Source organism: Cicer arietinum, chromosome 4, assembly GCF_000331145.2.
Source record: "Cicer arietinum cultivar CDC Frontier isolate Library 1 chromosome 4, Cicar.CDCFrontier_v2.0, whole genome shotgun sequence".
In the NCBI taxonomy this organism is placed as follows: domain Eukaryota; kingdom Viridiplantae; phylum Streptophyta; class Magnoliopsida; order Fabales; family Fabaceae; genus Cicer; species Cicer arietinum.
The window spans coordinates 37823527-37895410 of NC_021163.2; the positions used below are offsets into that span (position 1 = coordinate 37823527).

At 30.7% G+C, this 71884-nt stretch overlaps 2 protein-coding genes across 2 annotated transcripts; both read right to left on the reverse strand.

Annotated features, from left to right (window-relative positions):
• Window positions 1-6217: 6217 nt before the first annotated feature.
• On the reverse strand, window positions 6218-12635 carry LOC101508631 (uncharacterized). Its single transcript, XM_004513692.2, has 4 exons — window positions 12470-12635; window positions 12311-12423; window positions 10359-11882; window positions 6218-6412 (listed from the first exon to the last, which is right to left on the reverse strand). The coding sequence occupies exons 1-4, from the start codon at window positions 12633-12635 to the stop codon at window positions 6218-6220; spliced, it is 1998 nt and encodes a 665-aa protein (XP_004513749.2).
• Window positions 12636-38808: 26173 nt separating this feature from the next.
• Window positions 38809-55735, reverse strand: LOC101507365 (amino acid transporter AVT1A-like). Its single transcript, XM_004513689.4, has 11 exons — window positions 55387-55735; window positions 54498-54748; window positions 54150-54364; window positions 53467-53490; window positions 53195-53375; window positions 52766-52979; window positions 52532-52667; window positions 52278-52443; window positions 50937-50980; window positions 41563-41625; window positions 38809-39095 (listed from the first exon to the last, which is right to left on the reverse strand). The coding sequence occupies exons 1-11, from the start codon at window positions 55590-55592 to the stop codon at window positions 39003-39005; spliced, it is 1593 nt and encodes a 530-aa protein (XP_004513746.1). The 5' UTR covers window positions 55593-55735; the 3' UTR covers window positions 38809-39002.
• Between the last annotated feature and the right edge of the window lie 16149 nt (window positions 55736-71884).

A 71884-nucleotide genomic window follows, 5' to 3' on the forward strand; every position in this document is an offset into this window, starting at 1 on the left:
TGGATAGGAGTGAGATAGAAGGAGAGTGAGTGTGGATGGGGTAGTGTTTTATTAATTAATTAATTAATTTATTATTAATATATATTTGTTTTTAAAAAAAAAAACTGAGCGCTACAATCTACTCCCCTTATGAAAAGTCGTCCTCGAATTTATTTGAATTTTTTTTCTTCTAATATTGACCTTGATTTTCAAACAAGTGTGGGTACTTTGCACGTATGACTTCTTCGGGTTCCTAAGTTGTTTCTTTGTCGGATGGACCACACCAAAGAACTATTATTGTAACAATATTTTTTTAGCGTAAACGCCTCATTGACGATCTAATATACTATCAGATGCTCAACTTATGAATGACTTTGATCTAACTACAATCTTCATGATTAATCACATGAGAAGGGTCATGAAGATACTTCCGGAGCATCGAAATATGAAAGACCCTTTCTAAAATTTCAAATGGTCCAATGAACCTTGGACTTAGTTTCCCCTTTTTACTGTATCGCAAATCTCATTTCATTGGTGAAACACGTAGGAATAAATGTTCTCCCACTGAAAACTCTAAGCGACGACGATTCTTATCAGAATAAGATTTTTTGTCTACTTTGAGCTGTCACTAAGCGATCTCGAATCAGTTTAACTTTTTCAATGGCATCTTGAATCAACTCTGGACCAACTAGTTTAGCTTCTCCCACTTCAAATCATCCTATCAGAGACCTACAACGTCTTTTGTACAAAGCCTTATTAGCGGAGCCATCTGAATACTATATTGTTAACTATTATTGTATGAAAATTCCATCAAGGGCAAATGTTGATCCCAACTACCCCCAGGATCCAGAACACAAGCACGAAACATATCTTCTGATATTTGTATAGTCCTTTAAGAATGGCCATCTGTCAGAGGATGAATAGTCGTGCTAAGCTTCAAACCAGTTCCTAAAGAAGTTTGAAACGACTTCAAAATTGAGCAGTAAATTGAGCCCCACGTTCAGAAGTAATAGACACCGGTACACCATGCAAAGAGACAATTTCATTTAAATAAAGTTTAGCATCTTGAGATGCAGTATAAGTAGTCTTCACAGGCAAGAAATGTGCATATTTGGTCAACCGATCTATAATCACCCACACCAAGTCATAACCCTTTTGGGTTCGTGGTAATCCTGTGACAAAATCCATAGGGATGTCTTTCCACTTCTATTCAGGTATTTCAACAAGTTGAAGTAACCCCACAAGCTTTTGGAGCTTAGCCTTTACTTGTTGACACACTAAGCACTTAGAGACAAAATCTGCTACGTCTCTCTTCATCCCTTCGCACCAATACAATTTTCTCAAGTCTTGATACATCTTATTAGAACCTGGTTGAATAGTATAAGAAGAATGATGAGCCTCCTCTAAAATTTTCCTCCTTAAGCCACCAACATTTGAAACACACAATCGAGACTTCAACCTTAGCACACCATCATAATCAACTAAAAAGTCTGAAATTTTACTATTCTGAACATTATTTACCATATTCACCAAGTATGAGTCTTGACCTTGTGCTTCTTTGATATCATCAACTATGGTTGGACAATTTTGTACATGGGATAAAAATAACCTCGAATGATCAAGTTCAAATTGAAATCCACTTTCAACAATTTCTTGAAATTCTTTAATTATTGGCCTCTTTACTTCTGCTATATGAGCGTGACTACCCATGAATTTCCTACTCAAAGCATCTGCAACAACATTTGCCTTCCCTAGGTGATACAAGATTGTGCAATCATAATCTTTTAAGAGTTTCATCCATCTTCTTTATCTTAAATTCAAATCTCGCTGTTGAAATATATACTTAAGACTTTTATGATTGGTATAAATCTCACAGGTTTCACCATATAGATAGTGCCTCAAAATCTTGTGTAGGATAGTGCCTGCAACCATTTCTAAATCATGTGTAGGATAGTTTACCTCATGCCTCTTGAGTTGTCTAGATGCATAGGTAATAACCTTACCTTGTTGTATAAGTACACAACCGAGACCAACTCTAGAAGCATCACAATAAACTGCATAACTTTCACCACCTATGGGTAATGCCAAAATATGTGATGACGTCAAGTACTCCTTTAATTTTTGAAAGCTTTCCTCACATGCATCAGTCCATCGGAACTTAACTTTATTATGGGTCAACCTAGTCAACGAAGATGCGATTTTTGAGAAATCATTCACACAACGTCCATAATAACTAGCTAAACCAAGCAAACTTCGAATCTCCTTTACTGTGGTAGATTTGGGCCAATTCTACACTACTTCCACTTTACTTGGATCGACACTTATTCCATTTTTAGACACAACATGACCTAAAAATGCGACACTATCCAACCAAAACAGACATTTAGAGAATTTTGCTTATAATTGTTTATCTCTTAAGGTTTGCAAAACCAACCTCAATTGTCGCTCGTGTTCTTCTTTACTCTTGAAATAAACAATGATATCATCAAATCCATGAAAGTTGTTGGGGCATTAGTAAGCCCAAATGACATAACCAAAAATTCATAATGTCCATAACGTGTGCGAAAAGCTGTCTTCGTTATTTCATCCCTCTTAATCTTCAACTGGTGATACCCCAATCGCAAATCTCTCTTAAAAATACATTGAGCTCCTTGAAGTTGGTCAAACAACTCATCATACCGGTGCTCCACAAGGAGAAGAACTTGGGCGAGTAAAACCCTAATCAAGAAGATCTTGAAGTTGCCCCCTTAACTCCTTAAGTTCTGTTGGGGCCATACGATAAGGAGGTATAGATATAGGATGAGTGTTAGGAACCAAGTCTATAGAGAACTCAATCTTCCTATCAGGTGGCAACCCATAAAGTTCTTCATGAAAAACATCTGGAAATTCAAATGCTATTGGAATTTTTTTCATTTTCTCCTCATCCACTTGTGTATCCCTTACCAAGGCTAAGTACGCTTGACAATCTCTTCTCCTTAACTTGCTAGCTCTCAAGGTTGAAATTTGGTTATGTGATACCCAATAAAGTTCTCCTTGAAACGAGAAGACTGATTGTCCCAATATCTCAAATTTCAGCACTTTGTTATGACAATCCAAAGTGGCATGATGCAAAGCCGACCAATCCGTATCCAAAATCACATCAAAATCTACCAAGTTAATAACTATTAAATCTACTAGCAACACGTTTCCCTCAATAGCTATATCATAAGAACGATACACTAACTTAGCAAGCAAATTTTCTTCAACTGGTGTAGCCATAACTAAAGCTTTTTCTAGAAAAGATGAACATTTACCAAGTCGAGTAGCAAACCTCAAGGATACAAAATAGTGTGTAGCTCCAGGATCAAGCAAAACACGACCATCTTTGGAATAAATAGAAAGTATACTTGTAACTACTTGTAACTCTTTTTTCTTTCTGTTGTTGCTCAATCTGAAGGACCAAACTCAAACCTCAACAAAAGTAGAACAATTCGACCCAACCACAAATCTAAATAAGTAGTCCCTCAATTCGACCCAACCACACCTATTTGTTGATATGATGTCAATTCTACTTTTCTTACATCAGAACAACTCAATGCTCTCCAAAGCCACTCTAGACTATCAATGAATTGTTGTGGGTCTCCAGTTGCGCTAGACCTAGAAAAAGTATGAGGTTTAAGCTTCATGAAGTCTGGTAAAGTAACTTCAATTCCCCTCGTTGCAGTCGTCGTCTGAAGCTTAACTTGTCTAACCTCTTGTTGACCATTGGGATTTTCATGTCTTTGATCACCCTCATGTTGTTGTCCGACGACATCCCCAACAAGTTTTTGCACAACTTGTTGTAATCCCTGCAGACCAGCAGCAAACTCTTCCATGGCTGGATTTCCGCGCCTCCTCCTAGGTACCTCAACATTGGCATCAACAATTTCCCTTATAGTAGGATTCCTAGTTTTGGGTGGAATTCCCACATAATCAAAGAAGATTGATCAAAATTTGAACAAGACTATAAGAAAATGTGGAAAGATAGTGATGATGAATTTAAACACAGATTCAAACAACAGATGAGACTCTCATAGAGTGCTTATAGTCCTTTTTCAAGTTGTGACCGGATACACAATTTACTAACAAGAATCTATTATCACCCTATGTTTGCAACTATTAGGATATACGATCGAGCTCTGATACAAACTTTGTCACGACCCAAAAGCTAAACACTGTGACAGACGCACAAGCTATATTCCTAGTCTGACAAGCCTATAAACTAATTTAACAATTAACCAACTAAATCGTTCTCAATAACCTTTATAAAAAATATATATATAATTTTTCTCAAAATTTCGACAGAGTATCCTCTGTAACTTCAACGCTTCCAAATTTGTAAAATTCCTGTTTAAACTCTCAATTCAAGCATAACTCAAAGAGCATAATCTAAATATTCAGTACATCTCCCAAAAGACTTTCTAGACTCTAAATAACTGCAAATTATATCATGACTCTATAGACTTTACAAAAAAAAGGTCATCGATCAAAGAGGCCTACCAAAATAAATGTGATCGAAACTTGAATCTACTTGCTACTCAACTGCGTGTGAATCTGAAACAAATAAACAACATGAAGCGGTAAGTCACAAAGACTTAGTGAGGATACAACAACCACCACCAACTAGGAGGGAAACACAAAAAGACACGAATAATAGTTTTACAATCTTGTGGCGATTATGTTATACACATAATAAAATCATTAAACTTATAATTTAACCATTCAAATATATATATTTAAAATCCAATTCATAAAGAGGTGAAATCAAAGTGAGCAACTTTAAAAATATCATAGAAAGTCAATCAAGTAAAAATATAAATTCTTGAGAACCAAGAGACGACTTCATCTCATTGATAACCCTTTCCTCCTAAGGATGACATTTTCCTTAGAAGTGACTTCATCTAACGGATAGACCTCTCCTCTCAATCCCGCAACACATCCTCACGCATCAGTTAGGGAGCTTACATCTCATTGATAGTCATCTTCTCCTACGGATCATATTTCTCATACGGACAGCTCTATCTAACGGGTAACCCCCTAATCAAAACAAGGGAATTAGGTGCACCTATCGCCGATAAAGTTTTCATAATTATAACAACGACTTCAAAAACACGCTTAAAAATTATTTCTTATTTCATCATAACTCATGGAAAAACATATTCAATTATATTTTAATTTAATATTTAAATACTTTATAACTCATACATAAATCAAACTAATAATATATTATATAACAAAGACCATTAAATTAAATAAATAACGAAATCGAAAAAAATTCAAAGGTTGTGTTCCCCAAATTTTTAAATAAATACTTTAAAATAGAAAATGAGTAAAATAATAATTATAACAAAAATAAAAATATGGTAATGATTGTCGTCTACTCACAATTATGGAGAATCGACTACGTTTGTTCTCCAACAACTCCAAGAGTAATTGGCAAGACTTCAGTTGACAAATTTGAGTATCAAAAATATTCTCATGACTTAAGAAAAATTATTCTAAAGTTTAGTTAACTCTAGGAAATCAAAAAAAATCATTTAAATCTACTCTATACACAAAATAATTTTTTTAAACAAAACTACATTTTTTTTAGAGATTCATTATGAGCATAAGAGTTGTGTATTTACCTCAAAGAGTCTCGTTAAACAACTCTCAAGAAATAGGTATCCTTCTCCTTCCTTAAAGCATAAACCCTTACCCAAATATATTATTATTAAACTACTATGAAACCCTCGTTGGAGAAGCACTATTCATAGTTGCATACTGATGGTGATTGTTTGAATCCAAGGTTAAGCCGAATGTTTGCTAATGTATGAATTCGTAATCAACAACATTTGATATTTTGTATTTTTTGGAGAAAATATCCTTAAGATTTTTCCTTTGATGCATAAGAAAAGTAAGATACAAAAGGAAGAAAACCAGCTCCTTAGAGTTACGTATCCAATAGAATCCAAGAGAATAAGATGAATAAATGTGAGTGGACACACATTTAGAATAACTAAGGAACAATTCTATGAAATTCCATTCATAACAAACCAATTCGCACACATATTTCCTTCCTTTAAGGTGTGGATAAAAGAGAGGTTCCATTTGAAGTCTTTTATTTATGTATAGTATCAATTGTAGCAGCACATTGGTGAGTTGAAGAAATTCCACTTTTTACCATATTGATGGACGCAAGAGAATCAGATTCACAATTAACATATTTATGTTCAACATTCTAAACCAAATCCAATCCCCAAAGCAGAGCTATCTCCTCGACATTCATAATGGTGTCGATGCAACTAAAGCCGAAGTAACCTGATATCCATTCACCACTAGAGTTTGTGATGATTCCCCCAAACCCGTAACACTCTAGATTTTCAAGTGAGTTATCGTCAACATGAAGTTTAATGTAGTTCTCAAGTGGAGGAAACTAGGAGACATGACGAGTATTACGAGAAATGCTAGATGTAAAACAAAAAACCTAAGTATATATGGTAGAAGAGTCTTAATTTTATTGATAGTAAACCAATATGTCCATTTTTCGGCAGAAAATATTTCATGATCCCTATCTTTCCAAATAATCCAACAAAACAATAGAAAACATGATCCCATTGATTAATTGAAAATTATTAGCATCCCATTCATCACACTTCAAACTATAGAATTGGTAATGTTGACCTAAGTGTTGAAACCAAGTTGGTTTTTTGATGTTAACAAATGTATTTTATGAGAACAATTTGTTTGGACTAATGGCTTCATTAAGTATGCAACAATTAGAACAAGAAAATCAGATAAAGGTACCAGAGGAGGTGACCAGAGGAATACAAAAACATATGTGCCTGCCTATGAATGCAACGTGACTCTGAAAGTTATGAATATTGCCATTGATGTTTGGCTCTGAAGTTTAAGTCTGAAGAATGTCTTTGAAGATTGGGTCTGAAGATTTCCTTTGACGACTGTTTGAAGACTGAATTTGAAGCATGCCTCTAAACCCTTGCGTGCATCTAATGTGCACAAACTCAACATGCCTTTGAAGAGATTGTTCAAGCCATGCATTCAAAGCACAAATTCCACTAATATAAGATGCAACACTCAAGATGTTGTCTCTGATATGCAACCTCTAATGTTGCACATACTATGATGATTCAACAACATGATTTGCCCAAAGACACTAATTTTAAGTCACACAATTTTTCCTCCCTTTTATTTTCCAAGAAACACATCATCTCACTCCTACAAGAAAGTCAATGGCTCTGATAGAAAGTCATTTGCTCTGATTGAAAAAATTCATTATGAAGAAAAGACTTAAGTGAATTAGAATTTTTTAATATTCAAGAACAAGCCCGAACCCGTTCTCGCTCCAATCAATCAAGAGTATGAAGGAAGATTCACGTGAATAGGGTTTTGAAAACAATATGAAATTAGATACAATTTAGAATTATATTTGAAGGAAATCTTTGACCAAGGTGAAAAGAAGATATGATCAAAATGTCGTTCACAAGAAGATATGGTCAAAATATTGTTCAAAAGAAGATATGGCCAACATATTATTCATAAGATATGGTCATAATATTTTTCATAAAAAAGATATGGTCAAAATATTTTTCATAAGAAGATATGGTCAAAATATTGTTCACAAGAAGATATGGCAAAAATATTATTATTCACAAGGAGATATGGTCAAAATATTGTTCACAAGAAAATATGGTTAAAATATTGTTCACAAGAAGATATGGTCAAATATTGCTCACAAGAAGATATGCTCAAAATTTGTTCACAAGTAGATATGCTCATAATTTTCTCACAAGAAGATATGTTCATAATTTGTTCACAAGAAGATACACTCATAATTTGTTCACAAGAAGATACATTCAGAATTATTCACAAGAAGATACACTCACAATTTGTTTAGAAGAAGATACATTCAGAATTTGTTCACATGAAAGATATGATCCAGATTTTACAAGAACAAAAGTGAAACCCTAATTTATTCTATAAATAGATACTCAAGGATGAAGAAGAAAACATGAACTAATAAACTCAAAAATCCATACAATTCGGAAAAACTTTTGAGAGCTCATATTTCCTAAGTATTCAAAGTTCAAAGGTTTAAGTTCTAGAGAAAGATTTGCTCAATAAAATATTTTCTAAGTTTTTAGTGTGAGAAGTCCATTGTAACAATATGCTTGGTAGAAGTAAAATACAACTTGTTTCAAACTTGTGTAACCCAACCCGGTTGTGGCTTTAGTGGTTTTCAGTTTATGTGGAGAAGACATGACTTGTAGGGTCAAGGTGTAGTGGCCTTTAAAAATCTGTGGTATTCAAGTTGTGAGGAGAAGACTTGACTAGTAGGATCAAGAAGACTGACTTGTAGGGTCAGGTGCTGTGTAATTCCAAGGTTTGAATTAGTGGTTAAATCCTTCTAATTAAAGAGACTAGATGTAGCTACTAAGTTGGTGGTGAACTAGGATAAATATGTTTGTGTCACTTTACTTTTACACTCTTTACTTTACTGATGCCTCTGATTATTTAAGTATGATTGCTATTGCCTTTGTTTTAGTTAAAATCACCAAACTCGAACTAGTTCTTGAATAAATAATTAAAAATAATTCAACTTAGACAAACACATTCCAAATAACCTTCTCATGTTTGCACCTTCACTATGGTCAACAAATATCAAATAACCCAACAATCACAAATAGTATGAAGAATAGTTTGAGTGATGACCACACCTATGAAAGAAGGATCAAAGTCACGTGCTACCAAACCCTAAAGCGAATGGTGGAAAGACTATAGTGAAAAATTATCCAAATGAAGAATATAATATTTTCTGGGATTTTCTGCGATTGGTTGTGTTGTCGCTTCATGCATCAACCACCTATAAACAGAATACACCTTAGTAGAAGACTATATCCATATAATCATATCAACATCATCTACAAATAAAAAAGTGATTCCTATACGAAACTGATGTGCACAGTAGTAATTAAATTGCACAAATAATCTTTACCTAACCATTTATCACACCATAGAGAGACCTCACCATTGCCTAGTCTTATGATAAATCCTAGATAAAGGGTCTTTAGAGCTTTAATCATGCATAACCGAATTAAGAATCTCAAACTTTATATTGAGCATTTAAAATACGAGAATGGTGCAAGTACTTATCATAGAGAAGCTGAACCTAAAGCTTATCAAGATTGTGGAATAAGTCCCATACATGCTTGCTAAGAAGAGAGATGTTGGTTTTTGTAGCTGAATGCATACCAAAACCTCATAAACGTTTAGGTTTAGTAATGATATCCTGATTCACCTGATGAATAGCTTTACTGCCCCAAATAAAATGAGGAACACTAGTATTAATCTTCTCACACACTAGTGGATATTCAATGGTTTTTCAAGAAATAAATAGGGATAATAGTTAGTAAAGATATAGCAAGAGTGACCCGACCAACTTGATTTAACATATTAAACTTCCAATTATCCAGTTTTGCATTTATTCGATATATAATATAGTTTAAGTCCTTGTTAAGAACTTTTCCTACAAGAAATGGAAACCCAAGATACTTTCCAGATTGTCTGTATTTCGAAATTTAACGATGGAGGTAAATTTTTTGACTTTGTTTATGTGGATATTCTTCGAGGTAATAAATTTAGATTTAGCCACATTCATTGTAATCCAGATGCAACAAAAAACTCATGGCAGACTTATTTCACCATACAAACTTGGGAAGTCTTTGCTTGAGTGAACAACAAACAGTCATCATCAAAGAACAAACAAGAAATTATGGAACCATTTTTAGATACCTTCACTGGGAGTCATTTCCTATCTTGCACTTTTTCCTAGATAAACAAAACTAGTTTCTCCATGCATAACAAAAAAAATAAGGAGACATAGGATCCCCCTAGCTAAGGCTTCATTTTGGAGTAAAGGAATCAAGTTTTTCCCCATTTAAAGAGGAGTGTTTGTTTTACCATTAATGAGACCTAATCCTTCTAACTAAAACTTTGGAATAATCTTGAGAAGAACAATGCAAAGCATAGTCACCTAGTTCCCAATTCTCTATGGTACGTGGTACGGGTTCGGGTACACGGTACGTAATCTTCAAAGTATTCGGTACGTGGGAGGTATACATAGTTGGTACGCTGTTTTGGTTCATGGTACATTTTAATATACAAATCGGTACGTTAAAATTATAAAAAAAAAAAATTTAATTAAAAAACAACAAATTAAATGATAAAAAATATGATTATCATCAATAAAAATTAACTTTAACAATATTTTTATATCAACTACTTTGACAAATACAATTTGCTAAAAAAAGATCTCAATTCTTTTTTTTTCTTCCTTTTTTGATAGAAGCTCCCCTAATTACATTTCTCCAATCATCCACTCTTCCATCCATTTCATCATTTAATTCCCAGCTGAGGTCTTGAAGTATTCCAGAAGATTCTTCCAAACAAGTGTTATCATGATTCATATCCCATTTTTTGAAAGGACCATTCTTGTAGCTATCAGAAAATCGTGACTGTGAGCGAATATTTGAGTGAATATAAACCAATTTGTCTGCTCTTGCACAATTAAGTCGATTCCTTTTTACATTATGGATATATGAATAAGTACTCCAAGTTCTTTCAGCGGAAGAGCTACTTATTGGTTGAGATAATACTTTTTTTGCCACCTCTGCTAGTTCAGAAGTTTCAGATCCATACATTGACCACCAATCAATAGAATCCATGGTTACAACATCCAATTGAGCTGCAGACATTGCATATATTCCCTTTTTTTTTTTGTGAAATATAGCAAACTGATCACGTAGAAGTTTTTGTTCCTCCGCATTTTCAAATATTTTTTCAAAAGCTTGCATAACTACAGTCACTACTTCCTTATCTTGGTTTGGATCTTTTCTAGCTATACCTCCAGGAGCAGGTGTGGAAAGATAATGTGTATCATAAAATCTAGGGTTTAATACAAAACCTAAACAATGGATGGTATAATTCATTTTGGTCCATCTTGCAGTAACAATTGTTTCCATTTCAGAATAACAATTTGCATATTTATTTGTTTTCATAATCTCTTGTATTTCCCCAAGCATAGAATCAATTTTCTCATAAAATTCTCCCATTTTTGGCCCTTCACCATCAGCAAATTTAATCAAAAGATAAATGGGTTTTGTTATCTTAACCACATGCTCAACTTCTTCCCAAAAAAAATCACTACCAATAGTTTCAGCAACTAAAGCACCTATTTTTCTTGTGTTTTCATCTCCTTGCTTAATCCATTCTTTCCAACTGTTCAACACAACAGTAGTTGCAAGTGCTTCTCTACACATAAGTAGTCGCTTAAGTAAAATGTAATGTGATGCAAATCTAGTCTTTGCTACCTTCAACAATTCAAGCTTTGAATTTGCTCTATACATAGCTAGAACTTGACTATGATTAATAATGTACTTAACTATAGTCTTTCCTTGTTTATATGTATTTCTCAGCCATTCAAATAATTCAGCAAAGTCTTTAAAAATCAAATTTAAAGTATGCACAACACAAGGAGACCAAAAAATATGCTTATATACCTTTTGTATTTCCTTCCCAGCAGCTTTACAATTTGCAACATTATCGGTCACCACTTGTAGAACATTAGATGGTCCGATTTCTTCAATGGCTTTAATCAAATATTCAGCAATAGCAACTCTAGTTTTTTCAACTCCAGAAAAGTCGTCGGCATATAAAAACATCGCATCTCTACTATTCACGACAAGAACATTAATTAGTGACATATCTTTTACATTTCTCCAGCCATCTAACACAATGGAGACCCCTTGATGAAACCATGTATCCTTGATAGGAGCTAAATCTTTGTCAACGTGTCTTTTACACTCGTCTAATAAAACTGTTCTTTCCTTTTCAAAAGAGGGAGGTTTTAGGGTTTTGTTATCTTAACCACATGCTCAACTTCTTCCCAAAAAAAATCACTACCAATAGTTTCAACAACTAAAGCACCTATTTTTCTTAAGTTTTCATCTCCTTGCCTAATCCATTCTTTCCAACTGTTCAACACAACAGTAGTTGCAAGTGCTTCTCTACACATAAGTAGTCGCTTAAGTAAAATGTAATGTGATGCAAATCTAGTCTTTGCTACCTTCAACAATTCAAGCTTTGAATTTGCTCTATACATAGCTAGAACTTGACTATGATTAATAATGTACTTAACTATAGTCTTTCCTTGTTTATATGTATTTCTCAGCCATTCAAATGATTCAGCAAAGTCTTTAAAAATCAAATTTAAAGTATGCACAACACAAGGAGACCAAAAAATATGCTTATATACCTTTTGTATTTCCTTTCCAGCAGCTTTACAATTTGCAACATTATCGGTCACCACTTGTAGAACATTAGATGGTCGGATTTCTTCAATGGCTTTAATCAAACATCGCAGCTTTACTATTCACGGCAAGAACATTAATTAGTGGCATATGTTTTACATTACTCCAGCCATCTGACACAATGGAGACCCCTTGATGAAACCATGTATCCTTGATAGGAGTTAAATCTTTGTCAACGTGTCTTTTACACTCGTCTAATAAAAATGTTCTTTCCTTTTCAGAAGAGGGAGGCTTGTAGCCTTTAGGACCATTGTTAATAGCCATAACCATTTCCACAAATTGTGGATTTCTCAGAACATTAAAAGGAATTCCATTGGCACATAGTCCTTTCGTCACCTTCATGTCAACAACATCTATTCCCAATAGTTGGAAAGCTTCTTCAAGAGACTTGGAACACACCCCTTTTTATTTCTTTTTGAGGGTAGAACACTTCAAAAATGGAGTCACACTAGATTCCTCTGCTTCTTGAACCTTTTCTCTTATTCTTTCATAAGTTTCTATGTCATTCAACAATGTTGCGCATCTTTGAATGCCACAACTTTTCCCTTGTGGAGCACCAAAGAAATGATAGTGAATCCTAGTGTAAATACTTTTGAATGAATTTCTACGGTGTATATTAATTATGTATATATAATTTTTATTAAGCAAAATAATTCACATAATAATGTCATTTTGATTAATAAAAGAAATTCAATTTCTATTAAGTTAAGTAACTTAAACAATAGTTACGTTTGAAGTCAACAAATCCATATCTATATATTATATATCTATAAAGTTTTGATTTTCAGTTAAGGGTTTAGCATTTAGGGTTCATAGAGTTTAGATGGTTTAGAGTTTTATAAGATTTAGGTTACGATATAACTTTCTCAAAATACTCGTCACTGAGTAAGGATTCATTGGTTATGACACTCTACATCGATTATTCTCCTCTATCTATTTAACTGTTTCAATCAACTATTTGGTCGTTCACTAGTCGAACGAGACCATACTACTCATTGGTTGTTATTACCATTCACCGTGTTTTCTCGTAGTCGAGTGACACCATATTATCTATTGGATGTTATTTATTACCATCCACCGTGTTTGTTCGTATAAGACCAATTTATGTTTTAAAGAGCTTATAATTTTCACAATAAGTATCTAAAAATCTACTCAGAGGTTACTCATTTATCTAATTTATTCAGTTGAACTATTTGGTCGTTCAATAGTCGAGTGTCACCATATTATCATTTGGTTGTTGTAACCATTCACTGTATTTGCTCGTATATGCCCAATTTAGATTTTAGGGTGTTTATAATTTTCTCAAAAAGTATTTGACAATCTATTTAGAGGTTACTCCTATATCTATCTAACTTATTCAGTTGAACAATTTGATTGTTCGCTAGTCAAGTGTCACCATATTATCCCTTGATTGTTGTTACCATCCACCATATTTGCTCATATACGACCGATTTAAAATTTAGAACGCTTATAATATTTTCAATAAGTAATTCACAATCTAATTAAAGATTACTCTATTATCTATCTAACTTATTTAGTTGAACTATTTGCTTGTGAGTTATATTCAAGTGATAAAAGAATAAATTAACACATATTGTTGTGTAACCGAGTAAGTTGAAGTATCTAATCTATTAGTATATCATATTATGATGTGTAACCTTCTGCTAGTTTTATCTTGATAATTATTTTTGCAAATTTACAAGAAATGAATTGTGGATGCAGAGTGTCCATATGTAATCTTCTTAGTGTAATTATATAAAATAGAAAAAATTAGGTGCAATTTTTCAAGTAAAAACCATACAAAAAATACCTATATATATATATATATATATAAATTTTATATTATAAAATAAATAATTTTTATTTATAAAATAAATAAATAACTAAAGAAAAAAGATAACCAATAATCACCCAAAGAGATATACGAGCATATCCAATATTTTATCCTAGGAGGGCCAAGATAAAAGCTAGTTAAAATAAAATTAATGAACGGTTAAATATTTTATTTGTTGAAAACATGTTATGACAAACTTCTAGACAATAAAATTCTTTATATTAAAATAGAAATATTATATTTTAATAATAATAATATTACATTGTTTTTAAATTTATTTAGTAACTTCCTTTCAAAAAAAATATTGCAATGCATCAAATAAATAAAATATTAGTATTTCATCTTAATAATATCTTGAAAATGTGTTAATATTTGAAAATAAATAATGATTCTTTTTATATGAAAGTAATGAATTTTTAAATAAATTATATTAAATTGTTTATAATGATAACAAACACAAGTCATGAAAAATAAGTCTCCATAAAAAATAAAAATAAAAAGTTGGATTATTGGTTTAACACAAGTCTCCGTAAAAAAAAATATAGCAGTATTAATTATAAAGCCGTCCATATTAATAACAAAAAACACAAGTTTCTATACAAATAAAAATAAATGCAAATTTTAAATAAAAAGGGATGAATTTGAAAAATACTAGTGTAACAAAATGCATATCATTAAAAAAAATAGAAGAATTTGAAATATTAGTCCCACATCCGTGATAAATACAAATCTTCTAAAAAAAATGGAAAAATTTGAAATACTAGTCCCACATTGGTAATAAGTACAAATCTTCTAAAAAAATAGAAGAATTCAAAATACTAGTCCTACATCGGTAATAAATACAAATCTTCTAAAAGAATTCGAAATGCTAGTCCCACATTGGTTGTTTCTAAAATACTGGAAGTTCAGTGATCTATATAACTACAACAATTCTAAGTAGAAGAATAATTGTATTTGTGCTTATACCACATCAGTGGTACAAGAGTACTTGACAATATATTAATGCAGTTAAAAAAATTTATGTAAAGTAAATTAAAAGTAGTCTTATATTGTTGGTTTGTTAAAAGTGGCGAATTATTTACGAATTTTAGTGAATTGGTTCCCAAAAGTACCGCGAACTGGTACTCACAAACCAATTCGTGGTTCGTAGGGTATACCAACGAATTATGTTACTCTGGTGTAGAGGTAAATAGGACGAAACTCTTTGAGACTATTGGGTCTGTCCATTTTCAAAAAAGGGACAATAAGAGTTTCCGCAAGATGACTATCAATATGACCAGAGTGGAAAGAAGTAGGTTACAAGTTCATAACATTTATACAAATAGACGTCCACAAGGTCTAGAAAAAATAGGTTGAAAACCATCTAGGCCAGGGGCTTTGTAGGCACTCATAGAGAACATGGCCTCCTTAGCCTCCTCCATGCTTATGTGTTGGAGTAAACCAGATACAACTCATTATAAACTTGAGGAATATGTATCACCTTGAGACTGTGGATATGACTAAAAGAAATTCTTAAAATAATACAAGGCTTCTTTCTTTAGTCATTCATCTTCTTTCTCTTTACACTAATCATAGTTTGGGTGTGGAAGAATTTAGTGTTCCTGTTAACATACTTAACCCATTTTCTCTAGAGTTATGATACCATGACATTTTCTTCTGAGAAATAATGTTGTATTCAACTTGGAGATCATTTTCTAAATTAATGTAGCTAGAAGAATGATGAATATCTAACTAGTGAAATAATGTTGTATTAAACTTGGAGATCATTTTCCCAAAAATTTCTTTGTTTCAAATGATAGATTTTTCTGCTCAACACCTTGAATCCTTTATTTGTCTAAAGGACTATGTCGTATACTCTGATCATGATATCCTCTACTATTTCTATCTCTGTATCATGATACGCTTAAATTACAAGGATAAATTTTAGACAAGGTTTAAAGGTGAATCAATCTTTGAAGTTTTGGTATGAAAATTTGTGATATATGTTGATTTATTCTAATCAGGACACAGACAAGAAACCCTAAAGCTCTCTATAAAAGGATGTACAACCCTCATTGAAGAATATAACAACAATGTAGCATAATAAACATAATACAATCATCTTTGCACTTTTGCTCTTAATATTGTGTTTTGTCTAAATGTTGAGTAATATTTTCTAAGAGTACAATATTGTAAACACCCTCTTATGAGAGTTATCAAAAACCATTAAACCCATTTTTAACCTAGTCCAATAGTGGTTGCATCCCTCAATAGCTTGATTGTACTAAGCTAGAAGTTTGAGAAGACTTGAACACAGTCAGATTGACTAGTTGATGTTTAGTTGAAGTGTGATTCAGTTGGAGAGTTAGTGGATTAAATCTTTTAGTTTAAAGGGAATGGAAGCAACTTTCATGAAGGTGGTGAATCAGGATTGATTGGTTGTTTGGTTTTTTATTTTAATTTATCAGCTTTGTTTTCATCAGTTTGTTTTAATCTTGTTAAAACAGTTTTAAAATAAAACACAATTCAAACCCTTCTTTCTTATGTTTCTCGTTCTACAAATTTTGGATAAAGATAGTGAACACTGCATGTTATATTTAGAATAGAATCTACATAAGACATGTTCTCAATAAGACATCTTATGAAGTGTGGATAAGAATAAAATCCAATATTTCATATTTTTATCAATTTGGTTGCATATGTTATATTTTGAACACCAAAGAGAATCTTAACAAGTTTGATATGTTAAATCTTGACAAGTGAACCTTTTTGGAATACTCTAAAAACTCTAAAGCCTATAGAGTATAATATAAAGAGACATTGATTGTTGAGGAATCAACCCATGCCAAATTTGATGACAAAAATCTTAACCATAAAAAGACAAAGTTCGATCAAGATTTTGCAGATTTACATATATGAGAGGAACCACATGACTCAGAGGAATCAACGAAGTCTCCGTATAAGGAACCAAAAGATGTACTTGACCATACAAGAACAAGTAATTGATAAGGAATAAAAGGAGTGGAATCAAAAGAGTGGAACAAACCCCTAGCCATGGATCACGTAAGCACAAAATTCATATAAAGGTTCATGTGTTTACCTCTTGAAGCATCAAGGAGTATAAAAATCACCATCACCATGATCTTGCAGTGTATCCACTCAGTCCACGCGAATAGTTGCCTCAGAATGGATCAGTGCTAGCTGACAACTACAATAAAATAATTATATGACTAAGTAAGAGGAAGCACAACATATCACATATATACAGTGCTCCGCTCTATTATTGGTTTCCCTAGTGGGTCTTGTACATTACAAGTCCATTCCATTTATTTAATTAAATATTTAATGTTCGATTAAAACATTATATCGTGTGACCCTGTAGACTTCAACTTAATTGGCCATAATATAAATAATAAAATAATATTAAATATTATAAACAATAAGCAACATCTAGCAATGCATCATTGGTACCCAATAAATGAGAAAATCGGTGATACAATTTTAACCCTGTTGTGACCAATATTTATCATGTAGTAATTTTCCCTTCATTCAAATGTCTTAATTGAACACAAGACATAAGACTTGTCAGCCTCGTTAGGTCCAATAATTTGTTTCTTGATTCACGAGTATACATGCAATCACTAATTAACCCAATATCTTATATTGGTCTATTTCAGTTTGGCCACGTACATTTCACATATCACTTTATCAAAACGCTCAAGACATAACTTATATTAAGCAAGAGGAATGAATCATATCGACATCACTCACATTCCTCTACATATTTTATTGTCGGCCCAATAACCACTGTTATGATTGTCATGTTATAGATAATGCTTGTGTTGGAACAAAGTTGATTTTATACTTAGAGTTTTTATGATAACAAAAGTATTTTATGAGAACAATATATTTGACTTCAAGAGTATGAAAGAAGATATGGTTAAGATTTGTAGAATATTTGATCAAGATTTATCTACAATAAAATACGACTCGAATCAATCTAACGAATTTACAAACTCAATTTGAACAAAATACGAACAAAATCACTCTGAACAATTTACAATCTCAATCTAAAGAAAATAGGATCATAACCAATATGAATAATTTACAAACGCAATCTAAACAAAATACAATTACGAATTAAATAAGGACTAAATTGAAGCCCAAATTTTAACTATAAATAGATACTCAAAGTTGAAGAAGAAAATCATCGAAAGGCAGCAAATAATAGTCTTAGAGTTCAAAGAGATAAACACTTGTTCGAATGAGAAATATTCTTTGATTGTTCATTTATTAGAGTGTGAGAGTTATTATTATTATCAGCTTTTTTAGAAGCAAACATTTAAAATTCCAATCTCTTGTATCCAAATCTATAGTGGTTTAGTTCCTTGTTCAAGTTGGAGTTGTTAGAAGAAGACTTGGCTTGTAGGGTCAAGGTGGTTAGTTACTCAAAAGTTTGGGGTTATAAAGCTGTTGGGAAGACTTGCTTGGAGGGTCAAGTGATTTGTAATTCAATGTATTTAATTAGTGGATTAAAGCCTTCTGAGTGAAGGAACTAGATGTATTCAAGTTTATGGTGAACCAGGATAAATCTATGTGTAAAATTATTTATGCTTTCATTGTTTGTTGTCTCTGAATCTGATTGCTTCTACTCCAAGTAAGTTACCAGAACCGAACTAGTTTGTTATTTATTTATAAATTATTAAAAATTTATCAACTTTGGCAAATACAATTCAACCTCCTTCTTGTGTTTGCACCTTTAATTGGTATTAGAGCTTGGTCTCAAGGCTGAGCACTTTACAATATTTGAGAATAGATCCAAGGGTTCGATATGTCTAGATTTAGTGAAGAAGTTGTTTGAGGAAACATCAACAGACCACCTCTATTTGATGGAAAACGTTCTGCGTACTAGAAGGACAGACTGAGGAGTTTCTATATTTTACAAGATCCTGAACTTTGGGACATAGTGGAAGATGGTAATATTACTCTGAAGAATACTGATGGTATTGAAATGCCAAGAAATAAGATGAATGTTGATCAGAAGAAGATCTACAAGATGCATCATAAGTCCAGAACATTCATGATAAATGCAATCACCTTCAAGGAGTTTGACAAGTGCACCAACAAGGAGACAATAAAGAGCATTTATGATAGTCAGATTCTGACCCATGAAGGAAGTAAGCAAGTTCAAGAAGCAAATGTCAACCTCCTAGTAAAAAAGTATGAGTTATTCAAGATGGAAGAAGATGAAGACATTGAAACAATGTTTTCCAGATTTCATATCATGGTCTCAGGACTAAAGGTACTTGAAAATAATTATCCTATTGTTGATCATGTGAAGAAAATTCTAAGGAGTTTGACAAGCAAGTGGAGACCTAAAATCACTGCCATTCAAGAAGCAAAGGATCTGAATATTCTTAGATTAATTTCAAAACTTAATAAACTTTAACTAGTCAAAGGTCTACCTAAGCTTAGTTACAAAATTGAAATTATGTGTGAAACTTGTCAAAAAGGAAAACAAACAAATAACTCCTTTACTCCTAAGAACTTAGTCTCTACCTTAATGCCTCTTGAGATCTTACATATAGATCTCTTTGGGCCATTGAAAACAACCTATCTAAATGGAAAGAAATATGGCTATGTTATAGTAGATAATTACTTTAGGTGGACATAGGTAAAATTCTTAAGAATTAAGGATGAATCCCACAAAGTTTTATCATATTTTGCAAATAAATAATGAATGAAAAGTGTCTTAAGATTGTAACAATTAGAAGTGATCATGGAGGAGAATTTTAAAACAAGGTCTTTGAAAGTTTTTGTGATTAGAATGGAATCTCTCACAACTTCTCCTCTCCTAGAACACCCCAAAAAAATGGAGTTATAGAAGGAAAAAATAGATTACTCCAAGAAATGACCAGAACCATGTTAAATGATATGAATGTTGCAAAACACTTTTGGGCTGAAACAATTAATATTGCATGTTATATTCAAAATAGAGTCTTAATTATATCTATATTGAATAAAACACCATATGAATTGTGGAAAGGCAAAAAACCTAACATCTCTTATTTTTTAAAAATTGCTTCTACTTGTTATATGTTGAACACTAAAGATAACATCGGTAAATTTGATTCTAGATCTCAAAAGTGCACCTTCATTGGTAGGTTTACGGAGTGTTTAATAAGGAAACTTAGATTGTGGAAGAATCCATACATGTTAAATTTGATGACAAACAGTTTGACCTTGAAAAGTCAAAGCAAGATAATGATAGTGTAGGTTTACTAGAATTAGAGGAAGCATATGCATACATACTAGAAGAATTTAAAAAATCAAAGGATACAAGCAAATTAGAAGAATATGAGAAATCTTCAAACGATGAATCTTATCAAGTCAGAAACACTAAAGATAATTCAGAAGGAAGATCTGGATGGAAGTACAAGTCATCTCATCCTAAAACTATAATCATTTGAAGTGCAAGTGATCCTTTGAAGACTAGATCATCACTAAAAGATACCACTTTTTTTTTTGGCTTACTCTTATCAATTGAGCCTACCTTTATTGATGAAGCATTGGCAGATGATGGATGGATCCATATAATGCTAGAAGAGTTAAATGAATTTAAGAGGAATGGTGTTTGGGACCTAGTACCAAAACCAAATAAGAACATTATTGGAACCAAGTGGGTTTTCCAAAACAAGATAAATGAAAAAGGTGAAGTGTTCAAAAAGAAGGCAAGACTTGTTGCATAAAGCTACAATCAACAAGAGGGCATTGATTACATTGAGCTATTTGCTCCAATAGCCAGGTTAAAAGTTATTTGTATCCTACTTTCTTTTGCTGCAATTAATAATATTACATTATTTCAAATGGATGTTAAAAGTGCTTTTCTAAATGGTTATATAAGTGAAGAACTCTATGTTAAACAACCCCCAGGTTTTGAAAGTTCAGAATTTCCAAATCATGTTTTTAAACTTAGAAAATCTCTGTATGGTCTAAAACAAGCACCTAGGGTATGATATGATAGACTTAGTAACTTATTGCTTTAAAATAACTTTGAAAGAGGACAAGTAATTAATACACTTTTTAGAAAATCAATTGGAGATGACATTCATATTATTCAAATTTATGTTGACGACAATATTTTTGGATCTACTAATGGTACTCTTTGCCAAGAATTTTTTAAACTGATGCCACTTGAATTTCAAATGAGTATGATGGGAGAACTTAAGTTCTTCTTAGGGATACAAATTCAGCAAAGTCAAAAAGGTATATACATTCATCAAACTAAATATACAAAGAGCTTCTTAGGAAGTTTAAGATGAGTTATTGAAAATCTATGGCTACACCAATGCAACCTACTTGTTCACTTGAAAAAGATGATTCAAGCAAAAAAGATTATCAAAAGATGATAGGATCCCTACTTTACCTTATCACTTCCAGACTTGACATCATGTTTAGAGTATATGTATTTAAGAGATTTCACGCTGACCACAGGGAATCACATTTAATTGATGTTAAGAGAATCCTTACATACCTAAAAGGCACTACCAACCTTACCTTGTTCTACAAAAAATCTCCTAAGTACAAACTGAGTGGATACTGTGATTCTGATTATGCTGAAGATAAACCTGAGAGAAAGCACTAGTGGCAATTAATATCTTGGTCTAGTAAGAGACAAAACACCATTTCAATGTCAACATCATAGGCTTATTACATTTCAGGAGATGGCTGCAGTTCTCGACTATTTGGATGAAGCATCATCTAAAAGACTAAAAAATCCCAGAGTCCAATATTCCCATCTATTGTGATAACACCTATGCCATTTGTCTTACCAAAAACCCTATCTTACATTCTAGAACTAAACACATAGAGATCAAACACCACTTCATTAGGGACTTTGTTTAAAAAGGGTACTTAACATTCAGTTTGTAGACGTTGAACACCAATGGGATGACATATTCACCAAACTACTATCTGAAGATAGTTTTGACTTCATTAACAAAAACTTAAATCTTACCTTCATACTTAACTGATGTTTTGATAACTTTAAAGTAGTTTAGCTTTACATTATTTTTTATATTTTGCTTGTAATATATTCATGTTAATATAAAAAAAAAAAGAATAAAAAAGAATAAACATAAATAAACAAAAAATGAAAAGAATTTTTTTTAAAAAAATGTCTCACTTTCAAGTCTTTTTGTTTGATGACAAATAGGGAGAAATATATTTGATAAAGTGGAGAGAAAATGATACTTAAACTTACGGGGAGCCCTAAGTTAGGGGGAGTCGAAGTAATGTAAAGAAAAACTGTTATAAACAATACATGTTTTGTCATCATAAAAAAGGGAGAGGTTGGTGGAACCAAGTTAATTTTATAGTTAGAGTTTTTATGATAACAAAAGTATTTTGTGAGAACAATATATTTGACTTCAAAGAGTATGAAAGAAGATATGGTCAAGATTTGTAAGATTTATCTACAACAAAATATGAATTGAATTAATCTAAAGAATTTACAAACGCGATCTGAACAAAATACGAACATAATCAATCTAAAGAATTTACAAACACAATCTGAACAAAATACAATTCAAAATTAAATAAGGACTAAATTAAAGCTAAAATTTTAACTATAACTAGATACTCAATGCTGAAGAAGAAAATCATCGAAAAGTAGAAAATAGAAGTCTTAGATTTCAAAGAGAGAAACATTTGTTCGAATAAGAAATAGAGTGTGAGAGTTATTATTGTTATTAGCTTTGTTAGAAGCAAACACTTAAAGTTCCAACCTGAACAAAGTAGAAAATAGCAATTTGAACAAAATACAATTCATAATTAAACAATGACTAAATTGAAGCCCAACTGTTAACTATAACTAGATATTCAATGCTGAAGAAGAAAATCATCAAAAAGTAGAAAATAGTAGTCTTAGATTTCAAAGAGAGAAACACTTATTCGAATGAGAAATATTATCTAATTGTTCTATTTTTAGAGTGTGAGAGTTATTATTGTTAATAGCTTTGTTAGAAGCAAACATTTAAAGTTCGAATCATTTGTATCCAACCCGATAGTTGTTTAGTTCTTTCTTCAATCAAGGATTGTCAAGTTGTTATGAGAAGACTTGGCTTGAAGGGTCAATGTGGTTAGTTCCTCAAAAGTCTGGGTTTATCAGACTGTTTGGGAAGAATGACTTGGAGGGTCAGGTGTTTTGTAATTCAAGGTATTCGAATTAGTGGATTAAATCCTTATGAATGAGGAGACTGGATGTAGCCAAGTTATTGGTGAAACGGGATAAATCTATGTGTCAAATTATTTATGCTTTCGTTGCTTGTTGCCTCTGAATCCAATTGCTTCTACTCCAAGTAAGTCATCGAAACCAAACTAGTTTTTTTTTTAATTATTTATAAATCATCAAAATGTTATCAACTTTGGCAAACACAATTCAACCGCCCTTCTCGTGTTCTCACCTTCAATTAGATCTATATTGAATAAAACACCACATGAATTGTGGAAGAGTAAAAAGCCTTACATCTCTTACTTTAAACAATTTTGTTGTGTTTGTTATATTTTAAACACTAAAGACAACATTGGCAAGTTTGATTCCAAATTAAAAAATTGCACTTTCATTGGATACTCTGAAATATCTAAAGCTTATAAAGTGTTCATTATGGAAACTCAAATTGTGGTAGAGTCAATATATGTAAAATTTGATGACAAACAGCTTTACCTTAAAAATTCAAAAGCATCTTGATGATAGTGGAGGTTTACTAAAACAAGAGGAAACAGATGCAGACAAACCAGAAGAACATGAAAAATAAGAGGATACAGGTAAATCAGAAGAAAATGACAAATCATTAGAGGATGAATCTAACCAAGTCAAAAGCAGTCAAGATATGAGAGATATGTATGGAAGTACAAGTGATGTCATCCTAAAAGTCTAAACATTGGAAATGCCAATGATCCTTGGAATACTAGATCATCACTAATAGACACAATTTTTTGTGTCTACTATCATCAATTGAACCTACATATGTTGATGAAGCACAAGCAAATGATGGATGGATCCTTGCAATGCAAGAAGAGTTAAATAAATTTCAAAGGAATGATATTTGGGATCTAGTACCTAGATCAAAGAAAAACATTATTGGAACCAAGTGGGTTTTTAGAAACAAGCTAAATGAAAAAGGAGTAGTGGTTAGAAACAAGGCAAGACTTGTTGCACAAGGCTATAGTCAGCAAGAAGGCATTAATAACACTAAGATGTTTGCTCCAGTGGTCATGTTATAAGCTATTTGTATCATACTCTCTTTTGTTGCTTATGATAACATTATATTATTTCAAATAGATGTTAAAAGTGTATTTCTAAATAGGTATATAAGTGAAGAAGTCTATGTTAAGCAACCCCATGTTTTGAAAGTTCTGAATTTTCAAATCATGCATTTAAACTTAGGAAATCACTATATGGTCTAAAACAAGCACCGAGGGCATGGAATCATAGACTAAGTAACTTCTTGCTTAATTTTTTTTTGAATGAGGACAATTAGAAAACGCCCTATTTTTAGAAAATCAATAGAAAATGACATTCTTATCATTCAAATTTATGTGGATGACATGATTTTTGGATCTACTAATGGCACTATTTGTCAATAATTTGTTAAGTTGATACAAATTGAATTTCAAATGAGGATGATAGGAGATTTTAAGTTCTTCCTAAGAATACAAATTCAGCAAAGTCAAGAAGGCATATACATTCAGCAAACCAAATATACAAAAGAGCTCCTCAAGAAGTATAAAATGAATAACTGTAAACCAATGGCTACACCAATCTAATTGAAAAGAATGAACCAGACCAAAAGGTTGATCAGAAAACATATAAACGAATCATTGGATCACTGTTTTACCTTAATACCTTCAGACCTGATATTATGTTTAGTGTGTGTGAAAAATTTCAGGCTAATCCAATGGAATCTCATTTAACTACTAATAAGAGGATCCTTAGATACCTAAAAGGTACTATCAACCTTATGTTGTTCTTCAAGAAATCTACTAAGTACAAATTAAGTGGCTATTGTGATGTTGATTATGAGGAAGACATACTTGAGAGAAAAAACACAAATAGAAATTGCATATTTCTTGGTGAAAACTTAATTTCATGGTCAAGTAAGAGATAAAGCACAATTGGAATGTCAAAAGTAGAGGCTAAGTACATTTCAGTAGCTCGTTACAGTTCTCAATTGTTATGGATGAAACATCCATGGGAAGATTACAAGATGCTTGAGAGAAACATTTCTATATTTTGTGACAACACTTCTACAATTTGCCTAATTAAGAACCCAATCTTACATTCTAGAGTCAAACACATAGAAATCAAACATCACTTCATTAGGGACTTTATTCAAAAAGGATTATTAAATATCAAGTTTGTAGACATTGAACAACAATAGGTTGACATATTCACCAAATCACTAACTGAAGATAGATTTGGCTCCATTAGAAAAAAAATCTAAACCTTACCTTTATACCTGAATAATGTTGTGCAAAGCTTAGAGTTATTTAGATTCATACTAGGATCAGTTATAGGCTTTTCTCATATTAGGCAATGTTTTATGTTTTGTTCATTCAGAATAAAAAAGGAAAATACATTAAAAATATAAATAAATAAAAAATCATTTTCAAGTCTTTTTGTCTAATGACAAAAAGCAAGAAAGATATTTGAGAACAATAATGTGGGGAAATGAAAAAATTAATTGGTTTTAAGGGGAGCCTTAAGTCAAAAGGAGTCAAGAAATAAAAGAAAAATTGTTATAAAAAATATAGTTTTTTCATCATCAAAAAATGGGAGATTGTTTGAACCAAGTTGGTTTTCCACTTATAGTTTTGATATTAACAAAAGTATTTTATGAGAACAATAAATTTGGAATGATGGCTTCATTAAGTATGCCAAAATTGGAAGAAGAAAATCATAGGAATGTACTTGAGGAAGCGACCAGAGGAATGTCATTAGAAGAAGTCACTAGAGGAAGTGACCAAAGGATGAAAGCAAAGGAACACAAAGTATATGTGTTTGCCTCTAAATGTATGCCTCTGAAAGTAACGTGCCTCTGAATGTTATGAAGATTTCCTCTGATGTCAAGGTATGACGTCCGTATTTGAAGTTTGGGTCGAATGTTTGGGTCTCGTGACTAGGTCTGAAGACTGCCTCTGAAGAATGGCTCTGAAACATAATTTGTAGACTGCCTCTAAAGACATAATTTGAAGCATGCATCTAAATCCATGTGCACATACTCAACATGTCTCTAAAGAGTTCATATCAATGTATAATTAACTCTAAAGTGATTTTTCAAATCATGAATTCGAAGCTCACAATCCGCTAATCAAAATGGTGCAACACACTCCAAATGTTGTCTATCTGATATGCAACCTCTAAGGTTGCACTGACTCTGAAGTTTCAACAAGGTGATTTTCCCAATGCCACTAATTCTAAGTCACGCAACTCTGCCTCTGACTATCATTATTCAAGAAACACAATATCTCACTCCAACAAGAAAGTCAATGCCTCAGATGGAAAGTCAACGACTGAAATTGAAAGAATTAAGTATGAAAAAAGACTTAGTTGAATCAATGTGAAGAAATAAGAACCACATTAATCCATTCCATCTCAAATCAAGCAAGAGTATGAAAGAAGATTCATGTTTTTGAAATCTTTGACCAAGTTGAAAAGAAGATATGATCAAGATTTGAATAACATATGATCAAGATCTTATCAACAAGAAGACATGAATTATTTATAAGAAGATTTGATCAAGATTTATCCATAAGAAGATATGAATTATTTATATGAAGATTGGAATGATATTTACCAATAGAAGATATGAATTATTTACATGAAGATTTGATCAAGATTTATCTACAATAAAATATTAATTATTTATAAGAAGAGTAGATCAGAATCAACAAGAAGATATGAATTATTTACAAGAATATGTGATCAAAAATTGTTTACAAGAAGAAACACTCATAAGAAGATATGATTCAAAAATTGTTTGCAATGATATCATTCAAATTTTACAAGGACTAAAGGAGAAACCCTAACTTATTCTATAAATAGATACTCAAGGATGAAGAAGAAAAATAAGTGAAATCACAACCACAAAGTTTTCTATGTCATTAAAGTTCATATGGTTAAGGTCAAGAGTAACACTTGCTCAAAAGAAATATTTTCTAAGTGTTTTCTAGTGTGAGAGTCATTGTTCAGTTACCTTCTAAAAAAGCAAACCTATTTGTTCCAAACTCTTGTAACCCAGCCCGGTAGTGGCTTTCTTGTTCCTCAAGAAATCTGTAGGTTTTTAGGTTGTGTTAAGAAGACTTCTGTAACACCCCAATATTTTCATATATAATATATATGTGTCTTTTAGTAATTTTCGTAATTTATTATTTAATTAATATTTTATTCTATATGTAAAGAAATTAAATTAAAATTTATCACTCTCTATTTTACTTGAACAATTATAGCCTTTATTTTTATTTAATTATTTTGGTATGACAATTACATTAGAACGGTTTATGGCATAATTATTTTCTACGTCGACAACTGTGTATTTTGTTTATTTGATTATTTTCGATAATCATGAAATTGATGTGTTAAATATGTTGACTTTATTTTATTATGCATGACTTGCAATGATATTTTTGTCTTACTTGATTTATTTTAGTTGATGAAAACATTAGTTTAATTATTTAATTAAATTATAATTTATAGAAGTTATATCCTTTATTAGTTTTATTTTAGACTAAATAAGTATTCGACCTAGGAGATAGTAGAGTTAGTGAAAATCATTAGTTTTATTTATATATTATATTTAATTAATTTAGTGTGACAATAATAAGATAATTGTTTCTTTAATGTTTAATTATTTTATAAAGTATATTAATATTAATTAATTAATTAATTGTTGGGGTTTTTTTAGTAATTAATTAAAACTCGTAGGAGTATTGTTTTAGAGTGAACAATGACCAAGTCAATTTCGGTCAAAATTTAATCAGTCACACTACTCTTCTTCATAAATATATTTTATTTTTAATAGTATTTAGTTATAGAACCGTGTGTTTTCTACTTTACATTCACTCAAATGTGTAACAAGCATGAATAAGTAAATGAATGTCAATTAATTCATAACGGTTGGTCATTGAATGATATTATTCCAATTGAATACCTTATTGATGTGTGCAATTAATCTCCATATTAGTCTCATACACATCTTCCTCATATAATACGATAAAACTTGCAACTAATCACCTATACCTCATACGCAATTCCCAACATTATATTTTATTTATCTCAAATATTTTCTAAGTCATTCAAATAACCATCCACATATTCCATCTCTTTCTTGTGGAAGTTCTAAACTTTTGTTCTTTCATCTTTATGAGATTTTTCGAGGGCTATATAGTGTTACGTGGAAGAAAATCGTTCAAGGTAAGGGCTTTTCCCCATGCAGAGTTAGGCTAGATATTAAATTAGCGGTTTGTAAGATATTGATATGATGTCTGGATGTCTTAAAAGAAAAAGATTGATTTTATTTTTGTTGTAAAGAAATTAACTATAATGTTTTGATTGATTCTTCTGAGTAATACATCTATCTTGAAGAACTTAATTGTAGGAGTTCTATTTTTATTAGTATCCCTTGATAAATATGTTTGTAGTGAAAATATTTAACGTCTTACGTGTTTTAGAGTACTTAATTATAAAGTTATAATTTTTATGATGATATCATTAGTAATATGTTTGTCACGATGTGCTTGATATTAAGTCTTGACTTTTTGAATATTTAAAATTTAAATTTTGACTTTTATGAACAATATATGTGTCATGAGGAAATTGATGAGAATTTTAATTTTTAATTTTATATTTGTATTTTAAATATTTTATCTTTGTGGTTGCATAAGTTGTTGGTGATTTGTGTTTTAAATATTGTTAACTTTGTGGTTGCCTAAGTGTCGCGTGATTTGTGTGATTATCTAAGTGGGTAGTGACATGTACCTTTTGAGCATCATTATTATTTCATGACATATCATATGCATCTTTGTGGACGCCTGTGTGGCCAGTTTAATTTTTCCCCATTAGTATGAGTGACTTCTGTGCGGACACCTGTGTGGATGGTTATATCCATATCATATATGTTTAAGAGCATGCGTAACTTGCATACATTTTATTGTTATTTTTATTTTGATCTAATTATTTGCTCTACGATTGCTACTTGATTTATGTAGATACATTTTATGAATTTTGATTCAACTTTAAGAACTATTAAAGAATTAATTTCTTTAAATCTTTTATTACGAAAATATTTTATATTCATATTTTATATTTTATGGTTGTTAATTTATTATTTGGTTTAATATTTGTTGTGGGATAAACTGACCCCTTACACCAACATTTAGATACTAATGATCTCAAATAGTTGCATGAATGATGTTTGATTGGTGCATGCGCTTGGGAAAATGAGACTTTTGTTTAAAAATAAAGTTTTGTATTACTAAAATTTTTGTTGTCCGTAAAGTTATTTACTTTTAATCATTAACTTTTAATAGAAATGTAGAAGTGAGATTTCATTTGCTAGTAAATAATTAAATGTCATTCATTTCAACCAACCCTGCTTCTTTTGAATTTCACTTAAATATAATTTATTTTATTTTGGAGTATAAATGAATATCGATCTAACAACTAGAATATTAATTTTGCAAATAAATGAATAAATAATATTTTAATAAATTTCATCCCGTTCTTTTACGAAAAAGAAAAATATATCAAGTCACTTTCTGACGCATCTTCAAATTATTGCATGATGAACTACTCCTATGAAGAAGAAAAATTATAGTCTTTGGATAAAAAATTTGGGGCATTACAACTTCGCTTGTAGATTCAAGGTGTATGTGTTCCTCATTAAGTTTGTAGGTGTCAGGTTGTTTTGAGAAGACTGACTTGTAGGGTTAGGTGCTGTGTAATTCAAGTTTTGAATTACTGGATTAAATCATGCTAAGTGAGGGAACTTGACGTAGCTACCAAGTTGGTGATAAAACAAGATAAATTTTTGTGTCACTTTAATTCTGCAATTCTTCTTTTACTTTTGCCTCTGATCACTTAACCCGATTGCTACTACTTTTATTCTAAATAAGTCACAAAACCCAAACCAATTTTAAAAAAATTAGCAAAAATAATCTAACCTGTTGGAAAAATATGACTTCTTTTGATTAAGAATAAGAGAATTAAGATCAAACCCAACGTGTTCAATTTTAATTCCTATATTAAATATGCAAGATTCATACACAAAGTACACAGCGGAAATATTAGATCGCATACAAGATGAACATGAAAAGTAAAGAGATAAGGGATAGAGATATTGCACCAAGATTTTATACTAGTTCAGTCGTCTATCAGACGACCTACGTCCAGTCCCGAAATAAAACGATTTCGGCCTTTTTCAATAGAATCTTAGAGTGTTTTACAGATGTTCCAGCGCTCCCGGCCTATCAATCTTAAAACTCTCTCTCTATTCTATTCGGCGACCACTGTATCCCAGAGTTCCTTTACAAACTCTTCCAAGATCACAGTAAAACTTCTTCTTGATGAGTCCTCTCAACAACGAAGATAGCCACCAGTTTCCAAACTGGATTTTCTAAACCTTCAGTTACAAAGAATTGTATTTTACAAAGAACTAAAGAAGTATCATGAATTTGACTCAGTCACTGTATTGGTTCTCACACAAAAGGTATTTGGGCAATGAATGTTTGTGTGATTGTAAAACTTTTCTCTCAAGGTTGTTCAAAGGTTGTGAAAAGTTTTCCAAAAGTTGTGTCAAAGATTTTCAAAAGTTGTTAAAAGTTCTTCTTTTAAAAGTGATTGAATCAGCTTATATATATTCAAAGAAAACACCAGGACAATCGATTTCCTAATCGATTTTATAAAGCTTTAATCGATTGCCTAATTGATTTTTGCAGGTCTTGTTTTTCTTGAATCTTGAATATATAATGAATCGATTTGCCAATCGATTCTTTTAATACATCAATCAGAACTGAAACTATGATTTTCTCCAAATCGATTGAGTAATCGATTATAGATGTTTTGTTCCAACAACGAGATCAAAAAAATCGATTGCTCAGTCGATTTCACAATCACAGTCATAATCGATTTGGCAATGACCTGAAACCTTTCTGTAACTTAAAAATGAGCTTCAATCGATTCGTCAATCGATTGTGGTGATCACAGTGAGTCAGACTTTTGCATCAATCGATTTTCCAATCGCTTGTGTCTGATCAAAGTGGCTCAGGCATAAACGTCAATCGATGTGCCAATCGATTGTGCTTGTTACAGAACCTCAGCTATTTTGACAAAATCTATTTGCCAATCGATTTAATCAAAGTTTGTTCTGATGAATGATTATCTGCAATCGATTGCCTAATCGATTGCTTCAAACTTGGAGTTTAAGAAAACTAAATCAATTGATATCCCAATCGATTTGTTGCATCACAGAACTTATTTCTGATTTTAAAACTTGGTCACAATCAATTTGTCAATCGATTGATTCCATAACTGGTTGTTTCTGTGACTTGCTAAATCGATTGCTTAATGGATTGCTCAATCGATTGTCCAATCGATTAGAGTTATCCCAGAACTCAGGTTTCACCAAAACATTTAACCAATCGATTGCCCAATCGATTTGTATAGTGAAAACACTTGTTCTGAGTCAGACAATCGATTTATCAATCGATTCATCAATTGCTTTATTTGTTGATTGATTTATATTCATTGGCAAAGGCTTAAGTGTGAGACCATAGTGATTAGTCTACTAAACTTATTACTATGACACCTAATAACACTATACATTTTTGCGTCTTTCTCAAGTGCATCCTCCATCTTTGGTTGATTCCTTGAGTTGCAAGCTATTGTTCCAAGTGTGTGGTGTCTTCTTGTTTTGCCTGAAATATTTCTCAATTCAAAACATTAGATCAATCAAATATTTCATATGTACTGTGTGTTTGGGAATTAAATCAAAAACATGATCAGGGAAGCTCATGACTTACATAACCTAGTCAAACACAATTCAACCTCTTACTCGTATTCAAGTTCCTTATTTATGTTCAATCTTATGTTAAATTTATATATTGTGACAAATTTTTAATTTCTATGCCTAAAAATTCAAACTTTATGTTCCAAATTATGTGGGTAGCAAGATGTGATCTTTAATTTTTAAAATAAGGATACTATGAACTTGATAATGCTCATTTGTTGACTTGTTAAAATTTTGAGAAATGAACTAAGGGAAGAACTTCGCGATCCCTTTCATTTTATATACTTTGGTGTTAAAAATGTGAATCTTGATTTTGACTATGTTTCATATCTTTAAGTCTGCTCGTTCTTTGTCAATGATTCTTGTTGCAACAGAAATTAGACTCATTTGTCTATATTTTAGGGAGAAACTTTACAAAAGTGAAAAGAGTATTTAGTATTTTAAAGTAGACTACAAGTTGGCAAAATAAAAGTTGTCCCTTTCGGTACTAAGAAGCAGAAAAATTTGAGAAGTAGTGAAATATTAAAGGGTGCATACTTTTTTGCGAACATATACATACAAGTTGTAAAATGATTTTTATTCGTTAAATATAGGGGTTAGGGCTATGAATTCCTTAAGGATGAGCCTAGTTTATGTGAAAGAACTTTGAAACAAAGACTTGTCCAAATAAGGAACCAAGTTGTGAGTCTTCCATTTGTGCGGAGGACAAGTTTCAAGTCTTTGCATATTAACCTATTTAAATTAGTACGTACTTAAAAGTATTAAAGTTATGTGCATACTAACCTATTTAGATTATTATGTGCATACATAAAAGTATTAAAGTTATGACTATGAGTTCTTTAAAAGACGCGCCAAGTACATGGGAAAGAAATTTTAAAACAAAGATTCGTTCAAAAAGGAATCGAGTGTGACTCTCTTATTAATAGGGAGGACAAGATTCTAATTTTTTGTACTAACTATTAGGATTTTAATTCCTAAGTGTTTTGTTTTACTTTATGAATTTTAAAATAGAGATTTAGTTGTATTGTAAACCCAAATTGAGGCCTAATAGTGCTGAGAGTCAAAATTTCATATGCACAAAGTTGATGGTATGGATGAGAATAGGTCAGACCGACCGACCGGGGTCTACGACCTAGCATACGTCAGGTCTAGGTCAGGCCAGACTTTTTTCTTAAACAGATAAGGACAAGGCTTCTAAGAAAGTCTGTTTAGTTAAAAAGGTCAGGCTACATGCCACATAATAAGCATTTTAGGCCTATTAGGTCGACCTATTTAAATAAATATAAATAATATTTTTTTACTACTATAATTATTATATTAATTTTGATCTTATTGTTATATATTCCACTTTTAGTAATTTACGGATATTAATCTCATTTAGTTTGACATATTTAAATGTATTATTATAAAATATAATTTAAATATAATGTATATAAAATCATATTCTTCAAAATGTGATGTTAAATATCAAAATATAACTTAATTTCATTGACATATTAACTTGTTTATCAATTTAAAGATATGTTTGATTACTTATTCAAAAATGTTAAAATGAATAGACTTTTAAGTATGCTAACAGGTCATACCAGACTTCTATCAAGGTCAGACTCATACCTAAATAGTAAGCCTATAGGCATAGGCCTTGAATTTTTTGACAGGCTAGACTCAGGCCTAGCAAAGCCTAGCTCGGCCCAGCATATTGTTACTCCTAGTTGATTGGATGTGAATATGTAATGGCATATACTAACATGCTAAAACAATATATGTTTGGATTGTCTATGCAGTTGATGTTTAATTGTGATGTGTGTATTCTATAGTTGTTGCTATATATGGATGTCTTGCTCCTATATTTTTGTTGTGATCATATGATTTAGCTTACATGAAAGGTGTTGTATCATATGAACATTGTTGAGAAAGAATGCAATTCTTTGTAAATACATGACATGATAATTTGAGTTGTTTAATATGCTCATGCATTCATCAACCTTATTTGTGATTTTTTATAGATACCATAAATCTTTGAGGGGATTTTGCATTAGAGGTGATATGTGATGGATGTCGTAATCCTTGCGGAGATATGATAGTATTGTTTGGGTAGAGCTTCACAATAATTGGAGTTCGTAAATATGTTCATGGCATAGATGGGCTTTAGTTGTGATCTATAATAGATACCACAAATCCTTGAGGGGATTTGGCCATATTGGTGATCCGTGATGGATTCCATAATCCTTGTGGGGATATGATAGTGTTGTATGGAGAGAACTTCACAATATTTTAGTGGATTTGTGATAGATACCACAAATGTTTGTGGGGGTATATTTCATATTCATGTGCAATAATGCATAGTCATTGCATTAGGATGTGGTGCATTTTGATTATTATATTTTTATGTGATATATGTCTTCATTGTATTATTTTATATGTTATTTATGTTTGGTGATCCTTGCACATGATTTTGTTTCAGATGAGTGCCACCTTTGATTAGATGACGTTGATGTTGGAAGAGTGGACTAGTATTCAAGCTCCTTATGTTGGAAGAGTGGACTAGTATTCAAGCTCCTTATGAGTGCCACCTTTGATTAGATGACGTTGATGTTGGAGACACTCTTGTTGATTAGCTTAGTTTCACTTTGGTTTATCCTTTGGGCATAATTTAATATTGTAATATGACTTTTGAAAACCTTATTTTTCAATTATCTTATGTTATGGGTAATGAGTTATTGTTCAACTCTTCTATATTTTAAAGTTTTAAATATGTCTTTCGTCTCTGCAAATATACCACTTTTTTATTTTAGTTCCTCTAAGTTTTTAATTTGGATTTAGTCCTCGTAAAATCAGAGACAATCAGTTTTGGTCCCTAAAAAAAGAGCTGATAAACTTCCATGACACGTGAGTCTATAAATACACACCAACACATCATCTTTTATGATATATTAAAAATCAAAATGTTTTATATTATTAATTAATAAATTTATTTATTGATCATTTAATAATTAGTGTTATTTTATAAAGAAAATATGAATAAAAATCAAAAGAAGGGTTTAAGGGTTTTCGGAAAACTTATCATTCTTTTAATGTTGATTTGACGTTAGGGTCCAAAGTCGGTCGTCTCTGATTTAACAGAGACTAAATCCAAATAAAAAAACTTACATGAACTAAAATAAATAAATAAAAAGTGGTATATTTACAAGTTAGAGTGCAACATATTTTCTATGAAATCAAAAACCGAAGTGGATGCAACCTAATTTTATGGAAACAAGAAAAGCTCAAACTGAAAACACAAGAAAAATAAGGAAATTTTTTATCAACGAACGCGGTCGAATGAGTGATAATCATTACAATATCACAGACGAAATTGCACCTATTCAATCTAACAATCAAGATTAAATAGGAAAAAGCAATAGTCACATTCATACATTTATTTAGACAAAACGATAGAGCCATGTGTAACATCCTATAAATTTATTATTTAAAAATAACTAGAATCTATCAATATTATTCAATATTAAATTACGTGTGATAATTATTTGTCATGTTCAACTTATTGTAGTTGATAAAGTTATTAGTAAGAATTATTAAATCAATGGGAAGTTTATATATATATTATATGTAGATGTGTTTTTCTAGTGCAAGAAGAAATTGGGCTAAGGGTTTGAGGCTTGGTATGACCCAATCCACTTGAATGAGTAGAAATTTGGGTTATGTATTTATGACTTGGTTTTTACAATGAAGGTTAACAAAAAAAAAAGGACAAAAAGAAAGACATATTATCACTCTTATTCTTCATTAAGGCCTCACAATTTCCACTTTAAATTTCCCTAAGTCAACAATTTATGTATACTGACTAATAATTGACAAAAAAGAATACCGAAACCCTAGCCAACACCACCTTCACACCTTTTCTTCATGTAACCAAAGCTTGGAACTTCTTTTTCGTGTGAACAACTTCGTGGGGATTAAAACTTGTACTAGGAAGAAAAACGACCAAGGTTAGGGCTTTTCCCCACACAAATTATAGTTAGGCCGTTGGTTGAATGACATGAAATAAATAATCGTGATTACATATATTTTAAAAGGAATAAATGTAGACTAATGGATTAAAATAATAAAACCCCAATTTTGTTGAGATTGAATTGTAATATATGACTTCTATGTAGTAAAGTATTGTGCTAAATGTGATAAAATTGTAGTTTTATGATGGATATGAAATAAAGTTTGAATTTTTACCTTATATGTGATAAAGTTTTAAATTTTATTATGTATATTAGTTGGAGTATGAATTTTCTTGTTATATATGTTAAAGTGTTAATTTTTATGGCCTATATGATATCAAGTTTCTATTTTTATGTGTATGTGGTGAAAGTCATAATTTTTATGATTATTTGTCTATGAATATGTGATACTCATTATATGGATATGTGTGTATGTGTTCTTAATGATATATGAATAAGGTGATGATTTTAAAAAGTGATTTTGAATGCATATGAAATGATTCTTAGTGGGTTGTGTGAGAATATATTTATTTGATACTATATCTTCATGTCATGACATATGCATCTTCGTGGGAGTTGCCTTAGTGGCAGGTTTGTTTTCCCCATTGATATGAGTGATCTTTCTGTGTGGAAGTTGCCTTAGTGGAAGATTTATATCCGGATCATATAGTTTTAGGAGCATTTATTATGCATTTGTGTTGATATACAATTTTCTGGAATGCACATTTTTTTTCTTTTAAATTGGAAGTTTTTACATTTATATGTTTTGTGTTATTCTTCTATATGTTTAGCTTTGGTTTGATGTGGATGATGGAAAAAAACTGACTCTTACAACAGCATTTTAGGTACTAATGAGTTCGAGGAGATTCAAGAGTAGTTATTGAGTATTGACGTGTGGCGAACGTAGGATAAACATGGATTTTTTTTTTCAAGACAATTTTGTAATAATAGAATTGTTCAATATTTCTAAGTTTTTTTAATCTTTTGTCACAAACTTTACTAGAATTCTAGAGATACGGAAGTGGTTCCCTTCCGTTTATGAATAATTGTCTTTACTTTGTTTTAAATTTTGAATAAATATTTTCTTAATGATATTAAATAACGTGGTTGTTACTAATTATTTAAAATGAAAAATGTCAAGTATTCAAAAAAAAATTGTAAACGTTTCTAAGAAATAAGTATTGTTTTTTAAGTAACGTTTTGTATTAAAAATCTGGGACAGCTCAATTGATAGTAGGACTGTGTGGAGGCGGTACTTATCCCTCAGATAACGGGCTCGAATCCCACGGAAGGAAAAAACTCACTATTTGCACTAGGTGGTTATGGGGTGAGAAGACCGTGAGGTAGTATCTCCGGTTACGGTAATAGCCGAAGTGTTACACCATCTGTCTAGACATGAATAACGAATACGTACAGACCCGGTCACCTTACTGAATTCTTAGACATCCACATCTCACTAAAGTTTAGAATCTATGACCCAAAAGGTACCATGTACCATTTCGGTACGATATCCACTATCTCAAGAAATTTTTACATTGGAAAATTTCTCAAAACTTTTGAACTTTAAGGCTCTTTAGATCCATTACCTATTTAACAACAGTTAAGAGTCTACGAGGTTTGTGTAATGGTATGAGCCTAAAAGGTCCAACCCAACTGTAATATGGAAATACCACAGGGAAAGCCCAATAAGAATACATCAAACAAGTGTAATATTGAGGTCTAGCTGAATACAAATCTGATGCAACCACTTCAACATTAAAGGATGGCGCATAACATAAACTACCCCTCACGTCATCCCTAGAGGTGCACATGATAAAAGGGAAATAATATAGAAGCATTGATGAACTTATAACTTCCAATTCATCAAGGAACACACTTCCATCAAGATAAACCCTAACGCGTATATCGATATGCAATTATATCAGAACTAACATCATTTTCACTATGATCTCAACGATCACCCTAGTGTATGAATCACAATTTTTTATACTGATGGATTAAACGTCGATCAAGAATAACACCCAAAGAAAGAAATATTGTTTGTGCACTGCATTAGTGCTTTTTGCAGATAAATAGAAGCATGTATAGGGAAAAAGAAATTGTTTTTCATAATAGTGATGCAAAAGGTTATTGTATAAACGTGTTATACATAATATAAACGGTGTGTTTTAAAATTATAATATTAAACTCTTACTACTAAACTGACACCTTGAGTTTGTAGGAACTATTACGATTAGATATTTTTATATCAGAGATAATAAACTAGTTAGGGAAATGATGATTGTTATGAGAGGTGTTTGCAAGAAAAAGAAAAACAATATGTGGCAACATCTAACTGTTACAAATTGTAACTACTCACTCTCTTCTGTATGGTCATCCAATTGCTAATTGGTCAAAAATCCTATATGTGTGCTTTTATCTCTTTCTTTTGCAAACCATTCTACCAAATAGCACTACTCAATTAGTTATGCGAAGTTAATTTGTTAAGTCTATGCTAACTATAATTATAGGCAATTAGGAATAGTTAGAAGTTGTTAGTTTGTTAACTCTCTACTAGCTCTACATAGAAATCATTATCAAACTCTCAAGTTTAATTTAAATATAAGATGAATCTTCAACTCTATTGTCCTATGTCAAAATACAAATATACGGTTTTAAGAGTAATTTTTAAAACTCAACACGCACACATCCTAAATTCAACATGGGTTCACCCTGTGTTTTTTACCAATTGTCATCGGAAACTCTCTATCATCCTATACTAATTGATTTAGTAACTATTGGCAATATTCAACAATGAGGAATATGTCCCAAGGAGTCCACAAATGATTCCCAATGCAGCAATTATGACGCTCATTGTAACCTGATAATGCCAAGAAAAATAAGAACAAAATTGAAGGAATAAGAAAACATATTAGACATAAATTTCCATTAGCAATTTATTGGTTCGCTTACATATTAAAAAATTGAGAATACAAGGATCTAAATTTAAATGTAAAAACCTACTAATAAAACAGATTTTGGGAGGTTTGCTCCGCAATACTCCCTCCATTCCTTTTTATAAAAGACAGTAGTTTAGTGAACAAAAGTTAATGTATTTAATTTATATTATGAAAAGACATTTTAAGAATTAAAAATAAGATGCACAAGTGGCAAGACTTTTAAGAAAGCATGTTGGCAAATATGCACATTTCTACAATAGTAAAGATTTGTTGGTTGAAGGGCTTTGTTGGTTGAAGGTGTGATGGGTTAGAGTAGCGTAATTTTGTTTGTTTAAGTAGTGCTATGAGGTAAAAACACTTCCCATTTTTATTACATGTACCGTAAAATGCTTATGTTTGTTTGATTATATGTGTATTTGCTATTATGTGGATATATGTGTATTTGATTTTCATATATGATGGATATATATGTTTCAAGTTATTTTAACATGTTGTATGGACATATATTTGAAATGTTTATATATGTTGGATGGTATGTAAATTGAATAAGATTTGCATACATGTAGAATCATATGTTCATGCATGTCATAGTTATGTAGTCACTGTAATAGATCATGGAGTGTGGTTATCGGGAATTAATCAATTTTATCCTTGTGATGGTTACTAAATCGTGATGCAACTGTATATTTGTGATTTGTGTTCCTTTGCGAATGATGTAATATTCCAGAACCGTGCATACTGTCATGTAGACATTGCATTAGGACTTTGAGTCTTTTTTATTGAAAATATGTGGCGTGAATATTTAAATGTTCTAGTATGTTTTATATGGTTGTCTATTTAAACATTGATTTACTATGTACATGTCATTCGCTTCATATATATGTGTATATATATATATATATGTGTGTGTTATTTTTGGATTGGTGATTCACGCTATTGTTATGTAATCGGGTTGAATGTCTTAGACTTTAAGAAATGAGTTACATGGAGATCATAATAACGATAAAGACGTAGCAAAGTCGAGACTTAAATTGATGGTCAGATGCCTTGGGGCGTGATGCCACCATTGAGTCTCTAGTACCGGTAGTCCTTGTCTTGTCGTAAAGATCAGCTTAGGAGTTTTTATTGTGAAGTCTTCGCATCTTATTTGACATTATTTGATTTTAAAGATATTTTATTCTATTCTGAAGTATGTTGTTTATGTTTATATTTACATTTATATTTAGTTATGTATCGGGTTCCACGGTATGTAATGTCATGGACTTTGTTTTACAAAATGTGTTGTTTCTCTTATTGTAATTTTTGTAAAAGACTGTTAAGAAACCAAATTACTCTAATTTAATGAACGACCATGAAATCATAAAAAGAAAATTAAATAAAAAACTCACTGTTAAAAAATATGAGGGTTATATCATACACAAATACTGAATCAACCACATAGACTTTTTTTTTTGCCAAACGCTGTTATAAACTCGAAATCTAAATGGCCAATTTAAAAAAAATAATTAATCCAAAAATTAAAATTAAATTGAGATTAAGGAAAAAAAATCTCTTTGTATATAAACTAATGTCTAGATAAGCACTCTCATGTTCGTATGTCTATTTTTTTTTTATTGCGCCAACATATCTATATGTTTTATTTTATTTTTTTGTGTAATTTTAATTATGATTTATAGTTTATAATTTATTTATTTATGTTATATATGTTATCCGGTTAAATGGGATTGTTAAGTAAAAAGAAAAAGTAATATGCAACACGCGTTTTCGAAATTGAAAAATTGAGAAAGTGAACTAAAACGCAAACCATAATATGCAGTGTTATAACTATTTAAAAAATTTAAATTAATGGGTTAATTTAAGTGCAAGGAAGAGTATTTTTTAAAAATGATAATTTTGTCCCTAAGAAAAACCACAATCCTCTTTATCCATTGTCATAGATAATAGAAATAAATTACCAACAAATACTACATCGGCAGTTTGTCGGTTATATTTCCCACCAACAAATGAGAAGAGAATATAATTTAGACTTAAATATGTATTTAATTTCAATAAAATATCCCATTATTTTAGTTAGTCGTTATATTATTGGTTATCAACTTTTAGTCCAATTATAAAAAAGTAAAGCGTATTTTTTTAGGGAATAAAGTGTTTTTAGTCTCTAAAGAAATTTTACATGATTATACATTAAAGATCCAGGATTTTTTTTATAGTAGTGACAACAACCATATTTCATCCTATAATTCATAAGAAAAGTTTTTCAGTAAATTAGAAGTAACATCAACCTGAAATTAAACTCCAGTGGACTTAAATTTTATACGAAAATCTTTAAGGCATACTCAGTACAATAATATAAAATTAAATTAAATACATTATCAAAAGCATTATTACCTGTGTCTTTGTAGCTTTCTTCCCCACAATTTTTAAAAAGCATAAACTCGGCATTATTACTGACTGTAAAATAGTGCATTCCTCAAATTAGATGAGTTTCATAGGATTTCAATGCAAGGAAGTGGAGCAGTGACAGTAAAGGAAATTACTATGGACTAAAGACAAATCTACTTCATGTCAAATTATTCACAACAACATTATTATAAAGATAGATCATAGTCATATTACCCATATTTGAGACCTTAAAATAACATAAAATGCAATTCCGTTTTGAGTAATGTGTTTTTATTGGTTAAGTCCTAATCATAAAGGTTATATTTGTTTATCTCCAACTCATAGAATTTACTTCTCTAAACACGTTACATTTGATGAATTGTTGTTTCCTTTTCATGCTAATTCTGATTTCTTTTCATTGGTTGTAACACCATCCACTCTCTCTCCTGATTTTGATTATGTTCTAAATGTGTTGGAAATGATGATGAGTTTAATGGAAGTTTGTTGAAAATAATGATGACATTTATGAGAGTTAATGTTGTTGTGAATTGAAAAATAAGGAAGTTTCACAGATATCACAAACTAGTAAGGTATATAAGGTGGAGGTATGGTATTTGGGGTATCCCAAAGGGTACCTCAATTTTGTAAAGGAGGAAGAACGCAAGCAATATTGACCACCACACACGCGCCGCCGCCTGTCCGGCCGATCGGGCCCCAGCCCGGGCCTTGGCTATGTGGTGTATTATTTTTTAGCGTATGAAAATTAATTATTTATTTAATTAAATCAATACTTGCGTTTTTATCTCTAATTGATATGTTAATTAAATAATTGCCCTCCACCGAGTCAACATTCAACATTTGATCCTTGCCCCCCGATTTCGCACTTCAGTTTTGTTGGTCAAAACCCTAATTACTAGTCTCGCGTATCTCTTATTGCTTAGTCAAAACCCTAAGTCAAGTCTGAGGGCACGTATTGTGGTCAAATAAAACGTGGCACGCGTTTTGTTGATCAAACAAATCGTGGCACACGTTTCTGTGGTCAAATCCTAAATATCAGATCACATGTTTAGTGAATCAGACCTAATGGATCACACATTTCTCTCTGATCTAGTTACGAATTTCATCTATAAATACAATGTTCTCCTCAGTTGAAAAAGCACACCAAAAGCTCTTCGTATCTGAGCCTTTTCTCGATTCTCCCATTTTCTTACACACTTCTTTTATTTCTTTTGAATGGTCTTAGTGTCATATTACGACTGGTAGTCATTCGATTGCCATATTTGAGGGTGTAATTCTAAAACGGTTTTCTACAGTGCAGTAGAAATCCGATACAGTGATCTGAGTTGTTTTATCCTGAGGACTTCGTGGTTGATAGTCTGCCTTGCACAATTTGGGCAGTGCCTCGAAATGTCTTAAAGAGAGCGACCTAGTCCGCGACTCAACCCAGTAATATTATCGGCAGCATATATTGTTTCTTCAAAGTTTTCTCGAAATTCAAAAATAACAATTTTAAGACGATTTTCCATACTGCCATGTGTACCGACGAAATTACTGGGGCAGGATCATCTGCTTCTGACTACAACAAACCATTTCGGTTTGAGGGAAGTCACTTCAAACGATGGCAACAAAAGATGTTATTTTTTCTAACCACGAAAAAGCTTGCCAACGTTCAGAAGGATGAAATTCTTGTTGTTCCAGAAACAGATGACCAAACAGAAAAGGATAAGAAAGCTGTTGAATTAACCCAATGGGACATAATGATTACTTATGTAAGAATTATATTCTTAATGGACTTGTTGATGATCTGTATGATTACTACAGTTCCGAGAACAAAACTTCCAAACAAGTTTGGGATGCTTTAAAGAAGAAATATGATACTGAGGAAGCAGGAGTCAAAAAGTATGTTGTTAGCCGCTACCTCAAATATCAAATGACAAATCAGTGGTAGCTTAGTCTCATGAAATCCAGAAAATTGCTCACGAAATTATCTCTGAAGGTATGTCCCTAGATGAACAGTTTCAAATTGCTGTTATTATTGACAAACTGCTCCCTGGTTGGAAAGATTTTAAAAATTCTCTCAGACATAAAACAAAAGAAATCTCTCTAGAAAGTCTGATAACCCGCCTTAGAATTGAGGAGGAATCCCGAAAGCAAGACCAGAAAGATGAAGTTCTTTTTGTGGCAAATAACAAGAAAAATAAATTTATCGAAGCAGCTCTGAAGCCAAACGGCAAACAACTAAAGAATCATAACCGCACTTTAAAAACCAGCAACAAGAATGGGAACCCTCCAAAGGTCCCAATTATAAGGCAGCAACCACCTTCTGGAAATGGCCTTCGCCCACATTTTCTCTGTTTTCATTATGGGAAAGAAGGTCATATGGCACGCAAGTGTAGAAGCAAGTCTGGCCCTTCTAATCAGGCTAACCTGACAGAAGAGCAATTCATTGCTATGATAACTGAGATCAACCTTGCTGGTGGATCAGATGGGTGGTGGATAGACACTGACACCTCACGCCATGTCTGTTATGATCGTGTTATGTTTAAAACATACACTGCTGCTGAAGATAAGAAAGTTTTGTTGAGAGATTCCCACACCACTAATGTTGTTGGTATTGGAGATGTGGAACTAATATTCACCTATGGAAAGACCTTAATTCTAAAGGATGTCATTCACACTCCAAAAATAAGGAAGAATCTGGTTTCTGGGTTTCTTCTTAATAAGGCAGAGTTTACTCAGTCTATAGGGGAAGATTTGCACACCATTTCTAAAAATGGTATTTTTGTTGGGAAAGGGTACGCCATTGTTTGAATGTTGAAATCAATAAAATGTCTCATTCTGCTTACATGTTGTGTGATTTTAATATTTGGCATGCTAGACTCTATCATATGAACAAACGCATAATTTCAAACTTGAGTAACCTAGGTTTAATTCCAAAGTTATCGTTAAAGGATGTTGAAAAATGTGATTTTTGCAGTCAAACTAAAATAACTAATAGTTCACATAAAACAGTTGTTAGAGAATCTGAACCTTTAGACTTAATACACTCTGATATATGTGAATTAAATGGGACGCTAACCAGAAATAGAAAGCGTTATTTCATCACTTTTATTAACGACTGCTCTGATTACACTTTTGTATATCTAATGAAAAATAAAAGTGAAGCACTTGACATGTCTAAGATCTTTGTAACTGAAATTGAAAATCAATTTAGTAAAAAGATTAAGAGGTTTCGTAGTAATAAAGGAACATAGTATGATTCTAGTTGATTTAATAAGTTTTATAAAACCAATGAATTATACATGAAACTACTGCACCATATTCACCTGAAATGAATGGTAAAGCTGAAAAAAAGAATAGAACTCTTACTAAACTAGTTGTTGCTATTATGCTTAACTCTGGTGCTGCATCTCACTGGTAGGGAAAAATTATTTTGATTGTTTGCTATGTTAGAACAGAGTATCTAAATCTAAAAACAAAAATCTCCTTATGAGATAAAGAAGAAAAGACAACCTAACTTGTCTTATCTTCGAACATGGGGTTGTCTGGCATATGTCAGAATCCCTGATCCCAAGCGAATTAAACTCGCAAGTAGAGCCTATGAATGCGTACTCATTGGGTATGCAGTAAACAGTAACGCGTATAGGTTCTATGACCTAAATGCCAAAGTAATCATAATATCAAATGATGTTGACTTCTATGAAAATAAATTCCCTTTCAAATCAAGAAATAGTGGGGGCAGCAAACCTAGTCGAGTTCCTGTGACAAGAAGCACTGAAAGCAATAACCAAGGCGAAATAGAAACTCAAATAAGTAAGAGAGTTAGAGTTGCTAAAGATTATGGACCCGAATATATGGCCTATAACTTAGAAGAGGATCCTGCAAATCTAAAAGAAGCTTTGTCATCATTGGATGCATATTTATGGCAAGAAGCTATAAACGACGAAATGGATTCTCTAGAGTCTAACAAGACCTAGCATTTAATAGACTTGCCTCCCGGTTGCAAACCAATAGGTTGCAAATGGATCTTGAAAAGGAAACTAAAACCCGATAGAACTCTTGATAAATGCAAGGCACGCCTTGTAGCCAAAGGTTTTAGACAAAGAGAGAATATAGATTTCTTTGACGCCTTTTCACCAGTCATTAGAATAACATCCATTAGGATGGTGACCTTGAAGAAGAAATTTATATGGAACAACCTGAAGGTTTTGTAATTCATGGACAAGAAGACAAGGTTTGTAAGTTAGATAAGTCTTTGTATGGTCTTAAACAAGCTCCTAAGCAATGGCGTGAAAATTTTGATAACTTAATTATATCGAATGAGTTTAAGGTGAATGAAGTTGACAAATGTATTTATTACAAATTTCAAAATGGCATTTGCATTATCATGTGTCTCTATGTAGACGACTTACTCATATTTGGTTCAAATATTCATACCGTAAATAATGTAAAATCTTTGTTGAATAACAACTTTGATATGAAAGACCTCGGAGAAGCAAATGTAATCCTTAGAATAAAAATAACTAGGTCAGAAAAGGAAATTTCTTTTGATCAATCTCACTATGTTGAAAAGATCCTAAAGAAATATAATTACTTTGACTGTAAACCTGCTTGCACGCCATATGATCCAAGTGTGAAACTTTTCAAAACACTAATGAAGGTGTTAGACAAACTGAATATGCGAGCATCATTGGCAGCCTCAAGTATGCCACTGATTGTACTAGACCTGACATTGCATACGTTGTGGGATTGTTGTGCATGTTTACTAGTAGACCTAGTATGAAGCATTTGCACTCTTCGAAAGAGTCATGAGATACCTTAAAAGGACCATGAGTCTTGGATCACATTATCAAAGATTTCATGTCGTCCTTGAAGGATACAGCGATGCTGATTGGAACACCTTATCAGATGACTCCAAAGCAACCAGTGGCTATATTTTCAGTATAGCCGGTGGTGTTGTATCATGGAAATCGAAGAAACAAACGATATTGGCTCAGTACACTATGGAGTCTGAAATGATAGCACTAGCTACGGCTAGTGAAGAAGCAAGCTAGTTGAGATGTTTGCTAGCAGAGCACCGTTAGAGAATTACTTTCTAAAGGAGCGATTATAGTTGATCATGTACGCACTGATGATAATTTAGCAGATCCTTTGATGAAAGGATTAACTAGAGAGAAAGTCTTAAATACATCCAAACGGATGGGACTATTGCCTATAGATCAATGAGTCACCTATGATGGTAACCCGACCTAAAAGACTGGAGATTCCAAGAATTAGGTTCAATGGGTAATAACAAGTCATAGTGATGAGAAATGAACATGTTATATTACATATGAAAGAAGCATGATTCCTAAAGTGATAAAAGGATGAGATAATAGAAACTCTTAATGAGATCTATACTCTATATGGAGTGGAGTATCTAGCTACATGAGTACTCTTGATAGACTCACCTATGTGAATGTGGAAGTGGGGCCGTTTCCTATGGAATTTCGAGGCAGAATTCCTAGAGCGTTCACTATACTGGGATACACGTGCATGGCCATAAATGCATGGACTTTTGAGAATACACTCAAATGAAAAGGTTGTGTGTGGGTTTGATATCATAGATAGAGTTCAAGACTACGAGTCACTTTTGTTGAATATGAATCTTACTTTCTATGCAAAGGTTCAAGTCGAGAGACACCTTTGTTTATGCATAATCTTATAGAAGCGTTTGACGCTATTTCAAAAACCTTCTTTTTAAATTCAAGTGGGGGATTGTTGGAAATGATGATGAGTTTAATGGAAGTTTGTTGGAAATAATGATGACATTTATAAGTGTTGTTGTGAATTGAAAAATAAGAAAGTCCCGCATAGGAGGGATATCACACACTAGTAAGGTATATAAGGTGGAGGTATGGTACTTAGGAGAACACAAGCAAAACTGACTAACACAAAACTGACTAACAAAAAAACGCGCGCGCCATCGTCGTCCGTCTGGCCTAGGCATGGGCCTGGGCTTTGGCAACGTGATGTATTATTTTTTAGATGAATGTTTGCTTGCGTTTTTATCTCTAATTAAATGAATGTTTGCTTGCGTTTTTATCTCTAATTGATACGTTAATTACGTAATTGCCCTCCACCGAGTCAACATTCAACATCTGATCCTTGCCCCCCGATTTCGCACTTTAGTTTTATTGGTCAAAACCCTAATTACTAGTCTCACGTATCTGTTATTGTCTGGTCAAAAACCTAAGTCAAGTCTGAGGGCACGTATTGTGGTCAAACAAAACGTGGCACACATTTTGGTAGTCAAACAAATCGTGGTGCACGTTTCTGTGGTCAAATCCTAAATATCAGAGCACACGTTTAGTGAATCAGACCTAATGGATCGCACTTTTCTCTCTGATCCAGTTACGAATTTCATCTATAAATACAGTGTTCTCCTCAGTTGAAAAAGCACACCAAAAGCTCTCTGTATCTGAGGCTTTTCTCTATTCTCCCATTTTCTTAATCACTTCTTTTATTTCTTTTGATTGGTCTTAGTGTCATATTACGACTGGTAGTCATTCAACTGCCATATTTGAGGGTGTAATTCTAGAACGGTTTTCTATGGTGCAGTAGAAATTCGATACAGTGATTTGGGTTGTTTTATCCTGGGGAACTTCGTGGTTGATAGTCTGTCTTGCACAATTTGGACAATGCCTCGAAACGTCTTAAAGAGAGCGACCTAGTCCACGACTCAACCCAGTAATATTGTCGGCGGTATAAATTATTTTTTCAAAGTTTTTTCAAAATTCAAAAATAACAAAATGTCTCTAACGTTACTTGTCACAACAGATTTACTCCTCTGCATACTAACAATAATTTTCCTTCTATGCCTATCAATACATCTAACCATGCTTCTGTTGCTACTGAACCTACACACTCCATATCTGATTCTGAGCATGGGCTTTCCATAAGTCCACCAATTCCACACCAGTTCTCATCTCAAACAGTTCCAACCCCGACAATCCAGTCACCTCTATATCAGTCAGCTCACAGAACCTTACCTCAGTCAGTTCAACCATTTCACAGCAGTTAACTCAGTCAGCTGCAAACTTATTAGCTCATTCAACTTCATCATCCAACCGATCCAAACATCATTCACACCAGAAGCAAATCAGTAATTTTTAAGCCAAAAGCTTGGGTAACCACCTCTACTACAGATGCTAATTCTATCAATCATGATCCACCTGAATCAGTCCTCAAATCTCCTCACTGGCAAGCTGCATGGAAGCAGAATATTCAGCTCTTCTCCAAACCAACAGTTAGTCACTAGTTCATTTACCTCCTCACAGCAACATCATAGGTTGCAAATGGGTGTTCATACACTCCAGATGGCACAATTTCAAAACACAAAGCTCATTTGGTTGCCAAAGGATATCATCAACAAGAAGGTCTAAACTATTCAGAAACATTCAGCCCTGTCATAAAACCAACCACTGTCATAATCATTCTCACCGTTGCTTTGTCTAACAACTGGCCTCTCAGACAAATAGACATCAACAACGCCTTTTTGAATGGAGATATCTCTGAAACCGTTTATATGGCACAACCTCCAGGATTCATCAAAGGAGATGGCTATGGCTCTCTTGTATGCAAATTAAATAAGGCTCTTTATGGCCTTAAACAAGCACCAAAGGCCTGGTTTCACAAGCTTCAACAATTTCTCTTTACTCTTGGCTTTACAGCAACAAAGAGTAATATATCTCTCTTCATTAAATCCAGTTCCCTCATCAAAATTTTCATCTTAGTCTATGTTGACGATATCATTATTACTGGGACATCTGATTCTGCCATCACCTCCTTTATTCAGTCACTCCAAATTTCCACTCAAAGACCTTGGAAATCTTAATTACTTCTTGGGAATTCAAGTCCAGCCAACTTCTTCCTCCAGCATTCTCTTATCACAAACAAAATACGTCAATGATTTAATTCAAAGAGCCAACATGCACATGCAAATTCCATGAAAACTCCCATGGCCACTTCAACCAAACTGTCAGCTTTTGGCTCTACTAATGCAGATGATCCCAGCCTCTACAGAAGTATTGTAGGAGGCCTTCAATATGTCTCAGTAATCAGGCCAGACATTGCTTATTCAGTCAACAAGGTCTGTCAGTTTATACATAATCCTAAACAGTCCCACTGGCAAACTGTGAAACGTGTTTTACGCTGCCTCAAAGGCACATCTTCTTATGGTCTCCACTTCACTAGATCTGCTACCTTGAATCTGACAGTCCCTATGTGATGTAGATTGGGGATCAGATGTTGATGACATACGCTTTACCACAGGATTTTGTATTTACTTGGGCAACAACTTAGTATCTTGGACTTCCAAAAGGCAGCAAGTTGTGTACCGATCCAGCACAGAAGCTGAGTATTACAGCCTCGCAGCAGTCACTTCAGAACAAATTTGGAACAAGAATCTTCTTCCTGAGGTCAACTATACCATCTCCAAACCTCCAACAATTTACTGAGACAAAACACTTTGAGCTTGATTTCTATTTCATTTGAGAAAAGATTCAACAAAAAGACCTACAAGTCTTCCACATTTCCTCTGCTGATCAAACAGCAAATATTCTTACCACCAATGATATGTTTTTCCTCTGTACACACAAACTCAGAGTTCAGTCTTATTCACTCGTGAGTTTGCAAGGGGGTGTAAAGGGAATAATAGGTCAAGTAACTAAGTCAACGTTTATCAAGATTGGTTATGTTAGTTAGGTTAGTTACAACTAATCTACTGCTTTCTATATTCATGCATATATATCTCAATACCTCACTATTGTATTCAAGAATTCAATTCAATAAAACAAGATGTTATTCAGTAATACAATAACTCCTTTTATCGTCAATATCTCTAAAAGTCTACATATCACATTGTATGAATATTATTTAAAATTTTAAATGAGAATTCTGCAATAGAAATGACATATTTTACCACACAAAAATTTCGAATTTGACAAAAACAAGGTAATATGTTTATATTTTTCATTGATTCTAATCATGAATTTGCCTAAAAGACCCATGCTAGAATATACTAGTGGAGTCATTATTCTTTTGGTCTTAAGGATCCTATCACAGCAATGCTCTGACAGCATCACCACTACTTAAATTTCTTCTGTGAAAACAAAGCGCCAATTTACAACGATATGTGTGTTGATATATATTAAAATGTAACTTTTTATTATAAGAATGATGGCTGTCAGCGCCGAATAAAGACCAGAAACTCTAATACCTTGCTATAAACTAGGTAATCAACTATCCTTAATGCATAAGCTGGTAGGTGAAGATATAAGCTAAATAATAATTTCATAATAAGAGTATACAAACACAACAAAACTGTTTGCTTTGCTTACCACAAGCATACTGAAGAGAGAACCAATCAAAGCCATCACAAGTCCTGAAATTATATTAAAACTGGATTAGGCATTCAATTCATATGGGTGTTACCATCTCAGATATTTAAAAGAATTTTGTTATAATTAAAAAATGTTTGATGTGTACATAATAAAGATAGTACTGCAAATGAGACTAGAATAACAAAGGTACAAATGACGTATGAAAATAGCTATATTAAAACAATCCCACACTGATATGGCTTTCCAAGTCCTATATGGCATTTTTAGTTAGACTTCAACTATTAACTTTCCTTGTGTCCATTTAAGTGATCCTAGATTCGCAGCGCGATAGGGGAAAACACTGTAATATTAAGTAATTATACTTATACTTAAAGATTGACAACTTAGAAGACATTGTATCCTCTGCTATTGATCCTACACTTGAAATTTTCCTATGAAAGTAAATCAAGCTCTTTCTGGACAAGAAAACAAATATGTGTCAAACTTTCTATGCTATGACAAAACTTAAGTTATTAAACAAGAAACGACATTCTTTGAAGTGAAATTATTAATATTGATGAAACAAAAATTTTATTGAATGAAAATGGTGTTGGGTTAAGTGTGAATGGTTAAGTTCCAAGAGAAATGGCTCATATACCCATTGTCTTAAGGTTTTGACATTTGAGTTGAGATGTGGTGTGGTGTCTAAGTTTCTTGTGCTTCTAGAGTATTTGGCTCGTTGTTCCTCCCGCGCTCCCATGGACTGCCCAATAATAGAGCATTAGAGCTCTTACCATAGAAAAATGGAAATAAATCAGAGTCCTCGACTCCTAATCCAAAGCACGATGCTCCTAAACCAGAGAGGAATCTCTCATAACTAATTACTAACAATTTTCTTCATGATTTCTTCAACTTCGCTTCTTTCTCTTTTATAAAATAAATCCCTTGAAATCAGGAAATAACGAACTAAGTCTTATTCTCTATTCCGGTACATAGAGAAGTCTTGTGTAATTATAGAGAATAATAGTCTTAGTATTGCCAATGTTGGGATGACAAACGGGGAAGTTGAGAGGGAAGTAATGGTAAATAAAGTTATGGAGGGAAGCTGAGATCTCCATTCAAGCAAATGGAAAATGGAGCATATGAAATAAATGTGTAACTAAGGAACATTCTCCATTAGGAAAATGGATCAAGCACATTGTATATTGCCCTTAATCTGACTCTTAATATGATTTTTGTATTTATTGTATAGCCATATGATATGATGTAAGTAGAAATAGTATATCCAATATTTATTTTGTATTAATTTCCGTGAACCTACATAATGAATGTATTTCAGAGATGAAGTGTAAGACTTACCAAAAAACGGAATAAGAAAAGCAGCACAAACTGTAGATATAACAAGTGCTGTTCTAAGAAGAATAAAACACCAATAAGTACTTGAAATTCTATCAGGTAGCAATTCCTCTAGACTCCTTGCCAGTGGATTCATCAATAAAGCATATTTAGTGAGTGGGTTGATAACCTGAAACAAGATCATGGAAAAATAAATTTATTCACTAGAATGAAACTATTAAAATAGCATTGAGAGACCAAACGAATTTCAAACTTACTGTTGTCCACAATGCAACTTTGGAAGCAAATGCACCTGGTGGCATATTCAATGTTATCTGAGACAAAGTGCCATCGCCAAACGATAGAAATCCCATGACTGCAACGCTTCCATATATCAAAATACACAAAACAAAACTGTACGGAAAGAAATGAGTTGAGGAATCATCAGAAATTCACAAATAATAAATCAGATATACTATGTTTTTACATTGAAGAAAAGTTAGGTATCAAACCATGTTATCAATGCTTTGGTATATTGTTTTTTATCAGCCATAGACTGGTATATATTTGGAAAAACTGAATGTCCTGCAAAGCAAAAACCATAGACACCAATAGCAAATGGAATGCCATTCCAATTCACCACCTGACCAGTATGATGGAACCCAACACTTGTCCCCACAAAGAACACACTGATAATAATCAATAACGTTGCTGCAATCCCTCCAACTGATGATCAAAATTCAAGTTATTACGAGTATATGATAAGTTGTAAAAATTGAAAACAGAAATAATACTCCATAAAAAATATAAGTAAAAGTGAGTCAAAAGAGAATTGATGTATTTTGTCAAAAAAAATTAGACCAAATACATCGACTTTCTTTGACCTATTTTTGCTTATATTTTATTACCGAGAGAGTAATCTCTTTTAGAATGTAGAGAACCTGATAGATACGAGATTATTCGGAGATCCTTCAACCAGATAGTAGGAAGAATAACAAGTGCAGTCAGAACTCCAAACAAATGCGGGGAATCTAAATGAAGACTACCTAAATCTAAGGATGTTCCAGGAAACAGACTAGTGAGGTTGTCTCCTTCCAAGGTGATGAATTCCACACAATATGACTGCACTCATGAAAACATCGTAAACATATAATGTCGAGTAATAAAACAAGGTGGTTCCAAAGGAAATGTAAGAAATTGTTGCAGCACTTACATATAATTCAGTGTACAAAATGATCTGCAACAAATATATATATCATTATTAGTTAACAATGATTAATGAAATCACTCATTTGTTCATTGGTAAAAAAAGGAATTATGTCTCAACATTTCTTCTCGCTACTACAAAATTAATTTAGAAGAAACAAAAATTACAGATGAATCATCTTATGGTACATTTTCTGAGGGCCTTGAGATATAAAATCATATTACTAACAACCAAGCCTTATCCTATTAAGTAGGGTTAACTAAATGGACCAAACCAATGTTATCAGCTGCAGATCACATCAAATAGCAGTTTGTCCATATTTCGCTATGCTGTAGTGCTATAGCACCACAATACGATAGCGGCTATTTGACAACACTTTTACTAAATAGTATATTGCAAAACAATAGCAATTTGTTCAAATTCCGTTATGTTATAGCGATATAGCATCACTATAGCGGCTATTTGCCAACACTGATCAAACTACGCCACATAACGTTATGGCATGAAAGACCATGGTCAAGAACATGATTAAAATAATCATTTGGCATGAAGGAAGAAATTTAAACTTGGAAACCAGCTAACACATAAAGGTAAAACCCAATCATGATTTCTATCAGCCAAGTAACAAACAACTACACAAACCAATTTTCAATGAATTTACATAAACAAATAAAATAGAAAAAACTCACTGATACAAAAATACGGCCATATCTACCAAATGCAGCTTCTCCTATATCAGGGTAGCTACTAATTCCTTCTCTGCTTTCAAAGCAGTGTCTCATAAGAGTTGCTGTATAGCAACAAACAGCTGCAAAAAGAACCATCAACACCATGCTCATCCACCCAGCTTGTTTCACTGTATAAGGTGTAGACAGAAGACCAACTCCAGCCATCACATTAATCGCTGCAAAGTTATAGCATCACCTTATTATAATCCATGTAAAAAAATAAAAAACTGAAATCTAGTATGATTAGAGAACATGTCAAATAAAGTGTTACAAGGATATCGCAAAACAGTATGAGATGAAATAACATACCATTAAAAATTGTTTGAGTTAAACTGCAACCATAACCAATAGGCATTTCTCCAACAAGGTTTTGCATCGAACCTTTCTTCCGCCATATTGATTGAGTAGTGGCTTCTGGACTTGATAGAAAAGGAGTCTTTCCATCTATGTCTAAGCTACTCTTCGAACGATTGCTAAAACTTGAATAAATAAAACTTGGTCCTCGTAGAATTGACCCGAAATTCGGAGCTGTAGCAATTGTGTAAGAATCTGTAGTCTCTCTGTTGAAATTAAAGGAGAGAAAAAATACTATAAGAAATGTCCAATCTCATTCTTTATTTGGACTCAATCAGATTCTCTGAAGCATTCTTTATTTGAGGCCTCATATGATGGATAAAATGCATTGTCACTGCACGCAATTACACACATCTTGGTCGTCTGAATTTTAAAATGATTTTGTACTTTTTTAAATCTAAAATACATAGCGTAAAATTTAGACCGTGTGAGATGTGTGTGATCACGTGCAACAACATTGTGACTATAGACAACCTGGATCCCCGATCTCCAGGATAATGAGAAAAGGGAAACAATAAAAATCCAGATAACTCAATTCTACCAAAGCTTACTAAGCTTTGCAATGCCAAGCTGAATCAGGTTTTCACAAAACGATTTCCCTGCACAGTAAATTCAGACTCACTACAAGAATTTCAACATCCCTCGCTCTTCTTTGCTGTGAAGAAATTGGTTGTTTGTTTATATGTAGAAGAGTTTATGGTTTATACAGACAGACAAACAATCAAGCAAAACAAAACAAATAATTATGCAGTAAGTAAGAGATTGAAGAACCCTACAATATGAAAAGCATAAGAGATAACTATGTATTGGTGAGTTTGCTTTAAAATGGTGAAGAAGATTATACTTGTAGCTCTGAGGCCATTGCTGGGAAGTGAAAGACTGAGGCTGAACTGTATGATTTCCCTCATCATCATTATCATCATCACTGCTATTTTCACTCTCTACCTTCACAGTTTCAATATCATGTTGTTCACCATCTTCCTCGACATCCTCGTTAAACATAAACTCAAAGTCTCTCTCCTTCTCGTTCTCTTTGTTGTTACTAGCCATGGTTGCACCACAAAGAAAGGAAGAAATTACCGGTTATATATTTGTACTAAGAAAATGTGTAGTTAACTTGCTCTGTTTAAAGAAGTATTAATTTATTGTTGACGATGCTGCATGTGATGTGAGTGTGACTCGGTTACAGTCTACAGAAGCGAAGTGAGGACAATGAGTGGCTGTTAAGGTGTCTGAAATCCTAGAAAACTATACAAGGGGATGAGGGTGGCACGACAAGATTGGAAATATGCTGCATAACGTGTCAATTGTCGTTTTGTTGTTTGATTGATTGATTGTTGCTTCTATCTCTCACCAAAGTTTTTTAAAATATTCAAATTTTACTCCAGATTTCTAACGTTGGTTCATTTCAAATTGTGCATTTGCTTATAGAAAAAAATTTGAAATTATGATGTATTTCCTCTCTATCAATACATTAGAATTAAAATAAATCAAAGTTTATATTATGACATTTCTCACATAGTGAGATTATTTAAGTCAAACTAATCTTTCTATTAGTAGAAATTATGCCATATTTTTCATTTATTTTATTTTTTAAATCATCTCTAATCATTTTTTATTTTAATTATATATAATATAAAATCATTAAAATAATACAAAACAATGAGGAGGGTTATAAATATTGAGTCTATTAGGCCTATTAGTAAATGTTGATGTACCTTTTAAAGTTAATATTGTAACAAAAATAACATAATAATATTATTGTCTCTCTTTTTTTCTTCTTCGTCTCCACTCTTCTATATTTTGTTATTGTTTCGATTATATTTTTGTCGTTGTTTCGATTATGTTTACATCATGTTATCAGCATAAAGTTCAAAGAATTGCTAGTCTAATAAATATATGCACTTCATAATTTTCATGTTAATTTTCTATATATCATATTTATTATTTATATATATCTTTTTTTATATATATCTTATTTATTTATTTTTAATATATTTTCAGAAGAATTCAGTATTAACGCATTCGTGAGGGATTGCAATCATATTTATTATTTTAAATATGGTTTCTATATGTTAAATAATTCTTTGCACAAATATATTGTTTAATCTATTATCCAATTCTTAAAAAACTTTTTAAAAAAAAAAACTTAATATTTAGTCTCCTACAATTCCGGAAGAATTAAGTATTCATACATCCAAAAAAAGATTGCACAAAGTTAGATTCAATGTTTCTTCAATGTTCATGCATCTTTGAAAGATTATACAATTTTTTTTTAGAAAATTACACAAAGTTGGATCTATTATATAATTTTTAAATAACTCATTTTGAGGGTTTCAAATTTCAATATGTTACAATTATTTTATAAATTGAAACTATAATTAATTATTTTATTTATTGTGTTCAATTTTCATAACATTTATTATTATATTATTATGTTTAACATTTATTTTGTTTATTGTGTTCGACTTTCATAACATTTATTATTATACTATTATCATCTTAAAAAAATTTAAAAATTGATCCTTTTATTGAAAGATTTCAATTTTTTTAAGGGTTTCGTTTTGCATTGAACATATAGTACTATCATTTTTTATTTGATTGTGATCAATTTTTTTACAAAGACTTTGATTTGTTAAAAATAGTATGATTAGCACTAAATATAGTTTCTAATTTGTAAGTTTTGATATGGATCTAAAATAGAAAGCAAATCAATTTTCCGTTAATTAATTTATAATTTTTTTTTATCTTTTTAAGGTTGATTTAATATTAATTAAATTTATTTTCTATTTTGGTTATTGCATAATAGCTTTTTATAAACAGAAATTTTGATTAAGTATTAAGTTAAATTAATTATATCTTTATAATTTGAATATGGAATGTTTGTATTGCGTATTAATTATATAATTATTACTACAACAATTTCTCAAAATTATATTTATTTTCTTTCATGGCAATCATTAATTTATATTTCATATCAAGATTTAATATATTAATCTTGTATATTTCTTGCACAAGAAATTTATTAAGAATTTTATTTAGTTTCCATAACTATAATATATGTTTATTCTAAATTGATTATTAAACTTCTGAACAATTAGGAGTTTAATAATAAAAAAATATGTGAAAGATTTGACTATAATCTATGATATAGTTTACGAAGAACTAACACTTTGATATTGAAGCATCTATGTATGATTGCTCAAAAAATGAATTTCTTGATTACTGTTTACGAAAATAATTTGTGATATAGTTCTTGAAGAACTAAAATTTTAATATTAAAGTTGAATTGCTCAAAGTATGATTTCCTTGGTCATTGTTTAGTGGTTGGGTCCTTGAGTAAATAGAATTTTATACTCTTAATTGAAATAGATAAGAACTATTTGACATTAGTATGATTTGTAACATAAAATTAAGAGAAAATTATTTATGTTTCTTGATTATACTCTTGAAGTAGCAAAAGATTTATCAAATGTAAAAGACTTGTGGTTGAGTTCCTAAAAAACTACATATTTATACTATAATTGAAATCTATTTGATCTTGGTATTGATTTAAAAGAAAGGAAAATAAGAAAAAATACATAAATTTTTGTGTCACTCAAATATGCTCCAAAAATAGTCAAATTAAGAAAATATTTTCAAGAATATTTTAAAATATTTGTCACATTTGTGATTAAACAAAAGAGTGGTTACTGATAAAAGGTCAAAGGTCACATGAACTATTCAACTTTATTCTTAGAAGTGAGTACCTCATTATTGATTCAAAATAGTTAGAACAATTGAAATAGATATCCTTGTAAATCTAATGTTTACAAATAATATTAAAGTCAATTGTATGATTGATACTTATGAGATCATAGCTTTTAAATTCTATATTGGGAATATGCAATCACATTTGTTGAGATATTGATTTGTGTCAAGCCAACAAGTCACTATATGTAATTTGTCCCCTTAATTTTTACACTTGATTTTCTGGTTAAAACCCTAATATTCCTCATCTTAGTGAATTTTTTTATGTGTTGTGTATATTTCAATTGCTCTAATACAATATACTGCGATTGAGTCCTAAAATAATATTGCGAAAATATATTTGATATGAATCTATTATAAAGTTTCATGAGCAAATAATTAGAGACTTGTTTATAGTCCATTAGGTTGATTATCAATTGATGAATTACTTTTCCCCACATCAGGGGGAGACAATAAGCAACTGAAAATGTGAACTAGAAGTTCAAATGACTTACTTGAAATATATTACTATCTTATATTGATCATCGTATAAAGCAATGTGAACCATAAGTTCAAAGCATAATTCATTTGCAAAGTTAAGCAAGACTAACATCAGTTGTTAATGCTCATATCAAAATAGATAAGTAGATGTTCATGTTGGACAATATAATAATGTAAATGAGTCTTAATTGTGCTTGAAGCGTAGGCAACCAATGGTTCCAAAGATAAAAATCCTCAAATAAGAAAAGAAACTAACAAAAAAAAAAATAGCCTAAGTGACTATATGAAAATTTCATAAGAGTAGATTAACATAATTGATTTTTAGTTTCAAAAGAACTGGTCAGGTACTAGAAACTTGTGAAAATAAAGAGATCTCAATAAATTATGTCAATAATAAAATTCAATGCAATCGGCATGAAGTTAACGTTGATGATGTTTTTGTATATAATATAGCGCTAAATATGTAAATGATAGCGAAGATCAAGAACCAGAACCAAGGTCTATCAAAGATTGTAGACCAAGTGAGAATCGACAAAAACGGAAATATGCAATTGAAGCACAATTAAACTTACTTAACAAGCAAAGGGTTTTTGGACCTGTAGTCCGAACACCAAAGGTGTAAAATCCGTTGGATACAAATGGGATTTTGTACATAAACAAAATAGGAATGGTAAAATTGTGATATACAAAGCAATGCTCATTGTCCAAGGTTTATCCCAAAGATTTGAGATTGATTTTGATGAGACATATTTACATACACTTGATGCAACTACTTTTCTTACTTAATTAGCCTTGTAGCACATGGAGACATAAATTTGCACATGATCGATGTTGTTACAACCTATTTTATGGCTCACTTGAGTGACTTTTATATGAAGCTCCCCGAAAGGTTTCATTTGCCTAATGCCAATAGTCCAAGATCTCGAGAAAACTATTCCATCAAATTGACCAAGTCTCTCTGTTGGCTAAAACAATTCGGGCGCATGTTGTATAATGGTCTTAGTGAATATCTGTTAAGGGAGGAGTATAAAAATAACTATGTTTGTGGGCCACAAAGGTTTGTGACCACCTTATTTGTGGCTGCCTAAGGCCGCCACAAATGTCTCTGTGGCTACTTCCCCTCCTTTGTGAGGGTTTTTGGCCCCTCACAAATTCAATGAATTCTTGTTGTGTATACTTTTATGAAAAGATTGGAAAATGAATTTCCCATAATTATTGTCTACGTCGATGACATAAATGTTATTGAAACTCCCAAAGTGCTTCCAAAAGCCATATTGCTTAAAGAAAGAGTTCAAAATGAAAGATTTGGGAAAGACAATTTTGTCTTTGATTATAAATTGAACATTTGAATAATAAAATTTGTGTGTCAAGAAACTTAAATATCAAAAGTAGTAAAACATTTTTATATGAACAAATCACATTTGTTGTCTACTTCAATGGTCGTTAGATCACTATATGCATGTAAGATTCATTAGATCACTAGATGCATCTAAAAAAGTCACATATGTTGTCTATGCGGATGCATGTTATTTATTAGTTCCTCATAATGATAGATCACATACAAGTTACTTATTTACAAGTGGTTGTACAACCATATCATAGAGATATGTAATACATACTATAGTGACGATTTCATCAAATTGTGCCGAACTTTTAACACTACACAAGACAAGTAGAGAATGTATTTAGTTAACGTCTTTGATTCAATTCATACAATGAAATTGTGGTTTATATAACGGAAAAATGGATGCAACAATTATTTATGAAGGTAATATTGCATGCTCAATTGAAGGAAGAGAATATCAAAGGAGATTGAACAAAATATATTATTTCAAATTCTTTTATTGTAATAGAAACTACATAATAACTAGAATAGTAGTACTCACTCTCCCTTCTTCTCTTCTCTCTTGTTCATATCTACTCTACTCTATTCTACCCTTATTTCAATTTTTCCCCTATTTTTAAAACTTACATAACGGCTGTCCATCACTTATTTTTTTTATTTTAATATGATGAAAAGGTTTAATTGTTGCATGTCTGCAAACAATTTGATAAATTTATTAAAAAGTTGTAATTAAATTCCATAATTAGTAGTATAGTTTTTTTATTAGGTCATTTTGTTAACTTATTGTTAACCAACAGTGACATGATATGTGATCCACCTAATTTCCATTGTTTTTTACAAAAATTTCCAAATCATTATTTTAATCAGAATATCTGTTAAAAAACATGTTAGATATGCAACCATCTACTGCTATATATATTTTTTTTTATTTTTTTGCCATTTTATTAATTATGTTAATTATTATTTAATAAATTATAAATAACAAATATATTTAAAAATTCAAAAAACTATTAATAAAATAAAATTCATGAATAAATAATAATAATAATTTTAAAAATATTATAAATTTTAATAATAATAATGATAGTAATAATAATAATAAAGTAAATTATATTAATAAAATAAAATTAATTAAATTGAACAAACAAAACATGTTAAATTAAAAAAAATAAATACCACAAATTAAAAAAAGTACATATTTTATCATTATTAATTTTTATTTATTAGATAAAAAAAGGAGGAAGTTGGTATAATAATGTGCCAAAAGACGATGAAGTTGTTATAATAACGTGTTCCCAATATTTTACCGCTAAATATAAAAAATTAAATAATTAAATATTATTAATGTAAATAAAAAATAATAATATAAATATTTAAAAAAATATAAAATTTTAATAATAAAATCAAATAAAATATCAAAGTTAATTTATTTGAATAGATGTGCAAAAATAAATAACATGTTATATTATTTTGACAACTCAATTCTATTTTGCAGTTAAATTAACACTTAATATTATTTTGTTAACAATTGAGTTATTAATTATTTAATAAATTAAAAATAATTAAAAAAATTAAAATACTATTAATAATATAAAACACATTAAATTGGAGAAAAAAATGCACTTAAATAAGAGGGAGTTGTTAAGAAAATACATTTTTATTGGCAAAATATTAAGGACATCTTATTGTAACAACTTTCTCCTATTTGTTTTTAAATATTATTATAACAATTTCCTCCTCTTTTTTTCTTTCAATTTTTGGTATTTTTTTTTAATTTAATGTGTTTTATTTCTTTAATTTAATTAATTTTATTTTATTAATATAATTTACTTTTTTATTATTACTATTATTATTAAAACTTATAATATTATTAAAATTATTATTATTTATTCATGAATATTATTTTATTAATAATTTGTTGAATTTTTAAATATTTTAATTATTTTTAATTTATTAAATAATGATTAACAAAATTAATAAAATGATAAAATATATATATATATATATATATATATATAGATATAGATATAGCAGTAGATGGTCTTCTATTAAGGATAAAAAAAAAGTTGTTTCCACATTGTAGCAAAATAAAAAAGTTGTGGCATTTTGATAAAAAATAAATAAAAAAATCTTAAATCTGACACCATTCAATCGATATATCTCAATTCATCAATTTGTTTCAAGCTTTGCAATTCGTTTCATCAAAATCCCGAACAATTACAGTTACATGCTTCGATTGTTTTCTCGCATTTCCACAAACATTTGGGGCTGCAATTGAATTATAAACAGGAAAACCTTGTTATCATCACCACAAGAGACATGGTACTGATTTAGTTTATAAGAAATTCTGATTTCTTTTTAAAGGAATTTATTATTATAATAATAACAAAAATCGAAGAGTTTAATTTCTATTTACTTTTTATTAATCATAATTTTATAAGTAAATATATAAAATAAAAAATTAAACATTAATATTAAATAGTTGTGATGGATCAATATCGAAAAAGTTTACTTTTATAGAATATATAAATTAAATTTATAATTTAAATGATAATGATTTAAAAAATTAAAAATTAAATGAAATGACATGTGATATGTCACGATCAATAATTGACTATCACAACAGACAGAATCTAATTTAAAAACTTGATTATAAAGTGTTTTTTAGTGTAGTGACCTGAACATTTCATGCACGTGCAGAGTAATTAAACATAAATAAAACAATAAAAATATACATAACCTTTTAAATAATAGGAAAGGCGTTATACTCGGTGGCAGCAAATTAATTCACAAGAATACCTATTGAATGATAAAGCACAATTTTTGGTGCATTGGAATCTATATAAACTACCGTAGCAATAAACTAGTGTTGAAACTGTTTCAACTGTTAGTGTGATAATTGAATAAAATCTAAATAAATCTAGTAGTTTAAAAACTAATTAATTTAGATTAATTTATATTTTAACTATTATTTTTATTTATTTAATCTTTCAATTATTATTTTTATTTATATCCTATTTTAAATAAAGTATTAGACATAATTTGAATGTAAATGCCAGTAATAATTTGAATCTCATAGACAACAAATATATATTGAATGAATTAGGATGCTCTCTCATTCTCTCTTATATTATTACAAAAATAATTTTTTATAAATTTATATAAATAAAATAATACTAATTATTCAATGACTCGTGTAAAAAGAAAATAAATTATGTATAGAGAGGAAAAAGGAGAGGAAATAGTATTATTCAATGGCTCGTGTAAAAAATTGAGACATAATAAATTCAAACTCTCAAAGGACAATTTCTCCTCTAATATGACCTTTGAATATGTGATTGTTGCTTCAATAAAAGAATAAAATATGAAGTTTTTTCAACCAAGCGAATATATGTATAGAGTAACAATCCGTCTAATTGAAATAAACAAATCCATAAAACTAAAAACTCATTTAAAAATTGAATAACAATATATTTGAAAAGACTACCAAAAGTAAAAAATATCAACAGATAAACCTTCTTTCAAAGCTTGAGAATGTAAAACATTGCATACGGTTTCCATGTGTCTGGCTTCACAACTAGAGTTGTCAATAAAGCTCTAAGGTCTCAGATTTTTTCTCAAAAATCTCATATTAAAGCTATAATATTAGGTAACCTATTAAAATAAATTTTTTAAAGCTCTGATTCATTTTTTTAGTGGACTTAAAGAAATTGACTCAGGGGTTCATAGGCCCAAATGTTTTGTTAATTGAGATATATTTTTTAAAAAATGTTCGACATTTATTTTTGTCAAAAAAATATTGAAAAAATTTCTCAAGAAAATCTAAAATATTTTTTTTCGGAAAAGATTTTTAAATCATTTTTTTTTTTAGAAAAATTTTGAAAAAGTTGATTTTTTGTCTCAACTTGTCTCAAAAAATTATTTGTGTTGAATTGCATTATGTGTAAAATTATATAATGTAAACCAATTCAATGTTTTGTTTTATGGAGTTGTTGTTGCTCTGTTATTGATTAAACTTTTGCTAGTATCATAAAAAAAAAAAATATGTGGGTGAATTTATATTTAAGTAGGCTAATTTTGAGATTAAGAATGGTATAAAATAATACTTGTATGAAACATTAAAAAAAAATTCATGCAACTTACACACACAAAACAAAAAAGTAAATAAAATTATTAATGATGCATTGTAAAAATTTGAGAAATAAAAATTAAAAAAAAAATTATTTATAACCAATTAGTATGTTCAAATGTGAATAGGATTTGCTCTATTCACCAAGTATAAATGAGACCAAGTCAATCAAAATCTTTATTCTCTACACTACCACTATCAGCACTGTAATTCCTTCCAAAATCATATTTTTTTATTTGTATCAATCACACCTCTCAACTCTATCTTAGAACATTTAAGGGTGGACCAATACTCTCGTTTTCATGTCATCAGCCTTTGTCATCTTCATGCTTTGTAATGTAGTATATATTGCTAAGAAAATTTATTATTTGTTTACTTTTTTCAAAAAAAAAAAATGTTTATTGTTATTTTTACAATGCATGTTAATTTTGAAATTTTGTATTTACAATAAAGTGGGTCTATTGAAAAAAGATCAATTGCATCAACATCATTTAATTTGGTGTCAAAACAATCACTGTTAACATCAATTGTTTCCTTCTTATTGCTGCAATATAAATTTTACAAAACCATTCATTAGGAATAATTAAGCATTTTATTTATTGTTAACAAAACTTAACATAGAATAGGTATAGTTTATATTACTTACACATTATTTGGAGCTACATATTGATGTTCATCCAAAAAAAAGACATGCTTCTTTGCTCCATCATTAATCCCAATTGAAACTCAATATCATTCAATGTTTTAGGTTACCTTGCAATATTTTAAAGATGGACGTGTCATGTATTTATACATGTATGTCAATGTTATTCTTAGGTTTAAATATATTTTTTGGTCTTTGTAAATATAACATTTTTTAGTTTTAGTTCATGTAAAATATTTTGTTTGGATTTTATCCTTACTATAATATTAGAAAAATTTATTTTTTGTCTTTAACGTCAAGTGGACGTTATAAAAAACACTAATTGACAAAGGGAAATGTGGACCAAATATTTAAATATGTTTTTGGTCCCTAAAAATATAACAATTTTTCAGTTTTAGTTCCTGCAAAATATTTCTTTGGAGTTCATCCCTGCAATATACAAAAATTTTATTTTTTGTTCTTAATGTCAAATGGACGTTACAAAAACGTGAGCCGACAAATAGAGAAAAACGTAGACCAATGAGAAAAATGTAATTTAAATATTATAATAATTTGTATACTTATTTTATTTGTTATTTAAATATTGTTTCAGTTAAACTTGTTTAGAATAATTATTTAAATTTGTATTCTCATTGGAGTTTGTATACTTATTTTATTAGAAATAAGTATACAAATTAATTTTATTTGTTATTTAAATATTCTTTTGGTAAAAAAAATTTAGAATAATTATTTAAATTTGTATTCTACATTTTTCTCTATTTGTTGGCTCACGTTTTTGTAACGTTCATTTGACGTTAAAGATAAAAAATAAAGTGTTTGGATCTTGCATGGATAAAATCCAAATAAATATTGTTCAAAGACTAAAACTGAAAAGTGTTATATTTACAGGGACCAAAAATATATTTAAATGTTTGGTCCACATTTTCTTTTATTAATTAATGTTTTTATAACGTCCACTTGAAGTTAAGGATACAAAATAATTTTTTGTAATATTAAAGAGATAAAATTTAAACAAAACATTTTACATAGATTAAAACTAAAAATTATTATATTTATAAAAAAATCATATTTAAACTTTTTTTTTTAACTTTGTAAAAGTCAATGCACGTTTAAAAGTACTACATATGATAACATATCAAGGACAATCCATGACATCTCCACCTCTACATTTGTGACTTCCCACATACCGCCAAAACAAGGTAATACAGACAGGCTACAATACGGTGCAAAAGTTCTGATCAACCAAGTATTTACTTTATAAGAATTTGTGATTAAAGGGCGATGAGAGCTCAGTGGACTCGTCGCTCAGCTTTAGGCCTTATTAGCAGTAATTTGTTGAAAGTTGGCTTTTGTACCCCTCAATTAATTTTGTATCCCTCATTTAAAAATTTTATTTTTAAATGTTCAAACTACCCTTGATAAAACTGTAAAAATTTAAAAGATTTTTTTTTACCGGAAATTTCAAAATGAATGAAATTTCCGGTAGTTATAAATGAATACCGGAAATTTCAGAATGAATGAAATTTCCGGTAGTTATAAATGAATACCGGAAATTTCAGAATGAATGAAATTTCCGGTAGTTATAAATGAATATCGGGAAATTTCAGAATGAATGAAATTTCCGGTAGTTATAAATGAATACCGGAAATTTCATTTTTGAAATTTTCGGTAGTTATAAATGAATACCGGAAATTTCATTTTTGAAATTTTCGGCAGTTATAAATGAATACCGGAAATTTCAAATGAAATTTCCGGTAGTTATAAATGAATATCGAATATTATTTATAAATTAATTAATAAAATAAATTATATTAATAATAATAATAAAAGTAATAATAATAATAAAGTAAAGTAAATTATATTATTAAAATACATCCTAAAATTTTGCCACAAACAAAACGTGTCCCTAATATTTTGCCACAAACATTCATCGTAAAATCAAATGGTTGACTAAATGTGCCACAAATAAAACGTGTCCCTAATATTTTGCTTATAAAATAACAACATATTTTCTTAACAACTCACTCCTATTTTTATTGCGAATATTTTATAAAATAACAACTTATTTTCTTAACAACTCTCTCCTATTTTTATTCCGATCTAATAAAAAAATTAATAAAATATTGTTAATATAATTAAAAAATAATAACAAAAATATTTAAAAAATATATAAAGTTTTAATAAAATAACTTACTTTACTTTATTATTATTATTACTTTTATTATTATTATTATTATTAATATAATTTATTTTATTAATTAATTTATAAATAATATTCAGTATTCATTTATAACTACCGGATATTTCAAAAATGAAATTTCCGGTATTCATTTATAACTACCGGAAATTGCATTCATTCTGAAATTTCCGGTATTCATTTATAACTACTGGAAATTTCATTCATTCTGAAATTTTCGGTATTCATTTATAATGAATGAAATTTCCGGTAAAAAAAAATCTTTTAAATTTTTACAATTTTATCAAGGGTAGTTTGGACATTTAAAAATAAAATTTTTAAATGAGGGGTACATGATTAATTAAGGGGTACAAAAGCCAACTTTCTAATTTTTTGATAGTTGAACCATGATCCGTTCAACAAAATTTGCACAGTCGATCTGGATTTGGACAACAATCTTACATAAACAAATAAAAAAATTAAAACTTTCACGGTCACTAACGTATACAACATCATTGAACTTTTTGTATTGAGCCATTAGTTTGTATAATAGATATTAATATATCTATTTTTATGTTGATGAGTTGTAAAGTTGTTAATATATATTATAAATTATTTGAATATACATTAATCCTATTTAATTGTACCGTTTGATCTAAAATTAATATATAATATTATATATATATATATATATATATATATATATATATATATATCTTTAGTCTCCGTAAATATATCACTTTTTAATTTTAGTCTTTGTAAAAAATTTTTTTTGGATTTAGTTTTTGTAAAATCAGAGACGGTCGACTTTAGAGCCTAACATCAAATTAATATTACAAAAAAAAAATGTTGGGTCATGTGGTCCTATAAATGCACATCAACACGTCATCTTATATGATATATTAAAAATTAGGCTTAATTGCAATTTTAGTCCCTCTATTTTAGCTGAATCACGAAAATAGTCTCTCCATTTTATTTGTCCTCAATTTTGGTCCCTCAAAAAGAATGTTAGTCCATAACTTGATGAAGTCATTTTTTTTAACGATGTGAAAAAAAGAGATGATGTGGAAGATCCAATTGGATTGATTACATTTTATTATTATTCCTAATTTATAAAAACATACTTTCTATTTTTTAAATTACATTTCCTATTTTATTATATCATTTAATTATAAAATGAAAAAAATAAAAATAAAATGAAAAAAATAAAAATAAAATGAAAAAAATAAAAAAGACACATTCTTATTCTAATCCCTAATTCTATTTCATTTCCTACTTCTCCTTCTTCTTCAATATGCAGTTTAAACCAGAACCCATATGCAGTTCAAGCATCATTGTGTTGTGATTGTTGCAATCACAAGTTCTACAAATTCATCAAAGGTACTTCAAAAAATGTCCTTACTATGATGTATTCTACACTTACTTCTAAAATTAATATCTACTTCAAAAGGTATTTCACACTTATTGCTATCAGATAATTAATTATGTGATTTGCGGTTCTAATAAGAAGGAAGAGGTGGAGGAGTGGAATGGAATTATGGATTAGAATATGAATGTGTCTTTATTTTTATTTGTATGTTTTTGTAATTAAATGATGTGATAAAATAGGAAATGTGTTTTTAAAAATAAAAAATGTATTTCATAAATTATGAATAATAATAAAATATAATTAATTTATATGGAATCTTCCACATCATGGTTTTTTTTACACATCATTAAAAATGACACTACATTAGATTTTGGACTAAGATTCTGTTTGGACACCAAAACTGAGGACAAATAAAATGGAATGACTATTTGCGAGATTCAGCTAAAATAGGGGGACCAATACTACAATTAAGCCTAAAAGTTAAAATGTTTTGTATCATTAATTAATAAATTTATTAATTAATATTTAATAATTAGTGTTATTTTATAAATAAAAAATATGAATAGAAATTAAAAGTGGGATTTAGGGGTTTTTGGAAAACTCGTGTTCTTCTGTGCCACGACAGTTTGTCAGTTCTTTTTTTGTAACTTTTGATTTAATGTTAGGGACCAAAACCAATCGTCTCTCATTTTATTGGGACTAATTCTAAACAAAAAAAAACTTACGAGAACTAAAATAAAAAAGTAGAATATTTGCAGAGACCAAATACACATTTAAACATATATTAATATATTAGTTTATTGTTAATAATATATCATTTATTTATTATTAATATATAATATTTGTATTAATATTAATATAGTTATTTGTACTTTGAAAGTTTAAACAACAATTATATGATCAAACCGTTCGATTTAATCTAATTAATCATACTTTGAAATTTTATACACATATTATACAATCAAATCGTTGGATTTAATCTAATTAGTCGTACTTTAAAATTTTAAACACAAATCTCTCTCTCTCTCATAATTTTTAACTACTAGGTTGTGCTGGCACATTGGTAGTAAGTAGAATTAAATAGCCATTTAACTCAACAACCAATCAAGCAGATAAAATAAAAATGACTACTTTATCATAGTCATGCGATCTACATTTAAAGGTTCACATTCAATCTCTATTTTTAGTCCAATTACCTAAAAACATCACAACTGATTGATTCATTACAACGGTCAACAATCGCAATCAAACTACAATCACTTAGTAAAGTCATCACTTCCTGCAACACTCGATCTCCAAACATGTTGCTAAAGTAACGTGCCTGCAACACCCCATCTCTGCTTTATCGATTCCTATTAAAGCATCCTAAATTGTCAAATTAAATAACCATCATCAACATTAATACGTTTTTCTTTTAAACATTTAATAAATCATATATCCTAATAAAATAATTCATGTATAATTATAATTAAAAGGAAAATTATTCAAGACAAAGAAAAATGTTATTTAACACATATTTAAAACTTGTTATAATTATAATTAATACTATTAACTGTTGTAGCTAAAATATCACTAAAATAGGGTGTTGAATAGGGATATTGTTGTTTAAATTTTTTTTTCACGTGTTTTGAATCACTATCCTCTCTAAGAGGATGGAAATCAAAGGATAGAAATTTAAGCCTTTAAATTTGAGCAAAATAAATGAAAGAGAAAGTATTGAGGATGACACACACAACTTTTATATTGGTTCAGCCAATGAAGGCTACGTCCAGTCCTCACACACTTGTGAGTTTTTACTAACGATCAAACTAATTAACCTCTCACAGAGGTTGGTTACACTTTGTGTATTCTTTAGCCTCACAAAGCTTACAACCTTGTTTCTTACAAGTTTAAACTATTTCCAAGTGTAACTCACGTGGAAATTACAAAGTGATATGAGTATGATATTTCTCTTTACTTTTCTAAAAGATATTTCAAAGATCTAGTGTAAGACTTTAGAAAGTATAAAGAGAGGATATAAATTGTTCTTGATAGCTTTTAGAATCTTGCTCTTTTTATGCAATGTTGTTGTGTATTTGATAATAAAGAGATCCCTGTTTTTTATAGAGATCTTGTGATGCTCTTTCTATGTGTCAAACACTTTATGACCGTTGGGGACTTTAATAAAAAAGTCCAAGGTCATTAATCATGATTACAAAATTGTCATCCAGCTATCCTTGGACTGATTCAGTCAATCCTCGTACATGAGGTTCAATCCTCTTAGAAACTTGGACATGAGCTGTCCTTTTCCTTTTTCATTCTTCAAGACAAGTGTAACATCCCGCTTTTTTTTGGGACATTAACTACCGAAATTCTAAACGTAAAATTACAAATTCATTTTTATTTACTTATGATTGTCTTAAGTACTCATTTACTTTAAAATCATTTAATAACTATTTTAATTATATTTCAAAAATAATAAATCAGAGTATTTACATTCACTAAGGTAAAGTTAATACATTAAACAAAAGAGACTCCTATAGCCAAAACTATTGATATTTTACTACCCAAGCATAAATCCTAGTTGGTCATAACTCTGGACGCTTGTAGAAAACTCTCCCAACAAGTCTCATACCAGCACAAAAGTATCTCGGAGCCTCCGACTCCATGCTATTGTACTCCCTCGCATTTCTCCTATTGGGTTGACCGTGGCATTATTCACTCAAGTAACGCCATATGTGACGTCCTGTCAAATGTAAGGGTCATCTCCAAATAACAAATACAGAGCAAATATGCATGCATATATAGTTGTTATAGCAAAATATAAATAAATCATTTACTTCATTTAACAGTTAAAATCACAACTCACCAAAGATACACTAACAATGAAAATATAACAGTACAGTAATTAATAACATTAATTCACCCAAACGACCAACAACAGGTACAGTGACAATACAAATATAATATTACAATATCTACATAATTAATAACATTAATTCAACCAAACAATTAAGAGGTACAGTAATAAAAACAAGTACAATATCACACATTAATTCGCCTGAAACTAGCAGCAGGTACATTCATGACCATAATATCCACATCATTCATTATTAACATTCTCATTCATTATTAACATTGCCTACTCAAACAGACCTTATGACTTAATCTATATGCCAATGTAATGATTCCGGAATATCGCCTCCCCCGCAAGGGCATTTCGTGGGTCCTTCCAAGCAACACCACTAGCTCAACATCCCCGCAAGGATCTGTGGGCTCCAACCAATTATGGACGCACCACCACACGACTATGAATGAATGTATGAATGTAGACACTTTTGTTAGTAACAGTATAGACCACTCAATCAGAACGTCCAAAATCATTCAACCTTGTTCTAAACCAACCTAGTTTAGACCCAAAGTAATCACCTTGAATAACCACAACATGTCAAATACAACCATTATAACAAC

Bases quoted from the DNA above. Each gene is read 5' to 3' on its own strand.
- LOC101508631 (XM_004513692.2), bottom strand. From the start codon at position 12,635: ATGGTTATGGCTATTAACAATGGTCCTAAAGGCTACAAGCCTCCCTCT. The intron at 12,424-12,469 runs GTAATGTAAAAC...TGCCGTGAATAG, and splicing joins CATTGTGTCAGATGGCTGGA to TAAAGCTGCGATGTTTGATT. The intron at 6,413-10,358 runs GTAATTAGGGGA...CATGTCTCCTAG, and splicing joins GAGTGGATGATTGGAGAAAT to TTTCCTCCACTTGAGAACTA.
- LOC101507365 (XM_004513689.4), bottom strand. From the start codon at position 55,592: ATGGCTAGTAACAACAAAGAGAACGAGAAGGAGAGAGACTTTGAGTTT. The intron at 54,749-55,386 runs GTATAATCTTCT...TAATTTCAACAG, and splicing joins CAATGGCCTCAGAGCTACAA to AGAGACTACAGATTCTTACA. The intron at 52,444-52,531 runs GTAAGTTTGAAA...ATCTTGTTTCAG, and splicing joins AAGTTGCATTGTGGACAACA to GTTATCAACCCACTCACTAA.